This window comes from Equus przewalskii, chromosome 3 (assembly GCF_037783145.1).
Source record: "Equus przewalskii isolate Varuska chromosome 3, EquPr2, whole genome shotgun sequence".
NCBI classification, from domain to species: domain Eukaryota; kingdom Metazoa; phylum Chordata; class Mammalia; order Perissodactyla; family Equidae; genus Equus; species Equus przewalskii.
The window spans coordinates 109877078-109949166 of record NC_091833.1 but is presented as its reverse complement, the minus strand read 5'-3'; the positions used below and the strand labels follow the sequence as shown (position 1 = coordinate 109949166).

General features: G+C 38.7%; 1 long non-coding RNA gene across 1 annotated transcript; it reads right to left on the bottom strand.

Moving 5' to 3' along the window:
• Positions 1-29751: 29751 nt before the first annotated feature.
• LOC139082676 (uncharacterized) lies at positions 29752-70688 on the bottom strand. The gene is made up of 3 exons (XR_011538886.1): positions 70597-70688; positions 53667-53760; positions 29752-30112 (listed from the first exon to the last, which is right to left on the bottom strand). It is a non-coding gene; the product is annotated as an uncharacterized lncRNA (long non-coding RNA).
• Between the last annotated feature and the right edge of the window lie 1401 nt (positions 70689-72089).

Here is a 72089-nt window from a genome sequence, read left to right as displayed (position 1 = left end):
GCACTGAACGTGGAGCAAAAAAATCCGAATCCAAGTCCTGTCTCCCTATGTGACATCAGGCAGGTCCCTTAGCAACTCTGAGCTTTTATTTACTTTTTGTAAAATGTGGATAATATGTTTAAATCACAATGTAGCTATGAGGACATTGTGAGATAATGAATGTGAAAATACCTGGCACATTGAAAAATCCAAGTAAAAGCTGGTTTTCTTTTCACTTCAGCTCTGAAATGGCTAGGCCTGTAAGCATTTTGATTGGATCAGATAGTATCTCAAAACAATTTGAACTAACTTCTAAAGGGCAAACAAAATTGCATATATATAGAAAAATCACTTCAGTCATCCTGCATTTACATTTCTCCCCAAGATATTTTAAAAGGCAAGAATGATGTATTCCGGACATCATTGTGACGTGCCAGAACATGACGTCAGTTAGTATTGAAATTGTTCATCATCTCTTCTAATATCCCTCTTGTTGGCTGGGATGTCTTGGATATGTCAGAATTGATTTTGCGAAATCTAACTTGCTAGCAATGAGCATCTCCTAATTCTTCGCCAATAACAATTCACTCTTATGAAGAAGTTTAAAGTGTTTCTTTGGTTGATTACAATATATACTCGAAGACTGTCTGTAAATTTTCTGTTACTAGATGTGAAGGCAGATACCTTTAATTTCAGATGGGTTGGAATGAAAGTAATGCAGATTCTCAGTGAAATGATAAATATCCAAGTAGATTCTTAATACTGCCAAGCCTTTGGGACTGTCTGGTGGAGTTTAAAGAGTGGATTTGCAGAGACCGCAGTTCTCCAGAACAGATGGATCCCTGGAGCAGAGATGGAGGTGGAGTTAGTTAGCATCTCAGAAAGAGTGAGAAATTATTGAATAATCCATGCATTCACTCAACTGATACTTATTAAGAATCTGTTAGATGCCCATCACTGTGCTCCTAAGAGGGGGAGAAAACAACTTAGCCTTTCCTCTTGATCAAATTCAGTAAACATCTTGATGGCCTAGTGTGTAATCTGCTAGAAATAAAAATGAATATAAGAGGGGTTCTTCCCTTTAGGGAGGCATAGAAGAGATGTATAAAAAGTCACTATTACACACACAATGGTCAGTAGCAAAATAGATATGAAACTAGTTCTTTATTACTAGCAAAGTTGGCAACTGACAGCTCCTTACAGAACCCTACTGAAGGCTGTTTAGGAGCCTGGGGCTGAAGCAAAGGCTAAAGCCAGACCTCTGATCACCCAGCCCCCATGAGATCTAAACCTTGGGATCTTACCACTTTTGGCCTACAGCAAAGGGAGAAGAATTTGTGGAAGCTCCAGACTCCATTTACTCAGTGTCAGAGAAGCAGAGAGAGAGTGAAAGTGAGACAGATAGAGAAACAGAGTAAAAGAGAGTGACAGAGAAATTTGAGAGGAAGCCCAAAAAAGTTTTTGCTAATTTCACCAATCAGATTAATGACTTCTGCTCCTTTATCTGAGGATTAAAAGAGAAGACCAGTGACAAGAAGAAAAGTGGAAGCTTTTGCTTCCCTTGGGTGTTAGAGGAAAGAAGATAGGAGATAGGGAAATGAGTTAGAAAGTTAGTGTAGTTGGTGGGGTGTAGGGGCCTCCAAAGGATGGTGATGGTGTAACTGATGAGGGGACGTCTGAGAGAGAGAATGTGAGAGAAAAATCAAAATCTGGAGCCTCTGAACAACAGTGGAACCTCAAAAAGAAGCCACATTTTTTAAGCCTAGTTGATTGAGGCAATGACTATTAATTTACTCAGGAAACATTTTTAAGCACCTGTTACATATATTCACTACATTAGACTTGCTGACTCAGAGACAGACACGATCTCTAAGTTCAAAAAACTTACACTTTCAAGCCAAGCTGTACCCATAAACACTCAACTGGAAGTCAACATGGTAACTGTTATAAAGGGTGGACAGGCCAGGAACCAAGCAAATGCAGAAGGAATAACTTTCTGTAATCCAGGATACGAAGGATATAGAGGAACACTCCACAAAGAGAGAACATGTGAACTGAGTTTTTGAAGCAAGAGAAAGGGCTGACTGAGCAAGCTGACTAAGCAGAGGCAGAGAGATTGACTTGGCCAAAGGAAAGGAAGCATGGCACATGATGGGACACATCGTTTCTTAAGAACCATTTCTTTATATGTCTATTGAGCTCCCACCATAGCTGGGGATACAAGAGTACTTAACAGAGAAAAGTCTCTGTGCTTAAGAAGATTCCATTGTGGTTATGGAGGAAGGTGAGTTCAGACAATAAATAAATAAATAAATGATTAAGAGATTTTCAGAAATCAACACATGCAACCTAGAAAATAAAATGCGCTAATGGGACAGTTCCAGGAGACCTATTTAATTTGGGGAGAGGGTCGGGGAACGTGTCTTTTGGTAATGAAAATTGAACCCAAATGTTAAGAAGGATTCTCGCAAGTGGAGACAAAGGGATGGAACACTCTAGGATGTAACAAGAACAAGTGCTCAGAAACCGGAATCAACTTGGAAGATTCAGGAAATAGGTCAAAGGTCCACCTCGGCTTGTGAGTAGAGTGCAGCATGGAGGAGAGACAATCAGAGAAACAGGAAGAGGCCAGGCTGTGTAAGACCAACAAATGTTTGACTTGGAGGAGGCATAGGGTGAAGAAGCTGAAGTAGTAGTCAGCAGGGCAGGTCATAAAGGGCGAAAGATGCCCCACCATGGAATTAGGACTTTCACTCATTATCTTAGTCCATTTGGGCTGCTATAACAAAATACAATGGACTAAGGGGCTTATAAGCAACCAAAAATTTTTTTCACAGTTTTGTAGGCTAGAAAGTCTAAGATCCAGGGGTCAGCAGAATCAGTGTTTGGTGAGAGCCCCCTTCCTCAGAGACAGCCATCTTCTCACTATAACCTCATATGGCAGAAGGGGTTAGGGATCTCTCTAGGGTCTCTTCTCCAAGGGCACTAAGCTCATTGTGAGGGATCTGCTCTTATGACCTAATCACCTCCCAAAGGCCCCGCCTCCTGATGCCATCACTTCGGGGTTTAGAATTTCAACACATACATTTGAGGAGGACATAAACAGTCAGTCCATTGCACTCACCATAATTGGAAATGAGCGAAAAGGAACAAGATTAGGATAAAGTTCTAAGTTAAGCTTTGTTAACCAGCTGAGCAGATGAAGCACTCTCACCCGGACACCATCCAGCCTCTCAATATCTTAAGAATGATCTATAGGAGATGTGCACAGCAGACAAGATTTGGAATTAAGTATCAATAAGCTGTCTATGTGAGCCTGGAATCCAGGCCCCCAGTCATTCAGAAAGAGGCAAATTCACAAGCTTGTTTGCTTTCTTTTCCCTCCTTTCACAAGCCCCTTGGACACAGAATGTCCTCTGTGAACTAGCCAGGAGAAAGAAACCCGGCTTTACAGTGCATGTAATCTGGAAAGCAAGGAAAGAAACATTTAAGCTGTTATTCAAACAAGTTTCATTCCAATTACTACTTTCCTCTCTGTCAAAAACAATTATTCTCACTTTTGACATGGCCATTGCTTGCTGAGGTGCTTGAGGGATCTGCCTCCATATCTTTCTCCTGCTGTTTTCTCTTTTCGTTGCTTTTGGTTGCGGGTTGTTCTATAGTGTTGTTGTTGATTTTCCCACTGCACCCAGCGCCACAGAGTTGCTTTTACATGGCCATAAAATAAAATGAATGTACACAGGAAAGGGAGCCTTGCTCCAAGTCAAGTACTGGACAGCTTAGCTTAATATGCACTCCGCTTCACAAGCTGAGACCTGTTTACACTCATTGCTTAAAGACTCAGTGACCGTTTGCTTTGTGACATCCCCTATGCCAGCACGGGGCCCCAGCCAGACAAGGAGTGACAGGCCAGGTCATTTTTGCCTTGTGACCCCAGGAGAAATGCTAGTCCTCAAACGACTTTGATGGGCTAATTGCAGAAGCACACTGAGTTAATCACACCACAGTTGGGCGCCTGTCAGCACCTCCATGACTCTATCAGCTGGGGCTGTTGAGTCTTCATGACACAGAGAAAAGGGAAGTGAAGGGAGAGAGCTTAAGCATTTCCTAATACTTCTATGGCTATTAGGTTGAATGTGACCAATGTTCATGCAGTCCAATTGGGTCCCTTTTTGTTCTGTCATCTTCAGTTGTCTTGTGTTACTCTTTGCCCTATCTTCTGAAAGTTGGGCATGAATTTCAAAATGATGGCCAGCATACATGTTTTCAGTAATTAAAATTTTTAAAAATGTATTCAGCTGCAGTTTAAAAAGTATTTCTTAAATCATGTAATCTTTCCTTTCCCTACCCACATGGACTCCCAGAAATCTAATTAAAACTCAGTGGGTCAGTAGCAGGGAAGATGTGAGAAGGGTCAAGGGTATCCATACTTGGTTTTCATGTTACAATCAAATTGAATTTATTGTCCTCTGCTTATTTCTTGCTTTTCATATATTCAAGCCTTTGCTCATAACGTTCTTACGTACGTGTCTTAGTCAGTTCTAGCTACCATAACAAATAATTATAGACTTGGTGTCCTAAACAACAAACATTTATTTCTCACAGTTCTGGAGGCTGGAAAGTCCAAGATCAGGGTGCCAGCAGACTCAGTGTCTGATGAGAGCTCTCTTCCTGGTTTGCAGATAGTCACTTGCTTCCTGTATTCTTACATGGCTCAAAGAGAGATCATCTCTCTTGTGTCTCTTCTTATAAGGCCGCTGATCCAATTCATGAGGGCTCCAACCTCATGACCTAATTACCTCCTAACATTTTTACCTCCAAATCCCATCACACTGGGGATTAGGGCTTGACCATATAAATTTTGAGAGGACGTACTTAGTCCATAGCAGAGGAATTAAAAGAGATGTCTGATGTCCACAGTTTAGTTAAGATTTATTGTTCTCCAAAGGTTACTTCCTATACATACACACAGGCACACACTCACACACACACACTCACACACACACACTCACACACACACATATGTATCTCCATATACATATATGTTTTTTATTGATTGATTTTTATTAAATGGCCATAGTTGCCTATGAGTTATGGTGGTATTGGTAAATTGAGATTTGTGGAAAACTGAGTATTTATCCCATATCAACATCAATATTTTACTATATTAAATAAGCTATTTTCTGAAACTCTTTACCTGCCAGATTTGTTTGTACGTCCGTGGGTTGACAGTATTTTAAACACACACCAGAAATATCATTGCTGTACCCCACACTTATTTTTCAGTTCTTCCAAAAGAATATTTGAGACTCACAGTAACTCAAGGAGGGAACAAGTAGAGATCTTTTCCTGTTTGTTTTATACACAAAGAAAGAAATTAACTTAAAGATAAAGTGATTTGGGGTCTTTTGAGCAGTGATGTTGACTGTCTTACTCACCTCTCATCTCATCCTTCTATTACTTAGTATATAATAACTGCTTAATCATTACTTAATGAACAATTAAATTATCAATCAACCAATTAATTAATTGTGGAAGACATACCATCCTTTATCGTCAGAATTGCTCCTACATTTTTATCTTCCAAACTTACAACCCTGTGATGAGTGTACATAGGTACATCCAATAATATGTTCCTTTAGGCATAAGCAGACTCTGCATAAGTATTATCATTTAAAGATTTTGGGAAAAAATTTAAAAAGCATCAGAATTATTATCGTTAGGAAAATAAGAACTTTCTTTGGTGTTCTTAAAATTATCACATGGTTTTGAGTTGTTTATAAGTTACATATGGGAGTAAGGGAAGGGGTCCCCAAAATTGTTTTGGTGCTTGTGGACCCTAAAGTTTTTATTCTGGCCCTCTCTCTATGTTCTTCCTTTATTAGCTCCTACTTCCTTTACCCTCTGAATGTTTGGGATCTTTTTTCTGCCTCTGAATGTTTGGGATCTTTTTTCTGCCAAATCACTTAATCTGGATTCTTGTGATGCCTGCTAAGAGCAGCTTTCACAGCCTAAAAACATCTCTGTGCAAGCACCACCACTAGCTACCTGAGATACACACTGAGAAACCCAGAAGCTAAATTAGTCTGGTCCCAAGTAAGAGGCAGACTTCCACCCCAGAGGTGTTTATTTTTCCTTTAATCAATTAGTGAAGCAATACAGACGTACAGAAATGCTGAGGGCCCTCTCCCAAGCACCAGCAGAGTGAGGTTAGAAAAGCCAGGAGGATCCCCTGGTGAGTCCCGGCAAAGTTCAAGACAGCCCTGGGCTTTCTCAGCTCTGAGCGCAACACTTAACAGTTCACCATGAGGCTTTCCCGGTGAACTCTGTCCCATTGATATTGGACATTACAGGAAAAGATAATAATCAGTCTTACTGGCCCCTGTGGCCTGGAAAAGATGGATAAGCATGTGACCTGCTGTCTACCCAAGGTTTCAAGGACAATGAGCCTCAGCGCTAGGTAGTCTTAGAATAGACTCACAGAATCGAAGAGGTAGAATATAATGAACCATCTTTATGTTCCCTATCGCTGGTGGTTTTCCATCCATTGTTGAATGACTCCTGTAATGGGACCTTACCACTTTCTATGACTGCCACTTCACTTCTTTAATAATTTTAATTGCTAGACATATCTACTGAAATATAACCCCAAGTGACCTCACATTGCTCATTGCTTTGCACTGTGGAGGCAAAACAGATGGGAACTTAGCCTACTTTCCATAAAATGTCTTCAACTATTTGAAGATAGGAGTTTCACAGTCATAATCCTACTCCTCTCTGAGCTAAATAACTCCATTCCTTACCTGCTCCAGCCTGGTTTCCACCCTTGACTCAATTCTCATCCAAACAAAGATGGTACTCAAACTTTGTTTCCTGTTTAAGCATCAAATGACCATACGCAGCTTCACAAAAAAACAACCCCAGGGGTCTCAAACTCAATAATTGCAAACTGAAATATAACTGCCTTCCTTACCAAAATGAGTTCCTCCTCTTCTGCGTTCTTGCTCTCCTCCTCCTGCATTCCCCAACTTAATAAACGGCTCTACCATCTATCTCCTAGAGGATACAGTGAAAAAACCTAGAAGTCATCCTTGACCTAAGTCATTTATCCACAAGTTTCCAAATAAGGAAGCAAAAGTGGTATTAAAATACAAGACTCCTGATTCCAAACCAAACGGCTTTTCTTTGCATGTTTATTTGTGTATATTTATCTTTGTATATTTACTCAGGTAAATATATGTGAATACAACTTTCCAAGGACTTTTAAAGAACATTTACTATTAATTGATGAGATTAATTTCAGTGAGAGATACAATGTAGACTTTCATTCCATTCCTTTTCCTATCATCTTCACATAAATATAGAGCTTTGATACATTCTACAATTGGTTGTGAAGTCTATTTCTGTCAGGCAGTGGTGAGGCAACAAGGCAAAGTTCACAGCTGAGGCCAGGCACACTTTGCCAACAGTTAGCTTAAACAAGGAGAACTTTGACACTTGCAATAAGGGGAAACCTTTCCATGAATCGCTGCTTTATTGAAAACTTGCCCAGCACATGCCGTTTAAGTGGAAAAGGAATTTCTGCTGCTGTTTATGGGACTATGGGGGTCAGATGTCAACCAGGGCCTTCTTAAAATGGACTGAAAGAGCTTGCCTCTTCTATGTCACCCTTCATATTTTCACTTATAACAAATACGCAGGAACTAAATAATTTTGTTAAGGAAGGCGTGATGCCTTTTACAGCCTGCAAGCTGGAGGGGTTGCCATGGATGTGAACTTCAGAGTTTCCACAGCATTTCTAAATATTTGCAGAGAACCATTTCCTGCTTCAAGAATGACAAAAGTCTAACTCGGAGATTCAACATTTTAGTGCTGGTCAATTATTTCAGAAGAATTGTACTTTGTTGAAATCCACACTCAAATATGCTACAACAACATTTTGGGCTTGGCAAGCTTGCCCAATCTAGGAAGTTCAAAATAAAGCCTGAATGCTCCATCCTTAGAGCTCTTGGTGAGGGTCAGACAGTACAGTGGAGCTGTTCCATAGGACACCATTTTCTGGATGCGAGTAGTAAAAATTGGGCATAAAATCCTCTATTCAGGAGACTGCAACCTGGTATTATCCTTAAATGCACATGATTAGGTGAATGCATTCAGATAGAAAAACACTTCCTCCTCCATTTCTCAATCCAGCCTCTTAACCTTCAACTGCCTCTCAAATTATTTTATTATTCAGATTTATAAAATTGAATTTATTTGCCTCCTCTTGCTGCCAAAAGCTTGCAAATCGTTGCTAGGATCTCCTAGATATTCTGAGAATGAATCATCCAATGACTCACTTTTGCATGAAATATCAAATACATTCATTCCACAGAAAGGAAATAGTAGCCACCACTTATTAAATGTCTTCCATGTGCCATATTCTATACAAAGACATTATCTCTTTTAATTTTCATAAGAACTCTGTGAGTCAGGAATTATTTTAAATATGGAAACCTAACTGACTCTTTCCAAGTTCACCTTTTCTATGGCCCTTTCAAAAGGAAGATCTTTTATCTCACACCTCAAGTGGCTTAGGAGCAGGGCTAGCTGTCATCACAGTCTCCAGGCCACTTTCCATTCACACACACACCAAAAACAAAGGGGCTCCTAGAGCTTACAAAGGTCATGCCATCCTGTTTCATCTCCATCTTTACCAATTTGTTGCTGTCATCTGCTGACCTCCAAGTCACTTCCTCTCATTCATTTATGCCTTTAGCTATTAATTCACTCTTCCTCCATAGCTTTACTCTTGTCTTTATTTCCAGTGACATCAATATTCATTCATTCATCCAACAAATATTCATTCAGCACCTACTGATACTCATGTTCTAGTTGTTAGGGATGCAGTGTTGAGTAACACAGGAAATACCTCTACACGTAGATACTAGTGTGAGTGTGAGACAGGGACTCTATGCGGATTAATCATTCAAAACTTATTCTAACCAGTGTCAAAGATGACTATGTAATGGGGTCCCTAAAATTGTCTAATGTAGTGGCCTCGTTAGCCTCTTTATTCCTCACTTTCCTAACTTCCAATGACTTTTCTTTTCACTTGACTTTACCTACTACATTGTCATCACCAGAACATGCACCACCTTCAAAATCTCAGATTTACATATAGAATTCTCTGATCTGCATCTTCCATTCCGGGGGTCACTTGTTGTAGTGACTCTCTTATCAGTTGTTCAGTCTCACTAGACCTCCAATTGGGGTTGGGACATGTGCACAGGCCAGGACTTTGTTGATGGTGTGTGTGGCCCTGTGGGCAGTGGAGCTTGTCAGCTGCAGAAGACCTGTGCTTCTCAAACAGCCACATATGGGATCAGCTCCAACTTCCAAAGTCTGAAAAAATTGGGTGCTCCCACGCCTGAGGCCAACCCCACTCAGCTGCAATCCTGAGAGAGCTGACAACAGCCATGCAGGCCAGGGGCCTATAGCAATTGTAGGTCCCTGAGCCTAGCAACCAGCTACACTGGGGGCCTACTCATTTAACAGAAAAATTACACCAAGAATGTGCTATTAGACCTTGCAACCAACTGTGCTGGGGCTCCCCAGTCATAAAGTGACTGAAGGGTCCATGGCAGCCACATGCAGCTGAGCATTACAAGCAGCTGGCCGGGAGACAGCCTAGCCTCTCTGGGCACCTGCAGCAAGAGTAACCCTGACACAACAGAAAGACACATGTAGCCCACACAAGGGTCACTCTTGGAACATTGGAACTGGTGATGAGAGAGAAGCACACTGCTGGGCCTCATAAGGCATTTCTTACATAAGACCACCTCTCCAAGATCAAGAGATGTAGCTGACCCACCTTATACATAGATATAAACACAGAGAAAGAGGCAAAATAAGGAAGCAAAGGAACACATTCCAAGCAAGGGAACAGGACAAAACTCCAGAAAAAGAACTAAATGAAAAAGAAATAAACAATCTACCTGACAAAGAGTTCAAACAAAAAGTCACAAGGATGCTCACTGATCTTGGGAGAAGAACGGATGAACTCAGTGAGCATGTCAACAAAGAACTGGAAAATATAAAAAAGTATGAATCAAAAATTGAGAATACAATACTGGAAATGAAAAATTCCCTAGAGGGACTCAATAGCAGAGCAGATGATACAGAAGAATGGATCAGTGAGCTGGACGAAAGACTAGAGGAAATTACCCACACTGAACAGATAAAAGAAAAAAGAATTAAAAAGAGGGAGAACAGTCTAAAGGACCTCTAGGAAAACATCAAGTTCATTAACATTCGTATTATAGGTGTCCCAGAAGGAGAAGAGAGAGACAATGGTGCAGCCAATCTATTTGAAGAAATAATAGCTGAAAATTTCCTAACCTAAGGAAGGAAACAGACATCCAGGTACAGGAAGCACAGAAAGCACCAAACAAGATAAACCCAAAGAGGCCCACACCAAGACATATTATAATGAAAATGTCAAGAATTAAAGATAAAGAGAGAACCTTAAAAGCCACAAAAGAAAGGAAAGTGACATACAAAGAGAACCTCATAAGGCCATCAGTTAACTTCTCAGCAGAAACCTTACAGGCTAGAAGGGAGTGGCACAACTTATTTAAAGTGCTAAAAGGAGAAAACCTCCAGCCAAGAGTACTCTATCCAGCAAGGTTATCATTCAGACTGGAAGGAGAGCTAAAGAGTTTCCCAGACAAGCAAAAATTAAAGGAGTTTGTCACCAAGAAACCAGTTCTACAAGAAATGCTGAAGTGACTTAGTTAAGTGGGAAAGAGAAGACCACAAATGGGAATAAGCAAATTGTCAAAAACGAAAGACAATACAATCACTGGTAAAGGCAAAAAATACAGTAAAGGTATAAGATTGACCAGCTATGAAGATAATATGAAGGTCAAAAGACAAAAGTACTAAAATTACCCAATTCTATGATAAGAGGGTAATGGATACACACACACACACACACATGCACAAAGAAGTTAGATACGATATCAAAATCATAAAATGTGGGAGGAGGGGAGTAAAAGAGTAGAGCTTTTAGAAAGAGGTCAAACTAAAGAGACCATCAACTTAATATAGACTGCTATATACCTAGAATATTATATATGAACCTCATGGTAATCAAAAACCAGAAACCTATAATAAATACATTAAAAAATTAAGAGAAAGGAACCGAAACATAATACTAGAGAAAGCCTTCAAAGCACAAGGGAGAGAGCAAGAGAAGAAGAAAGGAACAGAGAAGAACTACTAAAACACCTAGAAAATAAGTAACAAAATGGCAACAAGTACATTCTTATCAATAGCTACTTTAAATATCAATGGACTAAATACTCCAATCAAAAGGTGTAGGGTTGCTGATTGGGTAAAAAAAAACTAGACCCATGTATATGCTGCATATAAGAGACAAAACTCAGACCTAAAGACAATCACAAACTGAAAGTGAAGTGATAAAAAAAGATATTCCATGCAAATGACAAGGAAAAGAAAGCTAGGGTAGCAATACTTATATCAGACAAAATAGACTTTAAAACAAAAACCATAACAATAGACAAAGAAGAGCACTACATAATGATAGAGGGAACAATCCAACAACAGGATATAACACTTATAAATATCTATGCACTCAACATAGGAGCACCTAAATATACAAAGCAATTATTAACAGACATAAAAGGAGTAATATACAGTAACACAACAATAGTAGGGGACTTTAACACTCCACTTACACCAATGGTAGTCATCCAAACAGAAGATCAATAAGGAAACATTGGCGTTAAACGACACACTGGACCAAATGGACTTAGTAGGTATATACAGAACATTCCATCCCAAAACCTCATAATACATATTCTTTTCAAATGCACATGGAAGACTCTCCAGTATTGATCACATATTAGGCCAAAAAACAAGTCTAAATTTAAGAAGATTGAAATAATACCAAGCTTCTTTTCTGAGCACAAAGATATAAAACTAGAAATCAACTGCAGGAAGAAAATCAGAAAAGCCATAAATATGCGGAGATTAAACAAAATGCTACTAAACAGCAATTAGGTCAATGAAGAAATCAAAGGAGAAATCAAAAAATACCTGAAGACAAATGAAAATGAAAATATGACATGCCAAAATTTATGGGATACAGCAAAAGCAGTTCTATGAGGGAAGCCTACCTCAACAAACAAGAAAAATGTCAAATAAACAATCTAACAATGCACCTAAAGGAACTGGAAAAAGAAGAATAAACAAAGCCCAAAATCAGTAGAAGGAAGGAAATAATAAAATCAGAGAAGAAATAAATAAAATAGAGACTAAAAAAAAAAAAAGGAAAAAAATCAATGAAACCAAGAGCTGGTTCTTTGAAAAGATAAACGAAATAGACAAACCTTTAATAGACTCACCAAGAAAAAAAGCGAGAAGTCTCAAATAAATAAAATCAGAAATGAAAAAGGAGAAATTACAAGGGACACCTCAGAAATACAAAAGATTATAAGAGAATACTATGAAAGGCATATACCAACAAATTGGGTAATCTAGAAGAAATAGATAAATTCTTAGAATGGAACAACTTTCCAAAACTGAATCAAGAAGAAATAGAGAATTTGAATAGACCAATAACCAGTGAGGAGATCAAAACAGTAATCAAACACCTCCCAAAAAATAAAAGTCCAGGACAAGACGGGCTCCTCGGTGAATTCTACCAAACATTCAAAGAAGACTTAATACCCATCCTTCTCAAACTCTTTCGAAAAATTGAAGAGGAGAGGAAGCTTCCTAACTCATTCTAGGAAGCCCACATTACCCTGATACCAAAACCAGACAAGAACAACATAAAAAGAGAAAATTAGAGGCCAATATCACTGATGAACATTGATGCAAAAATCCTCAACAAAATACTAGTAAATCAAATACAACAATACATTGAAAAGATCATAAACCATGATCAAGTGGGATTTCTGCCAGGATGCAGGGATGGGTCAACATCTGCCAATCAATCAACAGGATATACCACATTAACAAAATGAAGGATAGAAATCACATGATCATCTCAATAGATGCAGAGAAAGCATTTGACAAGACACAACATCCATTAATAATAAAAACTCTGAATAAAATAGGCATAGAAGGAAAGTACCTCAACATAATAAAGCCTATATATGACAAACCCACAGCTAATATCATTCTGAATGGAGAAAAGGTGGAAGCTATCTCTCTTAGAACAGGAACCAGACAAGGATGCCCACTGTCACCACTTTTATTTCACATAGTATTGGAAGTCCTAGCCAGAGCAATCTGGCAAGACAAAGAAATAAAAGGGGCCCAAATTGGAAAGTAAGAAGTGAAACTGTCACTATTTGCAGATGACATGGTTTTATATATAGAAAACCCTAGAGAATCTGCCAAAAAACTCGTTGAAATAATAAATGAATACACTAAAGTTACAGGATACGAAATCAACATACAAAAATCAATTGCATTTCTAGACACTAACAATGAAGTAGCAGAAATAGAAATTACGACTACAACCCTATTTATAATTGAAATAAAAAGAATAAAATACCTAGGAATAAACTTGACCAAAGAGGTGAAAGATCGGCACACTGAAAAGCATAAAACACTGTTGAAAGAAATTGAAGAAGCCACAAAGAACTGGAAAAACATTCCATGCTCTGGGATTGGAAGAATTAACGCAGTTAAAATGTCCATGCTTCCCAAAGCAATCTACAGATTTAATGCAATCTCTGTCAAAGCTCTGGCAGTATTTTTCACAGAAATAGAACAAAGAATCCTAAAATTTATATGTAACGATGAAACTCACTGAATAGCCAAAGGAACCCCGAGCAAAAAGAACAAAGCTGGAGGTATCACACTCCCTAATTTCAATATATACAACAAAACTATAGTAACCAAAACAGCACAGTACTGGCACAAAAACAGACACAAAGATCAATGGAACAGAATCGAGAGCCCAGAAATAAACCCACACATCTATGCACAGCTAATTTTCAACAAGGGAGCCAAGAACATACAATGGAGAAAGGAAAGTCTCTTCAATAATTGGTGTTGGAAAAACTGGACAGCCACAGTAAAAAGAATGAAAGTAGACCATTATCTTACACCATGCACAAAAATTAACTCAAAATGGATTAAAGACTTGAATGTAAGAACTGAAAGCATGAAACTCTAGAGGAAAACATAGGCAGTATGCTCTTCGACATTGGTCTTAGCAGCATATTTTCTTTTTTTTTTTATTTTTGAGGAAGATTAGCCCTGAGCTAACTACTGCCAATCCTCCTCTTTTTTCTGAGGAAGACTGGCCCTGAACTAACATCCGTGCCCATCTTCCTCTACTTTATATGTGGAACGCCTACCACAGCATGGCTTTTGCCAAGCGGTCCCATGTCCGCATCCGGGATCCGAACCAGCAAACCCCAGGCCGCTGAGAAGTGGAACGTGTGAACTTAACCGCTGAACCACTAGGCCAGCCCCAATATTTTCTAGTACCATGTTTGATCAGGCAAGGGAAAGAATAGAAAAAATAAACAAATGCGACTACATCAAACTAAAAATCTTCTGCACAGCAAAGGAAACCTTCAGCAAAACAAAAAGACAACCTAACAACTGAGAGAAGATATTTGCAAACCATATATCTGATAAGGGGTTAAAATCCAAATATATAAAGAACGCATACATCTCAACAACAAAAAAGTTAACCACCCAATCAAAAAATAGGCAAAAGATCTGAAAAGACATTTCTCCAAAGATGATATACAGATGGCCAACAGGCATATGAAAGGATGTTCAACATTATTAACTATCAGGGAAATGCAAATCAAAACTACAATGAGATATTACCTCACTCTCATCAGAATTGCTATAATTAACAAGACAGGAAACAACAAGTGTTGGAGAGGATGTGGAGTGAAGGGAATTCTCATACATTGCTGGTGGGAGTGCAAACTGGTACCGCCACTATGGAAAACAGTATGGAGATTGCTCAAAAAGTTAAGAATAGAACTACCACACAATCCAGCTATTCCACTGCTGAGTATCTATCCAAAGAAGATGAAAACACAAATGTGTAAAGATACATGCATCCCTATGTTCATTGCAGCGTTATTCACAATAGCCAAGACTTGGAAGGAACCTGAGTGCCCATCAAGGAATGAATGGATAAAGAAGATGTGGTATTCATAAACAACGGAATACTACTAAGCCATAAAGAAATTATGAAATCTGGCCATTTGTGACAACATGACTGGACCTTGAGGGTATTCTGCTAAGTGAAATAAGTCAGAGGGAGAAACTCAAATACCATATGATCTCACTCACAAGCAGAAGATAAAAACAACAAAAAACAATGACATAGAGACAGAGATTGGATTGGTGGTTACCAGAGGGGAAGGGGGAAGGGAGGAGGGTGAAAGGGGTGACTAGGCATGTGTGTGTGGTGATGGACTGCAATTAGTCTTTGGGTGGTGAACATGATGTAATCTACACAGGAATCAAAATATAATGATGTCCACCTGAAATTTATATAGTGTTATAAACCAATGTTACCACAATTAAAAAAAAAAAAGAATGAACACTTGGTCATAGAGTTGACATGTCAAGTAAGCTACCCAAAAGGCATTAGCAAGACTTTTATTACATGATCATGATCTTTGCCAAAGAATGTCCAAAATTTAAGCAAAGTAGCCAGAAGGAAACAGTCTTGTGGTTAGCATTAAAGTTTAAACAGAAATAAATTATATGCCATTAACGAAGTTCCAGCTCTACCCCTCCAACAAGCTGGGCATTAGCTTAGCCTCTCTGCGTCTTCATTTCCAAGTCTACATAATATCTTAAAAAGCCTGGGCTCTGCAATCAAACTGTCAGAGATTGCGTCTTGGATCCACTGCCAACCCGCTATACAACTTGACTTAGTAAACTCTCTAAGCCTCCGTTTTCTTATATATAAAATAAGGTTAGCAATACATACAGTGGTTGAGAAGATTACATGAGATGATGTTTATAAAAGGCTTCACTCAGTAGCAGGCACATTCAAAGTCCTCAGTAGCTGTTTTGGCTCTCTTCATTATCTATATCCATCATGGCAGCCATTTGAAACCTGGGGGCTGCTTCTCATTTACCTTTATAACACCAGATCACAACATATCCAATACACAGTGCATGTTCAATGGGCATTTGTTGACTCGCATTCTTGTTGATCACAGAGAAGTGAGTTAAGACTTCAGCTTTCATCTAAGGCTTATTTGGAAAACCCTTTGGAGTAATTGGTCCTGTGCTATTGGTAAAACATGGCTCCTTAGGTAGTAAGAGAGGAAAAGTCTATATTTTAAAAGGTTTCATGGACTGCCAAGAACTGTTATAAAACAATATTTTGATGAGTTATACAGTAAATGAATCAGAAACATATGAGCTTAATTTCCCTGAAAATACATGTGGGTTTAAAAATGAAAGGAAAGGAATCTTGGCACACTTTGCTATGCCAAACCCAAAATGTTAGAAAAATATTTTAAGATTTTAGGATGTACAAATCCTAAATGCAGCTCAATTTGCTCATCCTTCAGTGGCCTGCTCCCAGTGTACCTGTTGAGTCTGCTGCCATAGTCATAACGAGGAAAACCTAAAAAAGAAAAGAAAATCATATTGGCATAAGACAGAGCCAGAGGTTCTAAGTTAGGTCTGGCTCTTCTACTGGCTGGCTGTGGGACTCTAGATTAATCACTTAGCCTTCCTGAACCTTGGCTCAGAAAAACAGTCCATGACTTGCAGACCTCACAGGGTTGTTAGCAGCTGTTAGAACGGAAGTTCAGGAAGCAGTGTTAAGCCCAGGATGACAGGGACCAAACCAAAAAATGAGATGGTGCCCTCAGGGTGGGACAAGTGTCCAGAATGGCCCAGATCTATGCGTCAGAGAGAAACAGGTATGCACAAGATGAGCACATAGCCAGCTTCAGGGAAATCTTCAGCAAAAGTTAAACAAGGCATCCACAGTGGATTATCTGAAGTACACTTGCCCATTAGTATTCTTAATCCCCTTGTATCTCCTGCCATCTACCACACCTGCAGAGCAAACCCCCACTATCCCGGTGGTTGGACACCTCAGATGGATGGTCTCCAACCTCAGCTGGACCCTCAGGAATCTTTTTCAACTCTTCTGTTTCCCCACTCTTTTCTATTATGCTAACACTAACCCCATCGATGAACTGAAACACTTCCACTAAAACCACTATCCTCTTACTTGCAGCAACAAGCATTAGCTAATCAACATTATTTTCACATCTATATTTATTTTTGTCCACACCCACCTGCATTAGTTAACTATTGCTGTGCAATAAATTATCCCCAAACTTAGCAGCTTAAAATGACATGTATTATCCCACAGAGTTGCAGAGGGTCAGGAATTCACAAGTGTCTTAACTGGGTGGTACTGGCTCAGGATCTGTCACAATGTTGCAGTCATGCTGTCAGCTGGGACTGCAGTCAGGTGAAGTCTGGGGTGGAATCTATTTCTAAGCTCTCTCACATAGTTGTTGGCAAGTCTCAGTTTTTTGTTGGGCCGGAGGCCTCTGTTTTTCATTGCACAGGCCTTTCCATAGGTTTCCTGAGCATTCTCAGGACATGGCAGCTGGCTTTGTCCAAATTAAGTGATCATAGAGAAAGGGTGCACACCTAGGACAGAAGCCACAGTCTTTTATAAACTAATCATGGAAGTGACACTCCATCACTTCTTCTGTATACTACTGGCCACACAAATCACCCTTGGTGTAATGTGGACAGGAACAAGACTAGGGTTCAAACATCAGGAGGTAGGGATCATGGGGTCCCCCTCAGAGGTGGCTTCCACACCATCTGTGCTCTCATTCAGATGTGTATTCCAGCCACCCTACTAATCTGAGTCTTGGCTTCTTTACTTCCTGCCTCCTCTGGGCTGTTGTTCTCTCAGTCATCCCTCACCTTTTGAAAGTACTCCCTCCCTCTCTATTGACTCTTCGTGCTCAGCCTTAGAGCGTACTTGTACTTGACCAGCCACAGGAAGATCTTATGGGGCCTCAGGAGATTACCACACCTAACGTTCCATTTTTTTAAGAGAATAGGCTTAAAACACTCTGTCACAAGTTTTAAGGCTTATGTTACCTGTTGAGGAGAAAACTTCGCCACCTTGTCTACAAGTGATTGAAACAGTAAGTAAACCATACATAGCTAAATAGGCACCACTCAAGACAGAGATCAGCCCTACCTGAAATGGTTTGATGCCAGTGGTACAATGCCACTCCAATAAGGGCTTCCATATTGAACAGCGGTAAACCTAGACAATCAAATCAACCCTTTTGCAAAAATTAAGCATTAAGTAAAAAAGAGAAACCAAATCATTTGGATGAAGAGTGTGAACCAAATAATATGAACATACTATTTCAATTCTTCATATCTCCTATATATTCCAGTCTGCAAACATGGGGCCCAGAGAATTTGCAGAGCTAAAGAGATGATATCCCTCGTTTCTCTCATATTCTTATAATTTCTTGTAATTATTACTCCATTATTAAAGGTAATATATGTAAACTGAAAATGACTGGTTTTCCCCTTCCAATAAATAAAATTAGTTCTCTAATAGCTTTCCCTATTGTAGCATTCCAACCTTTTTTCCAATATTTTTTCTTTAGTCACATGAACTAGAGAAAATTCTCTGTGTTTCTGCCTCAGAACCTAGACCACCCCCTTGCAGTCCTTCTCTATATAGAAACAGTCCATGAGCCACCAAAGTCCAAATCTTCTCTACTTACTCATGCCATATTAGATTTGTTTCTTTCTCGTTTATAATGATGTGTCGGTGAGACACAGGGTAAGTGGCATGTTACAGGAAAAAACAACCCACAGTGACTTAGCCAAATACACGTTTTAATTTTTGCACAAGAAAAGGAGCTTGGCCTCCCAGGGCTGATTGGCTGATGCAGTGGCTCTACTATTCCAACAAGGACACAGATCCTTCGGCCTTTCTGCTTAATCAGCCTTGAGAGAGGCTTTTGTCCTCATGCTTGTGGTTGCAAAAGGGCTGGAAATGGCTTCTTTACCTCCAACATTGCATCAGTGTCCCAGGAAGGAATAAGAAAGGTAAAGGGCAAAAAGCATATGCCGTCTGAGTCTGCCCCCTTTAAAGTGCTCTCCCAGAAGTTTCACATAGTGATTTTTGATTACCAAAATCATCTGGTTTCATTAACGACAACTCATTGCCATTACCACTGATTGCCAATCCCAGCCACCTGCAAAAGAGGTTGAGTTTCTTTTTTTTGAACTGGGAACATTATTTCTCTGAATAAAATCAAGACTCGGTATAGATGAAAGAGAAAATGGTTATTGAGAAATTGTCTCACAGTTTCTGTGTCAAAGAATGCAAAGCAAGACAGGCATTGTGGCGCTTTGTGCCATGTCAATTTAGCTCAGCACAAACTGAATTTCCCAGAATCTCCTTACCTGTAAGAGTCTGGGTTAGAGTGGGCCATAAAAACTATTTTGAGCTAGATTAGAAGGCAAAGGCGAAGCCGCAGCCATATTCTTTTCATGATCGGGTGGTCCTGGCAAGGCACCAGGTGCAGCTTTAGTCACATAGGTTGCACTGATCTGCTAGCTTGCCTTGCTATCGTGAGCCAGAAGCTGGGCCGTAGTTCTTTCTTCCTAACTTCATGCCCTGCTGAATTCAGTCCCAAAGCAGAACATGGAAGTAAGGGTATAAGTAAAGCATTTGACCAGCTTACAGAATTATGAGGTCAAATCCCTACACTAAAGACCACACTGTGTGTCATTCCTGGTGATTCTCTTTCGCTTATCAAGTAATGGCTGCAACTTCCTAGGAGTTTGACCATTGGCAATGTAAGCTCTTAAAGACCTGGTTCCCTTATTTGTATGACAAAGCTAATTGTATACATATCTTTCAGGGTTTTGTTGGATTTACAAATAGTATATGTAAAAAGCTCAGCACAGCATTACTAAAGAGTAGATGTTCCAACAAATGATGGTTGTTAATGCAGGGTCTCCATTACACCAATGGAGAATAAATAAAAATATCTTTTTAGTGGTATAACAGAAGGAGTCATGTCATAAATGCAGGAAACCAACAATGAATTGCTTTAGATGACAAAGGCAGATGATTGGTACTTTAAAGCAGAAATGTTCTTTCTTGCTCTCTCTGCCACCCACCACTACCACCACCATCCCAGTGTAGGAGTTTAACAAGTAAATTGCATCTTTTCCAGTGCCATTTAATTGCCTTAAAAATGCTAAAAAATATTTAAAATCAATTAATAAAGAGACAAATATCTTAGTAGAAAAATGAACAAAGAACATAAATGGAAAATTCCCAGAGGGATAAATAGTAATTCCAGAGTCACATATTAAAATATATTCACTCTGGTAAGGAAATACACAAGATGAGCCTGGAAGACCTTGCAGTCCCAGAAAGTAAGGAAATGCTCACACAAGAACAAGCAAGCAAGCAAGAAGAATAAGAAAGAAAGAGAGAGAGAAAAGAGGGAGGGAGGAAAAAAGAAAAAAAGGAACAAAGGAAGGAAGGAAAGAAAGAAGGGAGAAAGAAAAGAGCTCCCAGTGGCCAAAATTGAAACAATCTTAGCAAAAAAATAAAGCAGTATTGGATCATAACTCAAAGTATAATGTAAATATCCATGAGGTCATACTAATATAAATGAATGAATAAATGAGTAAATGTAGAACAGACAAATCTCCCATACAGAAGAATTCCAAATAATTTATGTAGGTAATTGCCCTCAAGGAGGGGAAGGATGACTTCTTACTCCTTAAGTCTTGGCTACACCTAATGACTTCCTTCCAATGAGTACAGTATGGAAAGAGAGAACAAAAGAGTAACTTTGTAACAGACAAACATGACAAACACCACTTCAGCCAGGTGATCAAGGTCAACATCAGCATATGTCATGTTGATAGCATGTACCCTGGATATAATGTGATGAAAATGGCACTTTACTTCTGTTGTCTTCCACGTAACCCTCATGTAAGCATGAGAGAAACATCAGGCAAATCCCAGTAGAGGGATATTTTGCAAATACCTGAACAGTACTCCTCAAAACTGTCAAGATCATCAAAAACAAAGTATGAGAGACTGACACAGTCAAGAGGAGGCTGTGAAAACATGACTACTAAATAAAACGCAATATCCTGCATGGGATCCTGGAAAGAAAAAGGGCACTAGGTAAAAACTAAGGAAATCTTGGGGCTGGCCCCGTGGCCGAGTGGTTAAGTTTGCGCGCTCCGCTGCAGGCGGCCCAGTGTTTCGTTGGTTCGAATCCTGGGCGCGGACATGGCACTGCTCATCAGACCACGCTGAGGCAGCGTCCCACATGCTGCAACTAGAAGGACCCACAACAAAGAATATACAACTATGTACCGGGGGGCTTTGGGGAGAAAAAGGAAAAAATAAAATCTTTAAAAAAAAAAAAAAAAAAAAAAAAAAAACTAAGGAAATCTGAATAAAGAATAGGCTTCAGTAATAATAATGCATCAACAGTGGCTGACTAATTTTAACAAATGTGCCGTATTAATGTGGTATGTTAATAATAGGGAAGACAGGTATATTGGACCTCTCTACTATCTTCACAATTTTTCTGTAAATTGTACTAAAATAAAAAAGCATGATCTAAAAAGATGTTCATTCTCATTCTAAGAAATGAATATCTTTTAAAAGGCATTATTTTTCACATATTAAACCGGCAAAGGTTTTTAAAAGTACAGAAATTCAGAGCTGACTAGAAAATTAGTACTCACATTTGGAAGTATAAATTCCTGCTTTTCTAAAGAGCAATCTATATTATCTAACTGTTAAAAGAGAAATACACTTTGATTCAGCTATCTCATTTCTAGAATTTATCCCTATGTTGCTTATCTCATAAGTAAGAAAATGTACAATGATGTTTCTTGCAGCTAAATGCTTATTAATGTGAGACTAGTTAAATAAACAGTGCAGCATCTATGCATCCAGTATCATGCAGCTGCTAAAGTTATGCACTTGGGAACTTAATGTCCATATCACAGTTTTTATTACAAATTTGCAGTATGGTCCTATTTGTGTAAATGCAATATGATCCTACACGTGTAAAGACACAAACATACATACATACACACACATCTATATACATATATAGATGTTAAACAAAATATTAGCAGTAGTTAGTGGAGAATGTGATATATAGAGTTATTATTATTGTCTTTATATTTTTATTTTGTTAATTGATTTTTATAAAGTATTAAAAATCTATTTTATATATTAAAGCCGTAAAACTTTTGTTTGTTTGTTTTTAATATTCAGACTCCTAAGGAGTATCTTACTTTGGTGAAATGGTCAGTAACCATGACCCTCCTTCTGCCTTAAATTCAATGCCCAGAGAAAGAGATTCCTGACACCAGCCCCAAAGAGTACAGCTCTTTGGATCTTAACCAGCTGGTGGGGAAAAAAAATACTTGCAATGTGAACAGAAGGAAACTGCAGTCTCAAGTGGTTAAACAACCTGACCAAGGTCACACTGTTAGTGTGAAGTCTCTTCAGGATTCATATACTGATCTGTTTTACTCCAGAACTAGGGTTACAACCACTTAACATTGTTCTGGAAACAGACAAAAATTGCTGAAACCTTGGCTCTCCCACGTCCTAGCTGTGTGGATATGGAGCCATTTAAGTAATCTCTCGGGTCTTCACTTTTATCACCTGTAAAACTGAGGTAACTATGCCCAGTCTGCAAAATCCTGCCAGGAAAAGGCAGGACTGCCAAAGAGCATGGCCCAGAATGGGTGCTTAATAAACATTTCTTGGATAGATGGATGAATGATAACAGGGACGATAAGTGGTTTGCTAAACGAAGTATGGTGACGACTTTTGTCAACATGCTAGTGGAAAAGCAGGTTCCTAATAATGAAACATCCTTTATGAGGGTTATTCCTCATAAGATATAGAACTGTATACATTTTACTCACTACTAAGTGATCCTTTTCTCTATCAGTTTGATTCCCTCAAAAATGTTCATTCTTTCTCAGATGCATACTGTAAATGCTTTAAAAAGTAGTTTATTTTTTTCTTGGATGAAAAAATACTACTTCTTCTATTTGCCAAAATAATGAATATATTTTAGGGGTAGTTAAAATGAACTTTTTAAATTGTATTAAAAGTATTTTAATTATTTCATAACTCAAATATAATGCATTAACAATATGATGTGTTGACATTAAGAGTCTGTCAATATAATATCTAGAAAGATACCAAAATCTAATCTAAAGTATCTAGAAAACATAGAAAAATTTGAAAGCAAAACTACAACCCAAACACTGAAGACTCTCACCAGCTGATTGAAATTGAAACATATTAAGAAAACAACTAAGAATCAGAATTGTTTTCCCCTTTTTATGCCAGTACCTGTCAATTACATGGATGCAGCATAAACAAACATATAAAAGGTTGATCTTCACCAATTTCAAGAAATAAGAATGTAATTTTTAATTCAATAATTGCCTCTAAAGATATATTTCTTAAAAATAAATAAAATTCTGTTTTGAAAAGGAACACAAAGCTGAGAAACGAGAAAATGAATTAAAATTCCTTAGCGTTTAAACTTTCTTGAGTGAAAAATTTCCACACGCCTGATAGGGATGAGCTGGACTTTACAGTGGGAACCAGGGCTGTGGGTTTATCTGCACTACGATGGTTAAAATCCAAGACCTCTATGACCTGTTCAGTGGTAGGTTTACATTGAAACTGTTATAAATTATTACAGAGGTGAAGCCAAGCCAAACAGTCCAACATAAATATATCTGCAGACACACTGGCTACTATATATTCTAAACACTGTCGGTAAATGAATAAACAGAGCTTTCTAAATCATTTAAGAAAATATATTTATTCATAAAATCAATAATTTTTACTTTTTAGTGTGAGCCCCTCCATAAAAAAGAAGACCTATTATGTCTAATATTTTGGAATCTCATGGATTCTCAGGCAGCTCCCTTCCTGCGATAATAGCCAGAACTTCGTATTTCTCTGAGTGACGTGTGAATGTTCTTCAGTTTGGATACTTGCCTAATCTCTACCTGCTGAAATTGTTCCACTGCATTACGCAAATTAAATATTTGAGCACCACAATTTCACAGACTGACTCTGCATCTGTATAAAGGGACAAAGAAGTATAACATGACAGTCTGATTTTCCTAGGGTTTTTGGGAAAGCAGCAAGACTGCTGGCTTGCCCACATGGGTGAATCATAGCCAACCAGAGTAGTCCAAATTTTGTGGTCTGGTTTTATTTGCCTAGTCATATAACTCAAGGCTTTAAGTCTGCACATTGTTGACCAAAACATTAATTGTGGCAAAATAGTTTGTGTCTGTACTGAAAGAGTAAAACCAGAGTAAGCCACATGTAGTGACCATGAGTTAGTTAAACAAGGAGAAAAAACCTCCAAACCTCTGAAACTAAAGTCATTGGGAGGTCTGGCGTTGAAGACAGCTTCAATAGAAATTAGGTTGTTAGTGGGGGCTGCCTGTTAAAGCAGTAGGAACTGGAAGTCAAAGCTTTTCTGGTTAATCTTTCTTTCTCTTTGTGCTGCAGTATTAATCAATGTAATGTCTTCTCTGTCATCTGAATCTCCTTATCTATTAAACAGAGCCAACTTGTGATAATCTGCAGCCCACTTTTCTTAAGAGTAATTTGCCTTCACTTTTTCCTTTAGTGATAGGCAATATCTCTGAAATTTTGATATAATCAATGAACGTTGGACACAGGAGAGAAAATCAAACCAAAAAATGACAAACTGGATGTCACAGGATATGGAAGAATTCTAAGGAAAACCTGAAAGGACATCTCCTAAGACAAACACATCTGAGTTCAGGAGGAAAGCCTCAGGGTATGAAAGTTAATGTTATTATTTTTTCTTTCTATCCTGAGCATTTTTCAGAATGTCCACTTTGAAGCCAGGCTAGAAAGAAAACATGCACTAGTTCCAATGCCATAGTCCTGTATTATCCAGGCAGGCCTCAGGACATCAATGCACTAGTTTTCAGTTTCTATGAGCAAGAGAAGGCTTTGTCTTTTAAACAGCCCCAGCAGCCCAAAGGGTGAAAATATTTACCAGAGCCCTGGCGATGATAACAGCTGATAGCGGAAGATTATGAAGAGCTCTTGATTGATGGGAATAAACTTTCAGATTTCTAAATGCCATCAATTGTAACAAGACAGAAAGGGTTAGGTTTGTTTTTTTTCTTGGTTTGGTTTGGTTGTTGGTTTTTTAGCAGAAAGTTTTTGAATTATAGGAGGACCACATTTCCTGGATTTACAATAGAAATTGTCTATGTAATGTCTACCTATGGCTCTTTAGAACAAACTAGTTGTATTAGTTTCCTAGGGTTGCTCTGACAAAGTACCACAAACTCGGTGGCTTAAAACGACACAATGCATTCTACGCCTTTCTTCTAGATTCTGGTGATAATCAGCAATCCTTGGTATTCGTTGTCTCACAGCTAAAGCACTCCAATCTCTGTCTCTGTCATTACATGTCCTTGTGTGGCTCTCTCCTCTTCTTAGAAGAACGGCAATCATGTAGGATGAAGGGCCCACCCTACTCCGTTATGATCTCTCTTCACTAATTACATCTGCAACGACTCTATTCCCATATAAGGTTACATTCTGTGGCAATATGGGTTAGGACTTCAATATATCTTTTGGGGAGATACAATTCAACTCAAAGCACTAATGTATTTATACATCATGCTTCTTCCAGTCTATAAAAAATACTTCAGCCTTAAATGCTCGTAGCCAGCAATTCTCAAAGTGTAGCCCCACAGTCTACAAGACCCTTTCAAGGGACAGGTAAGGTAAAAACTATTTTCATAATAATATTGAGTTTATTTGCCTTTTTTACTCTTCTTTTTTCATGACTGTACAGTGTACTTTTCCAGATTATTTAATATGTGATGATATCACTCTGATGGATGATAGAATGTGTGTTTGTGTATCATCATGTTTTTTCTAGAGTTTTCTAATGTTATAGTTCTAGTGAATAAATGTGTGCATTTTCCAAGATTAACTCAGGCTTATTCTTAGTACTTCAACTGTGCTCTCACTAGCTTTCTTTGGATCTTGCATGCTATAATCTCCATAATCCATTTTTGTCCAAAAATCATTTGTTTGAAATTCCAAAATTTGTCTTGAACTTACATAAAAACACGAGAAATAAGTATACTTTGTTGTACTTACTTACACTTGTATTTTAGGATAGATCATTGGCTTAAAAAGAGAGATTAGAAGACTTGCTCTCTCAACCCAGAGCTACACCATCTACTCTAAATATGCCGAAAAAAGTGAAATATATTTCTGAGAGTTCTTTGACTCATGCTAGAGAAGAGTCTGCAACAAAGAATCTGGAGAAAACCGTAATATGAGGAAAATATGGAGAGACTATAAATAAAAAAATGAGACAACAAAAAGTTACTTGATTATGTCTTATGCAACACAGCATTCTTTAATAGTATTATGGTGCCAGTTAAATTGAGATGTCATTCTGAAATCAAACATTCAGAGTTTAATTAAAAGAAACTGAATATTTTAAATGAAGGCACAAGGAGCCCTTCAAGACAACAATTGTTTGTTATGGCATTTCAAACGAAAATCAAAAAGTCATTGAAGCACCTTATAGGATAATTTGTATTGCATTGACTAAAGAAGCCACTCAATAACTGCTTAATAAAAGCTTTGTAGAGCTGACATCACTGAGTGCCTACTGAATGAAAAGTCAGAAAAAGAAATTGCAGCTCTGCCACTTTCCGATGACTCAGTAACTTGTCAAAGTAAAGACGATTGAGTTAACACCTCAACTGCAGAATTGAACTTTAGCTATTTTTCACCATTATACATTTGCAGGAAATTTTTTTTGTGTGAGGAAGATTGGCCCAGAGCTAATATCTGTTGCCAGTCTTCCTCTCTTTGCTTGAGGAAGATTGTCACTGAGCTAACATCTGTGCCAATCTTCCTCTTTTTTATGTGGAATGCCACCACAGTGTGGCTTGACGAATGGTGCTAGGTCCATGCCTGGGATCTGGGCCTGCTGAACCCAAGCCACTGAAGCAGAGCATGCAAACTTAACCACCATGCCATCAGGCCAGTCCCCTGCAGGAAATTTTTTAAAGTGCAGAAAAAAACTAGTTTCACTTAAGAATGATCTTAATAAAGCACTAAAAGTTATTAATTTTATTAAATCTCATCTCTTGATTACAAGTCACATTTTAATATTTTGTGTGGTGAAACAGGAAGTCTCAAGCATTTCTGCTGCAGAACTAAGTCTGATGGTTGTCTCCAGGACAAACACTGGTGCAGCTGTTTGAATTACAAACTGAACTACTTTTTTTTCATGAAATATCATTTCTATTTGAAAGAATGATTGACAAACTATGTTTATTCAAATTTGGTTATTTGAAAAACATTTTCTTGAAAGTGAGGCTGTCTATTCAAGGAAAACAAATGGCAGCATTTATCGCCAATGATAAAATTTAAGCTTAAAAGTGAAAATTAGAATTTTGAAGACCTTGGGTCCTCCAACCAGAGACTGACACGTTCCCAATACTTAGATTGGTGATGATGTTAACAAACATAAATCTTAAATTAATTTGGGAGATCTGAATAATTCGATAACCCACTATTTTTTCAAATGATCATTACACAATGTTACAGAATCATACATGGGTAAAAGATACATTCAAAAGTCAAGATAAACCAAAGGATTTTAGTGTAACAGAAAACCAAAAGTTTATCAATATGGTTTCATATTACACATTGCAGCTGACTTTTATAAAATACCAGCTGGCAAGTCTTATTGTAGTAGCAAAGAAGAATAACCAGAATTATTTGAAAAGCTAATTACAATGCTTTTTCTTTTTTCAACCATATACCTGTGTGAAGCTGGATTTTCTACAAATATTTCAAACAAAACAACGTATTGCAATGTGTGAATACAGAAATAGATAAGAGAGGAAACTTCTTCTATTAAACCAAACATTGAAAAGGTTTGCAAAAATGTAAAACAATGACACTCTTCCAACTAAAGAGATTTTGGTTTTGAATATAGTGATTTTTCATAAAAGTATGTATGTTAGCATTTCATAATTTATTATTATTTTAAATGAATTAGTAAACATTTTAGAATTTTTTCAGTTTATAGATATAATAAATCAATATAAGAAACATAAGTAAATAACATCTCTTTGGGGTCCTCAATATTTTTAATACTAAAAGAGATCCTAAGCTCAAAAAGTTTGAGAAATGCTGACCTAAACAATCGTTGACAATCTTTCTTTTCTCTGTTCCTTATTCTGTGAATCCAATTTGTTTTAATTCAGTTTCATATTCTTTATTTCAGAATCATAACTGTAAGGCCCTGCTGGTATAATCCTTTTGTGGAAGACTCACTCTGTCACTCTCCAGAACGCTGGATCAAAAGGAAGGGAGAGGTGAGGAAAGAGAAGAGAAGGGAGAGGGGGAGAAGGCAGAGGGGGAGGAAAGGATATGATTGGAGAGGTAAGTCCTTCCCCTTCTAATCCTTTCCCTGTAACCCTTCCCCACAATCCAGAAACTAAAGGGTTAATACCTGGGCAGACAAGGAACTTCCAGGACCCAGACCCAGCAGAAACGCAACATCTGTTCTCACCTACCAACGCTGTGTTCTACTTGCTGTTAAATATTTTTAATCATTCTGGCACATAGAACTGTTAGGAGGATCAAGTAAAACAACATATGTAAAGGGCTAGTATAGTGTCTGCTGCATAAATATGCTCATTGAGTGTCAGATATTATTATGATTATGATTTCCTCACCCTACTCCTAACAGTGACTGTAATTCCTTGACTTGCCTCTTGAGCTGTGACTATATTTTGCCCTATATTTTCATAGTGGGGTATTATCAGACTTGAATCATGCGATGAGGACTCAAAACAACTCCAGAATGTTCCAAATGTTTGCTTCGGGATGCAACCCAATAACTTTCAAAGGAGTCTGAACAAAGTGTTCAGAGCATATGCATACCTTCTAAGCATTGGCTTTTGTTGCCTTTGCCAGTTGTGAAAGAAAAAGAGTGAACTTGCAAAAATACCCCCAAGAGACTTCTCGGTATTTGAGTCTGGCTCAAGACAGAAAATATGAAAAGCCCTGTGTGAAAACCTGTCTCTGGTTAGAGACCTCTGGCCAGCAAAGACTGACCCCAATACTCTTCATAAAGCAAACAAGCCTCTGAAAACCTTGCACTCACTCCTGAAGCAACTCAAATTCCAGCACTAGGAATTTGACTTATTACTAATACAATTTCCTTCATGAGGAGTTGTTGGACACAGAGAATATCCCAAGTAGGGCAATTCAGATCCCCAATCCTTCCTATTTTACTTAGGCTGTAGGTGTATTTACACAAAAGTTTGGGCAGCATTAAACCACAGCTAGTCAGAGAGGTCCTGGACGCTCAGGACTAACTCATCCTTCCCCACTTGAAAGGCATCTTTTGGCCTAAGAATTAGCCAAAGGAGTTTCCGGTGCATGTGGAATCCAGGTCTCTAGCACAACATGGCTTTTTGTTTTTTTTCCCCCCTACCTGTTCAACCAACAAGCAAGCTAAGGCATTAAGTATTTTTCCACAGCTCTCCACAAATGCAAAATTCTGCTTCTGCTCACATATAAATGAGGCCTCACAGTTTACAAAGTGCTCTCTTACCTGTTTCCTCATTTCATTTTCACAGAAGCTCTGTAAGTAAGGCAAGTGAAGATGCCAGTTGCGACGAAGCAAAATAAAAACAACTGAATTTGGAGTCAAAAGAACTGAGCTTAAAGCTCAGCTGTACTAGTAACTAGCTGTGTGATCTTACATCAGTTAAGATTTATGTCAACTCTGAAAGACAAAAAATCTGAAATAACAGAGCTCAGACAATATAGAGGTCTATTTGTCTCTCATATAGCAGAATCCAGAAGTAAGCAGTCCAAGACTAGTAAGGTGACATCTTATGTTTCATTGCTCCACCATCCTCACCATGTGGCTTCCACCGCTTGTCTTAAGAAAGCTACTTGGACTTCATCCATCTGAAAGGAAAAAAAGATGAAGTTGAAAGGGAGCAGATGGTACAGAACAGCTGTCTTTCATGCTGCCGTATCCACCTTTCGCTTACATCCCATTGATTGGAACTTTGTCATGTGACCACAACAGCAAGGGAGGCTGAGCGATACAGTATTATTTCAGGCCATGAGCCTAGTTACAAATCAGAAGTTATATCAATAAAGAATACCAGAGGGGCCCGCCCAGTGGCTCAACTGGTTAAATGCACATGTTCTGCTTCGGCAGCCCAGGGTTCCCCAGTTCGGATCCCGGGTGGGGACATGGCAGTGCTTGGCAAGCCATGCTGTGGTAGGCATCCCACATATAAAGTAGAGGACGATGGGCACGGATGTAGCTCGGGGCCAGTCTTCCTCAGCAAAAAGAGGAGGATTGACAGCAGATGTTAGCTCAGGGCTAATCTTCCTCAAAAAAATAAATAAATAAAAGAATACCAGAAAAATGGATTTTGAGGGACAACCTAAAAGTTCTGCTACAACTGCAAGCAAGTTACGTGAACTCTCTGAGCCTGTTTCTTCACCTGAGAAATCCATAAATCCTTACTTCACAAGCTGGTCATTGAAGCCTCCGACTGGTCACTGATCATCAGCTTTGGAGAAGAGGATGCCTGGATCAGACACTTTATTTTTGTGATATGTGAGCTTCAAAGTATGGATTAAATGAGAACCCAGGGAGAAGAGTGTAGGTCTAAATGCCAAGCACAGAGTCAGGAAAAAAGTATTTGGGGAGGGGATGGAGATGGAGATAGAAGCAGCTCTAACGAGGTGAAATCAAACCAAAGAGAAGGTGATGCAGTGGGAAGGAGAAGGATGAACCTAGCTGATTGTGTGGAACTATAGCTATTAAGTAGCATTGGCTATTTGCTTACAATGGATGTTTGTCTGTAGAAGTACGTTTCTGGAAGATCCAACCCAGTTTAAAAGTTTAAAGTCAGTGCAGGCAACAATAAGGGTTACATGAAAATACTTACAAAAAAGCTTTGTGAACCACACAGAGCCACTCAAATGTAATAAATGATAGTACTATTATGAATAACTAATGCTATCTTACCACTTTTTTGTGATTATAAGTGGAGACAGTACCTTAGAAATCTCAAGTGTCCAAAATGAATGTTTTTGATGGTGGGAATTAGAAGCCACTATAGGCTAGAAACCAAAGACTCTTACCCCTTTGACTGAGGACACAGTGCCCAGCTATCCTCCAATCCTAAGCAAGAGGATTGGAGCTCTGGATTGGAGTTGAGGAGATGTGATTTCCTAGCCTGGCTCCACTGCTTACTAGGCTGTGATTAGGAGTGTAAGTATGGGGGCAGAATGCCTGGAATCCTGGCTCTGTACTTGCTGGGCACATGATTCTGGCCAAGTCACTTAACAACTCTGTGCTGCAGTGTTCTCATCTGCAAAAGGAGGATGATAGGAATGTGTACTTTAAAGGACTATTGATGCATGGAAAGTGTGCGTAGACTAGTTTCTCTATGTACGAAGTGTTCGGTATATTTTAGCTAGTATTATTATTGATGTTGCTGTCCCAAAAAATACAATTGCACAGTCTACCCACATGTAGTTCTCATCCTTGGTTTCACTATCCAGATCCTTCAGTGGATGCCATTTTGGGTAACTACTACATGACAAGCAATGGACAATGACTTTAGCATCCCCTATTTCCCAGAAACAGCACTGGAATTGTTATTGTTGCTGTTATCAGAAAAAAAACTGATAGTTTGTCTGAGTTCACACTGTTGACAGGTGGTAGAACTGGGATCTAAGTGAGGCCTCTCTGGCTCCAACAATCGTGTTCTTTCAACATCGACCTATTTTATTTTTATATCCCTATCTGATCTTTGCTGATTATTTGTTTATTCCACCTCTCTGATTTGAAAGAAAATTCTTTGAAAGGGAACTCTGCCTAGTTCACTAATAGATGTTACCCACAGGATAAGGCTCAGGATTTTACCATAACATTCAAGGCCTCCATGGTCTGATCCTTGCCTACGTTTCCAATCTTACCTCTTCTTACTCTGCCGCTCTGCTTTGTTATTAATACACTCCTTTTTCCTACTAAATTCTTCACTGATCTTCAATGGAGGCATCTCTTCCTATAACCGCATGTCTCTGACTTTGCTGTCTAATCTGCTTTTCATGCTCCACTTGCTTCTACTCATGCTATGCAATAACTCAGGCTTCTTCTTTAAGACTCAACTTCAGGAAGGGAATATCATGACTTGTAGAGGGAAGGTGCAGTAAGTGAAAGCTTCATGGAGACTCGTTCTAGTTAGATCTTTATTTATAGCATCTCTAATTCCATAGAATGGGGATAGAACATCCATTTTCTCCTTTTCCTACAAGAGTAAGTCATCCTCCAGATTTCCAACCGAAGTCTCATTCTTCAAATATTTATTGACCTCAGACTGTGAGCCAAACTGACCCTCTGAAGGTGCAGTGTACACTGACCATATACCTAAATATGTGCAATTATTGCTACTCCCCAAATGTAGCCTGGATATTTCTCAAGATAGTTTGCACTTGGAACCAGATCCATAGATATGATTGAATATAGCAATTTGAAGCATACTAAATAAATGCAGCCAAAAACCTTTTGTGCATCATAACTTCTAGTTTGAGCTCAGTTTTCTCCACCTGTTCTTGAAAGCTTAAGTTCAGCTGCAGCAGATCTCTTGGGGCTGAGCTGTATATGTGTGCACATAACTATTATGTTCCAGTTTATGACACATTCACTACAAATAACCACACATACCTGACCTCATGCCCAGTTTGGGAAAATGGGACAATTGGGCTCTGTGTAGTTGCATTACATGTCCTGGAAAGGACATAGATGAGAGGAGGCAGTTTTGTTAGTCTTTTGACAAAGGATGAGTCTGAACTCCTCAGGAACAAAAATTTTAAAAATCCCACATTAGAATAATATCTTAGAAGAGCCATGGAAAAGATTTCTTGAAAGAGGGTTTGTATTTAATTTAAGGACTATTTGCACTAGCTAGACATATAAATGGACTCTAGGTAAAATATAAGCTTCACTGGTGGTGTAAAAAGAGCAAGGGGATGAAGTGGAACCTGAAGATAAATTCCAGCTCTCTTATGTGCTGTGTAACTTTGTGTAAATACCTTAAACTTCACTAAACCTCATTTATTTCAATTATAAAATAAGAATAGTAATAATTTTAATGCCTAGAGTAGTCATAATCATTAAAAGACATTATCTATGCTACTTACCTTGGAAACTAGAATCTTAGAGATGACTAAAGATATAAATATAGGGAACTATAACAGAAAGAAGAAAGCCTGTCCCCTGACTGGGAGACAGTCCATCTGAAGCTGAGTAGGATCTAAACTCTTAGGCCTAGGTCCCTGCTCTGAAAGCCCAGTGACCTAGTCATGACAGTCCCAGAGGTGATCAATTTCAGAGAAACTAACCAAAATGCACAGAAGATGGAGGTAGATAACATAATACTACTGTAACTGGAAATCTGAACTTGAACCCTATCTTGAAACTGGATTGGGAAGTTGCATAGAAATTTATCTAAAAATGTATTAGATCACCATTTAATTACTTCAAACTTTAACTGAATTGTGGGTAGGTAGTGGGGAAAACTGAGATCTCTTCAAAAGAAAATGAAAATGTGTGTGTGTCTGTCTGTCTGTCCAGTTAGGTATGTAGGTAGTTCTGAGAGGGAAGAAGTAGAGAATGGAGGAGAAGGATGGAAGAGAGAGAAATGACTACGATAGTGGAAGAAGGCAAGGATATCTAAGGTTCATCTCAAAGTTATTTGTACTGACCTAAAGTGCCATTATCTTAAAACTGCAGGGAAAGTTTCCATGCCTACCCTTGCCTTTTGTATATTGTACAGTTTTGTGGTTATGAAGGAGAGAGATTGAGTTTCCTGGATCAATATCAGAGAAAAGGTAAAGGAATAGCCACAAGACCTCAAGTGAGCAAAGATAGCAAATTTGAGCTAAAAATGACCCCAAGAATATAAGTGGCCACCCTTTGCCTCACCGTGGAGAATGCTCAGAAAGATTAGGAAGATATTAAACTTTTCCACAAGGCATTGAACAGAGGATTGAGACAATCTATCTAGAACTGAAGGGGTAGATGTACATGTAAAATTTTTAATAATGAAAAACAATGTACCCCAGGAATGAGATTATTTGAAATCTTCATGATGAGTGCATGTCCTCTCTGCCATCATTCTCCTCAGGAAGCTAAGTCATAATCGAAAGTCTACTTAGATGAGTGGAAAGTCAAACTATAGAAATGTAATGATCTTGATGAAGTTCTCTAAGATAGCTTCTGGATATTACAAAATAAGGATGACCTTGGCAAATTAAGTGTGTCCTACTCAACTTCTGTTGACCAAGATACCCTCTCCTCCAGGCAGTGCTGGAACATATCAGCCAAAGCTTTATCTGCTTCCTTCTCATGGGTGTTCTATTCTAATTAATTTAAGTTGGTTCTTTTTCCCTCTCTTCGTTTTGTTAATACCGTTGTCTATAACTCAACCTTATCATGCTCATGTAGCCCAGACTTTGCTAGCTACCTCCAGATTGGAATAACCTCTTGAGTCATTTCCATTCTGTTATTTCAGGCAACTTCTTTTAGGGCTGGCTAATTTCCTCCACCATGTGCTGACTTTGTAGTTTAGCCTTCATATGGTGATCTTAATTTTCTTGTTTCCAAGTCTTTAGAAGACAACTTGCACAGCCCTCAGTATGGAAAACTAGTGAAATGAATTTGGCATCTAGCTGATGTTCAATAAATATTAATGCTCTCTTTCTTCTCTGGGGGATGGAAGACCATTGCAATCTATTAATGAACAAGTATTTAATAAGTGCTGGAAGGGAGTAGTGAGTTAATAACAGAGGCTGCTATGTAAAATATATTGGCAAAGTAAGTTAAGAACTGTTATGTGTTTTATGTGGAAGACTGATAATGTAGATTATAACTTGGTTTCAATGGTATTGTTGAGACCAAAGAAGAAGACTATTGATTATACTTGCAATATATCAGGGCAAAAGAGTTTTGATTTTAATATTGTCTTGGAGTTAACACAAGTTTGTATGAGTCCATGGAAATAAAAAATGTTAAAACTGATCATGCCACTAATATGATATGTTCCTATCATACATTTATTTTTATACATCTGACTCCTCTAATTTGTGAAATCCTTAAAGGTAGGACCAACTGTGTCTAATTCATCATCTATCCCTAGCATTTGGCAGTGCCTACTACATACATAATAGTACTCAGTAGATGTTTATGGAATGTACATTGATCACACAACTATTCTTTCCATTTAAGAAATTACCTTGTCCATGGAATAACTGTATTCACTTTATTCTATTACTTTGTAAGTATTCGGCCCTCTTGCTGCATTTCTTTCCAGAGGCTAATCTTTCTCCTCTTTGATCTGGACCTTTTATAAAGGAATGAGGAAATAAGGTTTGGAAGTTGAGGTGGGGTGGACATTTTTTGGGGGGGTTATTTTTTTTTTTAGCTTGTTTTACTTTGAGAGGACTACTCAAAATTTGAATACTGAAATATTTGCTACTTATCAAACAACTCCTTCAAAGACGGGATAAAAAGAACAAAATAAGCAAAGATTTTTGGCTAACACAGAATTCTAATGGACTCAGAGAATCTGCCCTTTACTAATCGTGTATGCTGGTGCTGCCTAAACCTCCACGTCCACTGAGGGAGACAAGCACAGTCTTCTCTTAAGTTATGGAGTAGCTCTCAGCAGCTAGCAAAGGAAAGAAAACAGGAAACAAATCTTGGGTTCCTGGTGGGGAAGAGTGGGAGTGAAATGAATGTGTATTGTGTGTCTACTTTGTACCAAGTATTGTGGTCAGATGGTTTTATATGGTTTGGTTCAATTCTACGAGAAAGATACTGTGATTCCCATTCTGTAGATATGGAAACTGATGTGCTCACAGTCACACAGCTGGTGAGTAGGTATTCAGGTCTGTCTGGCTCAACATTTCTATCTCTTTCTGCTAAACCAGTATTTCCCATATATTTCTGAGTCAAAGAATCACCTGGAGCATTTGATAAAAATATACATTTCCAGGCTTCCACCTGGAGATCTTGAGCGGATGAGTCTGGGATGTGGGGTTAAGCACGTGAAATTTTAACAATCTCACCAGGTGTTTTTTATGATCAAACAAGACTTGAATTCCCTGCTGCACCACCCTACCTTCTCAGAGATTCCAAAGCGTCAAAATATCCCCGAATGTAAAAATAGACCAAGATAAATAAGGAGCTAAAAGACTTTAAATATCTCCATAATAATCTCCATCATCTCACTTCCCTTCCGTTCTTTTATCTATCCATTTCACTTCATGAACAAGACAAAAATTCTGAGGTCCACTCTGGAGGACACTTAGGTTGGTCAATCTCATTCTAGAATGTCTAGACAAGAAAGTGAGTCAAACAACTGTCCAGATTAATGTTGTTTGAAGGGAGTTGAAAATTCTCTTTCCTAACTCTTTCTTGTCATCTCTGTCTTCTTGTCTTTCCACATCTGTTTCTGCATCTCTGTTTCTCTGAAACTTGTGTGGATAATCTATGAATAGTGACATCTTGCCACTAAGCTTTGAAGTGCTTACAAGTTCTCACTTATAAGGTGAGGCTTCTAAGACTCACTCTATAAGTAGATTACTTTGAAGGAGTCCCCTGTTAAGCAGTTGTTTGTGAAACATTTCCCTTGAAGTGTCCCTAAAGACAGAGGAAAGTTTCTGGTGCCCCTGGTGCTGTGGAAATAAAACTATAGGATCCTACGAAAAGCATGAAATCTATTTTAAGTTTTTTATTTTATCTTAAAATTTCATGTGGACTTGGCTTTCTAATTTAAAATACATCCATATTTGCTTTAATATAAAAATTCTATTTTTCTCAATATCTTTTATTTTATTTTATTTTTTGCTGACGAATATTTGCCCTGAGCTAACATCTGCTGCTAATCTTCCTCTTTTTGCTTGAGGAAGATTTGACTTGAGCTAACACCTGTGCCAATCGTCCTTTATTTATGATGTGGGACACCACTGTGGCATGGCCACTGATGAGTGGTGTAGGTCCGCACCTGGGAACCAAATCAGGGCCACTGAAGCGGAGCACGCAGAAGTTAACCACCAGGCCACAGGGCTGGTCCCTTTCTCAATATCTTTGAGTAAAATCAAATCTCCATATATATTATATATAATACATATAAATATATATATATATATATATGCATATATTTCTTTTTCTTATCTAAAGGCTTTGCTATCCCTGTGTACAGATGAAGACGCATGGCATTCAGCCATCACTGTGCATCAACATCCCAGCCTAAATAAGTTTACTAGATCAGTTAACTTTCCCAAGACAATGTGACCCAAGATGGGAATTCCTTAAACAGGAAATGGGAAAGTCTCAAACAAAGAAGAGTGCCATAGTTTGCTCACACCCTGATGCTGAATGTTAAATGAAAGGTACCCAATCTGTTGACCAGTGAATTGCAGTAGAGATAGCCTTGGGAGTGAGACTGCTTTTCAAGTCTCTCTCTCTCAACTTCAGAGTGAGGAGTCAAGGCTAAATTATTTTCCAGATCACATGCTGCTTCCACACACACTGTCCCTTTTGATCTTCGTATTAACTCTATAGAACTAACAAAACAGAAATTGTTACCCTCATTTAACAGAGAAAAAATGAGGAACAGCAAGATTACAAGAATCACCCAGAATCACGCAGATCATTCTCGTCTCTCTCCACTCTCCCATATTTCTTCTATACCCAGAAATATCTTAGACATTTTCGTAAGTACAAGACACATTTAGTAAATTATGGCTGAACTGAATTTATTACTCCAGTTTAACAAGATTGTGAGTACAAAGCTTAGGACTGCAGATCAATTCTTCCACCCTTCTGAATCCGGTGTCATTATAAAAATTCATGCTGTACTTCAAAAATGTTAATGATAATTTGACTAATAATATTTGTGCAATTTACCACAAACCAGCTTTCAGAGTATAAATATGGAACTGTGCACTACTCAACTGAAACAGTTCCTCCCGAGTTATTTTATTGCTGAAAAATCAAGAGACTATATTTTTAAGTTCCAAAGGGCAAGTCTGAAGTTGGTATTTGTAAATATTAACTACTGTATTTTTTCCTCTGAGTAGTCCAATCTGATAACAAAGAATCCACACTGGATTGGGATCTGTATTAAATAAAACTCTCTATTTACATGAAATGTGCTCTTTAGCCAGAAGAGGTGGGGGTATAAAAAGAGGCACAATTCAGCTAAAGAGGCTTTGACTCTTTATCATCCATCAGTCAAGGTGAAAAGCTCACTGAAACTCCAGTGAGATTGGATTTAACATAAACTTCCTGAGCTGAATTCCATTATTGCTAAAATAACCAGAAGAAAATCATTTAAATATTTTCCAAAATGCCAGTGTTGGAGTATATTCAGCTTCTGACTAATAGAATTTTGATAAGAGTTTATCCTCCTTCAAAGAGTCAAGAATTGCTTAAGCTTTATATCTAGAAAGAACGCTAAAGGAGCGTTATTTCAACCTTCCCGCTAATAAAAGACATCCTGATTGAATTGAACCAAATACTGTTCCAAATGTTCAGTAATGGACATCATTACTTCTCGAGGAGCTCCATTCAGTTGTTGGACACGTAATTATTTTAGTAAATACAAACCAAAGTGAAGTGAAATAACTGTAAGGGCATACTGTAGCCCTCAGCCAGAGAAAAGAAATGGTGATAGATTTCTCATATACTTTTTATAGTCAGGTTTGGTATGGTCATGGCGAGAGCGGTTAATAGTTCAAACATCTGCTAGAAATCTCACTCAGTTAAAAGAAAAACATACAAGTTCTTAACTCACCCACTGATAGTTTCCATTTTCAAGATATAGAGGAAAAGAAATACCCCATGGACATTATCCTTAAGAAGTAATTACTGGTTACGTAGAATTGATTTAAACTTGAAAAAAGGATTACTATATTATATTAAATTTCATCTAATTGAGGAAATCAACATGGTAAAGAATTGGACATGAGGCAACTATCAAAAAGCCAAAAATAAAAGGTTGCATAATCTCATGATGTTCACTCACTTACTGTATTACCTTCTCACTATTTGATACTTATTGAACACCTACTATGTGCCAGACTCTGTAAGGTACCAGAGAATAAAGGTGGATAATATAGTCTCTGACAGAAGGAGTTTGCAATCTAGCAGACAAGAAAAATAAATCAAGGATTTGGGCTGTGATGATAACTTTAATAGGGAAAGTTGTGTCCCCTTGACCTTACTCTTTTCCAGTGTACTTTACAGGATTTGGACAATGAATTCTTTGAGTTTCCGTTTAGTTCTAATTCAATAATTCCTAAAGAGTTGTGGGCAACTGTATCATTAGTGAAGATTGCTCCAATCTTCATTTCAATTCAACACAAACAGCTTCAAAACACCTCGAATGAGCATTCTAGGGGTAAGTGAAACTGGGAAGGAGAAAGGTAAGAAAATTAGTACTGTTAAGTGCCTAATATTATTAGTCATCATTACACTGTGTTTTACTTTCAATATCTAATTTCACCAAAAGAAAAATCTCACTGAGCTAAGTATCATTATATCAATTTTATGGCTGAGGAAGCTAAAACTGAGAGGATTATACCACAGGCCTGAAATCACATACTAGTAAATACCTGAGTAGGAATTAGACCCTCCTAAATTCCTAACAAAGTGTCACATTGTAGGGCTGAGGCCAATCTATTTTCCAAGGCTTTGAAAACTGCATTCTGAGTTCTGCTTTTTCTGCATCCTTTACCTGATGTCATCCACAGGGACACTGTCAGTCTGTTTGATTGAATTTAATTCAACAAGGGCTTCAACTCACATTCCAAAAATGTATCTGTCAAGTTTCGGACTTACCAAGATGAGTCAGACATGGTTCCTTCCTTCAACGTATTCAAGTCTAGTGAAAGAGACAAAACGCTAACAGAGATACAAAGGGAATGCAAAATGTGTTGTGACAGGTGGTTAAAGCAGGTGCTGTTGCTCACCGAGGCGCCACTAACTGCCTTCATGATGGGACTCCACTTGCCTCTCTATCCTCTACTCTCTTCTCTTCCCAATTCAGCCACAGTGATATTTTCTCAGTTCCTGAACATCTCATGCAGCCTCTCTTCAAGACCTTCACATACCTGGTTTCTTCTACAACTCCTAGTTCCTCTACCAACATCACTCTTCCTCTTCCCCTTGCCACACCTCACCTGGCTACTCATCTTTCAGGACAGGCCTCAACCTGTGACCTCCCCAGTTTGCAATATGTTCCTCTGCTTATTTTAACCATATCACCTTGGGTTAAGTATAGCGAAGCTAGCTGCAGATCAAGAGAGAGAAATTGGAAAGAGTTTTACAATTTTGATACTCCCAGTTCTCTGGGGAAAACACAGCACGCCAGGCAGGGCCACATGGGGAAGCATTGAGGTCAGTCACGAGGCAGAAGATAAGGGGGAATGGTGGGCAAGCACCCTGTATAGTGCTTTCTGTGAGAAAGAATGGGCAAGACAGGGTAAACAGGCTTTGGATTGGCTGGTTTGAACAACTTCAGCAAGCTCTGGGCTGTAAGGACTATCCCTGGCTGTCTGGTACCTGATCCTGGGATTCTTTGGGTAGGTATATAGTGGCCTGGAGTATAAGAGGCCAGGAGTTGAGGTGGTTGGGGATGTGGACTTCATCAATTGCTTGAGAAGGGGAACTGACTTGCCTCTAGCCAGGGTGTCAAAACTGGGTCAACACAACATTTTTAAAAACTCTATGTCACTGTTGTGTCATCTCAGACACTCTGGACAACTCCTATCATAAAGTGCATGGTATGTTGGACTTGCTTATCGAATTTCTTGTCTTTCCTGCATGATTAAACTAGCTCTATGAGGGCAGGAACCCTAGTATCCAACATTTAGGAGATATTTGATGAATGTTTTGAATGAAAGTTAATGGCATTTAAGTTGTGTTTTGAAGGATGAATAGGAATTTCTTAAGAGCAAGTAAGTTGGATGGGAAATCTAGACAAAAGGAAGAGTAGACTAACAGCTTTGGGACATGATAGAAAGTGTTATTTGGGAATGATAAATGGCTTTATGTTTTTTAGATTAGTATTCAGGGAGAAATATCAAGAGATAAGAGAATGAGAAAGATAACGAGGTTTGATTAAGAAAATCTTTATGTATCAGGCTAAGGAATTTGTATGTTAGCCTATATGCAAGGGAGAGTCATCAGGCCCCAGCACAAGAAGATAGTCAGACCAGCAAGTATAGGTTACTTATCAATATGGAAAAGAAATAGGGGAGATCAAATGTGTTCTGCCACAAAAGGTATCCCGTGTTTGGCTGGAAAAATTCTAAGTACAAATGCTTGAACCTCAACAGCCAGCCTCCAGTTCAGTTCACAGCAGGGCTCATGGTGAGACACAGCGTGTTGATGAACCCCAAAATGAGCTGCAAAGAAATCCTTCAGCTCTTATTACCAACAGATTCCATCTTGTTTTTCACTTATTTTCCCAGTGTAGCATGAGTAGATGAAAAATAAACCTCCGGAAGTATAGATAGTGCATATTTCCTAGTAATATGTAATGCCTAATTCATAATTGCTAAAGTTGTAAAAGATCTAATCTCTAGACAAGTTATATTTATCCAATGACTATCCAACTATCTTTAAATTATTGTTTAACAACTATTCTGCTCTCTTATTAAGGAAAAACCATACATGGTGTGATATTGTTCTACAGTTTATTATTTTTATTCAGACGCAGACATGACACCATAACATTAAGAAGTCATGTCTTTGGCCACATTCAAATAAATAAAATACACTGAAAGCTGCAATCTGTGAAGGATCGCAGTGTTTCCATAAGAAAATGAAAATGTAGATGCAGACATCTGATTTGCTCAGTTTCTTCACAAACTCTTTGCAGCCTGCTCCATGTGAGACACAAAGGGCTTTTGTGACGCATATGCTGTGCATCACAAATGGAGAGCTCGAGCCAAAGAAAATATACAGTTACCAGAAGAATAAACCCAGGATGAAAAGCATAGAGGTAGCATCAATAGACGTCTAATATGCCATTGGCCCCATCTGGTTAGAATCACATCATCAAAATTAGAGCTGGAGTAGGCCTTCCAGGTCATCCCATCCATCCCCTTGCCAACACAACAATCATCTTTTTGAGGACCAGGTCCAGTTCAAATTCATTTCTCTCAAGAGACAAGAATTCCACAGATTCTGTGGGCAAGATATTTACCATATATAAAGAGGCAAATGTAGTCATAGTAAAGATTTCAGTCAGTGAAGTAATTGCATTCAGCCTTTGAAACATAAGGTGTTGGCTTTTTGAAGTAGAGATTTTCCCAGTAGAAGACAAAGAGATTGGTGCCTGGAGAATCACAATTGAGATAGAAATAAGAATTGTTGCAAGCAGTAAGAAGATTTAAGGGAGACTCAGAGCTGTGTCAAGGGACTTCCTAGAATCAGTTCAAGGAAATTCTATGCCAGTGTTCAAATCCTTCTTCCACGGTACAGAGGGGACTGGAACAGTTGTGAGCAGGAATCAGCTAAGGTGTTTGAAAAAGAGATGAGCTGGAAATCAGAACTATAGATTCTTGTCATAGATATCAGAGAACACTTGCTCTTCTTTGGGAGATGGTGGGGGAAAGGCGGACAATTGTATATTAAGAAAAATCCTATGTGAAGAGCCAAGAAGTAGAATCAGGATGTATGTTAAATTTTTAAGTGTCTGAAAGTAGGATCAAAGATATAACCTATGGAGTCAAGAGCTTGGAAGTATGGAGATAAGATCTAATATAAACAGTTTTGGGGCAGAAGGAATGAAGGGCTCCAAATAATTACCGTTAAGAGTCATTTTTAAATTATTTTCAAACGGTGAAATGTTTGTTCAAAAAAGTGTTATATATAACAGATAGACATGCCAGCCTTTCTGAGCAGAACTTGAGATGGGATTGGGTAAGTGGGGGATGTGGGAGCCCACAGGCCCAAACCCACCTGTTCCTATGAAGAAACTTGCTGCAATTCTGTGGAACACCTGGCATTGATTTAAGGCACCAATTTTCAACTGTAGAATTAACAATTATGTTGTGTATTCTGTGGTGGGGCATGTCAAAAGGGAGGAGGTATAGTTTTTGAACAAAGAATTCAACCCGTGGAACTCAGAGCTTATTTTATTTAAGCCAATATCCTGTTACCTTGCACATCCATGTAGCTGAGTGGTTCCCGCAAATCCCACAATCATATCCATCTCATCAGAGCAAGTGATGTGCTGCCTGTGAACAGTGTCTGTGGCTTGCTTTTACGTATCAGCAAAGTGGACCAGCCTAGCTAAAGTGTTTAAGATGGGGAGTATAGCTAGGAGATGGGATAGTATATAGAGATGAGAGGTGAAATGACAAAATAGCCAAACTAGAAAACAGGAGAGGAGTTAGAAAAATAAAGCTAGAGTCAATAACAGGACTGTCTGAGATTAAATTGGGTACTGATGGTGCAGCCAACATTATTGTTTTCCTAAATCAAATGCACACATCATCCTCCTTTCTTGCTAACAAAAGTGTGACTTTGTCTGGATAACAGACCCTCCTCCACCCAGCCTTGTACTTAACTAGACAGTCACAGTAATTCCATTACCCTTGCCAACAACTGACTTAAGAATGGGCATTTGATGCCATTATGGGCAAAGGAGAGGGAGCTTCCTTGAAGAATTTTCCTGTACCTACAGTGGTGTAACTGGCGCAAGATGGTTCCTCTTCTTTTCCTAGACATGTCTTTTCCTAGATGTCTGAATAACTGGAGCTACAGCAGTCATCTTGCGACTATGAGGAAACATACTGAGTGACAATGTTGACACAGACAGTTTGAATCCTTGATGTCATGGTTGAATCACTGAATTATCCAACCTTGAAACTGCCCCACTTCAGGGCTTCTCTTTAGGGGAAATATCAGTTTTTTTCTTATTGCTTGAGTTAGTTGAGGCAGGGGTTTCTGTTAGCAGCAAGCAAAGCATCCCAACTGATACTGAAGAGTGGAAAGCAGCTTTGTAATCCAACACACAATTGTTATCCCCTTAGGCATTTCTTGTACACTCTATTTGGTATCTGTCACTGAACTAAAACTTCTCCTAAAGCAGCAGAGAGATAGTCATTTGATAGAGTAGAACCAAGAAATATGATGGAAGAGAAACATGAGCTGATTTTGAGAGATGAAGCCAAATTTTAATCACAGAGTTCAAGTGAATAGTTTAAATATTTATGCATATTGGACTGCCATAGACCAAGTAGGACAAAGAAAAATCTTTGGATAAACCAAGAAAAATAAAACAATAAAGTCTGTGAGCTCCTTGAGGGAAGGCACCATGTTTTGTCTGTTGCTGGGTATCCAATACTTAGCAGCATGCCTGGCACATGGTAGGTGCTCTATAAATGCAGAATTAAGTAATTGAAAGAGACCAGAGATTTAGTAATTATTATTTATTTGCAGTTTCATCCAAGCATTCCCAGTTTCTTATGGATTATTTGAGTAGATGATGCTGGGCTGGTATCAGGAACTAAGTCCAAAGACTAGAATTAAATAAGCACTCTCTGCAAACATGGCATAACCATAGGAACTTTGAGGCAGAGACTGTTGACTATTCATTAGAATTAGAATCGATGTGCAGCTTCCCAGGATGGATAAGAATCACAATGAATAAACATAAAACACATGTGTATGAGCATCACAGCTCACAGTGATTTGACATATTCTACCTCCTATGATCTTTCCAACAGTCCTGGACCCACACTAGGCTACAATTTCCAGACTCTCTTGCGTGGTTTTGCCATGTGACTGAGTTCTAGCCAATAGAACATGAGTGGACTTGATGTGTGCCATTTCTGGGCATCGCATTTTAAAAGCAAGTGTGTTGTCTCCATATTCTCCTTTCACAGTCCTACTAGCTGGATGAGGATGGCAATGAACTAAGGAGTGCCAGAGTGACAAGAGGGAAGGTGCCTGGGTCTATGAATTACCGTGATGAACAATCAATACCAACCAGAAATAATCTGCTATTGCAATCAATCTGTTATATATCACGCCATCTTTTTGTCACCATAGTTTAGCCTACTTTAAATAATGCATCTTTTACACACCCATTGGTTTATGTGCACAATATCAGCCTTGTCAACATCTCAGGATGATAGAGAGAATCCTGTTTAAAAAAATCCACAACAAAAATGGATGTACTTTGCAGTTCATAATGTTTTGACATACATGAGCTTGTACGATCCTCCCAACAACCCCATCAAATAGGCAGCATAGATATTATTATCCTCATTTTAGAAGTAAGAAAATCAATGATCAAGGAGATTAAACAAATTGTCTAAATCCACTGAGCGCTAGACTTAGAACTAAACATAAATCTTTTTGTTTCAAATCATTTGCTTTTCTCATTGTGAATACGCTGAACAGTCTGCTTCTGTAGAAAATATTTCCTTGATGGATAACTTTATTGCATAAATTCTCCCAAAGGATTAGGGATTAATTTAGAAGATTCAATTCACTTGAATTCTAAATGTGAAATCTAAATACGGAAGGATTTGTCATTCCAGAGAATTTAGCAATGAGGTTGTCTCTACCACAGACTATTTGTCTTTGTGGATTCTTTCAGTGTCTCAGACTTGGATGGCTCCTCCAGAGGTTATGGAGCTCATTCTCCTCCCCAAAAACAGAAGCTTCTCTGACACATTCCATAGAATTGGTTGGTCAGCTTCTACTCGACCACCTCTAATGATGGAGCACTACTTCAAAAGCTTTCTCAATCTGTTGTTAGGGTAACCAGCTCACCCCAGTTTCGCCAGTACTTTTCTGATATTATAACTGAAAGTCCTACATACCTGGAATACTCTTAGTCCTGAACAAATTAGGTAGCCTACCGTTACTGAACAACGGAAATTATTAAAACCCTCTTTAGTAGAAATTAAACCCTCCTTACTATAGCTTCTACCTAGTTTATTGTTTGCCCTCTTCAGTGTCTATTATTCAATCAAAATTTGTGTCTTGTTGAAGTATGGATGGTCTCTGGTTTTGTATAGCTACCAAAGTCTGTGATAAAACTGCACTTCAAGCATTGTTCTACCACAAACTATAGGATAAATAGACCGTAGATCTAAGCTTTTAATCTCTGAGTTTGATAGACAGAGCCTGATGATACACTAGCAACAATCCATATCATCTATATACATTATTCCCCCTATAAGCCTATAGTGTAAGCCTTTTCAAATTGTTTTCCTGGTTCCCCAAGTTAAGTTTTATGATAGAATTGATGACATAAAAATAAATGTACTCCTATAGTAATCTATCATGGGTGAAGATAATTTATTAATTAATAATTGATTCTTAAACAAAAAACAGCTATTTTCATCCACATACTCTTGAGAAAAAAAATAATTGTCTTCTAAGTTTTCACCATTCAGCTTAATGTGCCTCTGAGAGTTGAAGTCTTTTTCTTTTCTTTTCTTTTTTCTTTTCTTTTAAATATGAGTACACCACTTCCTCTTTAGGGAAAGGAATAGTCTTTACATTATTGGATACTGAGGGACCACCAAAACCAGGAAATTCACATTTTATGAGTTTTCCCCAAATCAAAGCAACAGGGTTATAGTCAACATCATCCTTTCAGTCCTACTGGGTACTTTCAGAGAAGGTGATTTGGGGGGCAAAATAAACTTTTTGCAGTGAAAAGCACATCCACTTCATTGCTTTCTTTCCAGCTGAAAATCAAGACTGGGATCTTAACAGGCCACAAGGCCTCCGCACTAAGCCAGACAGGTCCCTTTATGCTGTTTTGACTTTCTTGCCACTTACGATATCTATCACTTGGTAGAACACTTCATAAACCTAGTTCTTGGAGGTATATTTTTCTGTACATAGCAAAAAAAAATGATGAGAAATCATAAAAGATGAGAAATCATGATTACTATGATGAATCTGAGAATTTTGAGAAGCAAATGTTTCCAGAGAAGCTTTATGTTGACAGTACTTTGGGAAGGTTAATAATATAGTTTGTAAATGGAGTAAGATTTTAAGGGCTAAATTTTTAAATTATAGGATGTTAGAATGAAATGGGATGTTAGGGATCATTTAGTTCAGCCATGCCCATTTTACAGACAGGAAAATCGAAGTCCAGGGAGCACAGATTACCACTCTAATGGTCAGTGGCAGAGTTCTGAAGATAACCAGACTGACCTCTCATTCTAACTTCAACAAGTCAAACAATAATCATTTACTTTTGGGGAATGATGAAGCCATTTGAGAAGTGAGTTAATACAAAACCTGGCAAGATGCACATGCATTCGAGAGTTGTCATGTACTTTCAGGAGATCTATATACCTTGTGACGCTCATTGGATCTTCTTAGGCCATGGTTTTCCAAGGGAACAACTCAGGTAATTCTTGAATGGGCTCTATATTTAACGGATAAATCAAATCAGAGTTTATTTGAAATTCAACACTTATTTAAGAGGAATCAATTTTTTATTGCTGTTTTACATTCATTTTAAGGCTTTAAGTAAGTTCTGTATGAACAAATTGTTATAATATTAAGATTAAAAATGAGAAATTTTCCTTAAGGATTAGTAGGGTAGGACCTGGCCAGTGTCATTCACATTAACACCCAAGAGTATCTAGATCTGATGGTTCTAAATCTAACTGTGATTCAAACTTCCTATACAAATTTAGGAGTACAATTTAAACTCTTTATTTCAGTTTTCCCAATTTTAGCATGACTTGTATAGTCTCACTGTACTGCATGTCTTTGATAAACAATGACAAATAACTGATATTAGTAACTAATGCTTATTGTGCTCTTACTCTATAGCAAACATAGGCTGATGAATTTATGTGTTATATCCCTTCACAACAGTATAAATTGGGGTTTATTATATACATTTTTACAGTCAAGAAGGATAGAATCCCACAGAGATTTAAGCACTTCCTGAGGTCATCAGCTAGAGCAGTGGTTCTCTAATCAGGACAATCACCCCCTTTCCTACCTCACCCCACCTCCAAGCCAGGAGGTACTTCACAATGTCTGGAGGCCTTTTTAAGCATCATAACTGGGAAGGTGCTTTCAAACTAGTAGGTAGAGGCCAGGAATGCCACTAAACATCCTACAGTGTACAGGACAGAACCCACCCCACCCCAGTGAAGAATTATTTGGCCCAAAAAGTCCATAATGCTGAGGTTGGGAAACCCTAAACTAGTGACAGATGGAGAATTCAAATCTAAAGAACATGGCTCCACAGTGCACACTTAATATTTGCTTTCAAAATACAAGTTTAATATTACATATTTTATCAAAATATTAGTGATAATAATAATCCACCATTTTGCAAAACGGTATGCTTACTTGATAGCTTATAACTCACAATCTGTAGGGTCTAAGATACAGACCGAGTAATTCTGGGTAGACTATGGCAAAATCATGGGCATATATGTACCATAGGAGTTGGTGAGAAGGATGGAGCCTACCTAAGAGAATCTCAGTGCCCAGTCCCATCCTAACAGGGCATTAATACTTCAATAAATATTTTGAGGAACATAATTAGAACACATTTTATTGGGGGAGAAGCTTTGTAGAGATTAGTAGAACTAAAATTGAGTAAACCTGTGTGCTTAATATTAAATTATTTTTCCCAAGCATCTTTTGTACAATGAGCTGGGGTTGGTACAATTATTAAAGTTGTAACTCCAGGTCTGCACCCAGAGAGATGCTACCCAGGCTGGCATAGGCTTTAGCTAAGTATAGGTCATCAGCTCCATGCAGTGCCCTGGGCAAAGAGAAAGCTCCAGCCTCTTGTCCACCATTCCTCTGGTAGAGGCCAGGCATGCCCTCTGAGGCCAGGAGAGAAATCATGACTTTGTAGAGCCAGAACAGACTGAGAACAGAGCAATCTTTTACTGTGGTGCAAACGTGCAACATTTGGACTGGGGCTGACTTCTATAGCTGCAATCTTTGATAGTCTCTAATCAGAAAAGGAAATGGTGACAGTCCTAGTAATTGCCTGCACCCAGTCAGCCACAGATCCCAGATCACACTTAGTATTTGCATTAAGCCAGTAAAGCATTAGGGTAAGGCTTTAATGGGGTATAGAAATTAAACTCGTCCTTTGTGCTAGATATTCAGTTTACATTCATTTCACAAGTATTTCATGAACATTTGGTGTTAATTGTATAATTTTTCACAGTCCACACACCAGTGAAACCAAGATGGATATAAGACTTATTATTATGCTCTTGAAACTTTCACTCTAATTATAAAACTAACCAATGAGACCATTAAGGGTAATGAATGTGCTATTTATTTATTCGCCAGACATTTAAAAAAACATCTACTATGTGCAAAGTACTGTGTCAGATTTAAAGGAAAACATGGCTGAATATATTAGCCCACTCCTCAAAATCTTATAATGTAGTACAAGAAGTAGACAGGTGGTATGATGGGAAGACAAAATAAAAGAATGGAAAAAGGAAGGAATTCAGATATAAATACTGGGCTCTGACTTTTCCTTGCTGGAACCTTAAGAAAGTTATTGAATGTTCAAGAGCTCGACTTCCTCATCTGTGAAAGAAGCACAATTACATGAACTTTATAGAAAACACTTAAAGAATTGCCATAATAAAAGTACAATATGGGCATTCACTTGCACTCAGGTCCAGAGATACCCAAAAGAGAGCCCTGAATCCTGTGCCAGCCCTAAAGACGATGCTGGGCAAGCTCCCCTTATTCTCACCATCAGGGATGCTCCAACCCAGAATAACCAATGGGATCTAGACCCTGAGACTGGGAAGTAGAAGAAAATGAAAAAGTGGTTTGATCCAACCACCAAGTAATCAAAAGGCATACAAGAACAAGTGCAAAACACGGGGAACTAGCTCCCTCAGAGTGCCCCAGTGCGTTCCTTAGGTGATGGGCTTTGAAAACGTGTCTTGGCTTGGTAGAAAATTGACAATGAACACTGTCTTCCTGTTTTTTAGTGTTCAGATCTTCCTGTGCATCATTATCACCTCTGGAGTTTGTTTATCAATGTAGACGCCCCTTGGCTTGTCATTCGGGACCAACGAACCAGAATCTCTGGAGACAGCGCCCAGGAAGCTGGATACTGAGGAAGCACTTCAGGTGATTCTGAGGCAAGACCAAGTGTGGAAATCACAGCAGTAGAGCCTCATGGTATTAGGAGGAGAAAAATAAAGACTTTTCACTTCTGGTTTAGGCTCTTCAACATGCAAAAATGACTTTAAGATGATCTGAGTTCACCCGTAGAAGGCAAATCCTTTCTTTGACTATATGATTATTAATCTGTTGATCTACCTGGATAGTATAACGCACCCTCCCTCTCTCCAGTGTGTCCCACTTATGAGGATAACACTGTCTTTTCTTCTCTCTTAACTTCCATGTCCATTCACTCATCAAATCCTCTCCGTCCAAATTTTCTTAATATTTCTCAATCCTTCTCATTCTCTTTGCTCCATTTATACTTCTTAGTTCAAACCTTCATCATCTCCTATTTTCTAATTTTGGAAGCCTATTTTACTTATTTAAATAAAAAGGAAACATTAAATATTAAGGTGAAAAAAGGAAAGAGAAAGACAGGAGCCAGCACGTAAAGCAACTGCTACATGTAAACTTTGTGCTGGGGTCTTCACGCATGACCTAAGTTTTATTTTCCCAATGGCCTCATGAATTAGTTGTCATCTCAGACCACTCTATAGAGTAGAAGGTGAGATGGTCGATGATTGTTTCCAATGTCACAGCTAATAAATGGCCAAGAAAGTTCTTAAATCCAACGCCCTTCCTACAGCCAAAAGCATTTCAACGAGTTTCACAACCGTTGCCAGTTCATCTTTCCCAATGGCTGATCTACATTCCAACAGCCTTACATAAATCTCTTTTCATTGTTTTCTTTACTTGATGAACACAGGGACCAACTGTTCCCTGTCACTCATCTATTACACTTTCTTACACTTGAAGCCTGAGAACCTCTTCTAATTTTCTAATTAATCAATTATTCTTTAATACACTGAATTCAGTTTCCATTGATGGAGCAGCCACAGATTGCTGGCACCATCCTTGGCACTTGGGGGGTCAGGAGGGAGGGAGATGACAAGTTCACTGCCATTAGGACACTTGAGTCCAATAGAAGCGTGACAAATGACAACCAGGCAAACCAGTTAAGTGCACTCTCTGAAGTCAAGTCATGAAATAAATAGGAAGACTGTGTGTGAAATGAGGCAATAGTCCAACAGCCCTCTTACACAGCTGGGCAACCTCTTAGAGAAATAAACAGCATCCTTTTAACCATCCAGACAGGCTCATGGTTGAGCCTATTTATCTGTATCATCTACAAACAATATTTAACTTAATCTAAGGCAGAACAGGAGCACAAACATTGAGGTCTGGGTCTGTAACCATTCCCCTAGCACTGCAATGTTTATGGGAACATTCAAGGCCAAGAAAAAAATGTGTGAGCCCTCACCAGACATTTCCATTGTTGCTGGATGCCAGCTTCTCACTTATTCATATAGCATCTGCTTCAGAAGACCTATATTATCCAACTGTCCTTCTGGAGTGGGGGGTGTCAAGTTAAGAGTTTGTGGTTCTGGACTGAGCTGTGTTTCTCACTAGTTGTATAGTATTAGGAAAACCACTTAGGTCACTCATTCTCAGTTTGGTCAAAAGTCCAAAAAGGGAGTTGGGCTAGATTTCTCAAAAGGGCTCTTCCAGCTTCACAGCTCAAGGGTTTCACATGAATGAGGAGTTCTAAGAAAGAAAATGGGATCAATACTTCTTACCTGGGGAGATGCAGAAGTAGTCTGAGTAGAAATCTCTATGTTGCCTGTGTGTGTGACTGCCATTGTCCAGCAATGCCAGCTAGGAGTGATTAGTGCTTAGCATTTTTCCTCATCCTGTGTGTCTATCGAGTGTACTTTCCCACTGACCTACCTGATAAGGATCTCTTGTATGCTTGGCACACTAACATTCCAAGATATTACACTGAGTGTGAGAGGGGAGGTATCAGGTAGTACTATGCCAAAACAGGAACCATAGAGTCTACCTCTGAGATGCCAAGGGTTAAATTTCAAGATAGGGGCCAAGCAAGGAAGCAACTTGAATCATTTCCCCGAATAGGTTTGGGCCTTCCAAGGCGTGGGGGATATCTGTTGTTTTTGCCTTCCCACCATTCATACCCTCTTCCTCCAGTTGCAGTAGCCTGATTTTTTTTCTTCAGGAACAATTTCTCCCCTACACTCAGTACACACAGTTTTAGAATGGACATGGGAGCCAGACCTCAATCAACCACATGATCTATCCCTTGAACGCAGTAACTGTCTCAGCAACGGGTGTATGTCTTATTTGAGGTTGGTAAGAATCAGACCAAGACTGAAGAGTGAATTCTTCTCCTAAGATTGCCCACAGAAAGGATCATGTAAGCCTGGAGCTATCATGAGCTACCACAAGGAATGTTAAAAAAAAAAAAAAGCCAAAGGGAAATAGAGCTCAGAGAAGAAGGTAATGAATCCTGATAATAGAACTGGGTCCTTTGATTCAGTCTTGCCTGAAATTGCCTTTTCATTTGCACACCAGGGAAGTCCTTTTTCTGTTTAAGCCAGCTTCCATTGGATTTTTACTACTTAACCAGAAGACCCGTGACTTATGTGTTGAATGCAAGTATGGGGCCTTGCATTTGCTTACTAAAAAGTTTCAATAAGTGGTTTGACAAATTTGATAATCTCTAACACAGCTTCCAGTTCTATCATTCATTGGGACTTTTTAAACAAACATGTCCAAGAAAAGCAACATAGTAGAAAGAGCAGGAACTGTGAAATCAGACTGATCAGAGTTCAAATCTCAACTTATCCACTGCCTCACTCCAAAAACCTAGTTACTTGCCTTTATGAGCATGTGAGTTTCTGTAAAATGTGGAGTAATAATATGTATCTTGAAGAATTTCTGAGGCTGGCCTGGTGGTGTAGTGGTTAAGTTCACACACTCTGCTGTGGTGGCCCAGGGTTCTCAGGTTCAGATCCCAGATGCAGACCTACACACTGCTCATCAAGCCATGCTGTGGCAGTGTCCCTCATTCAAAATAGAGGAAGATTGCCACGAATGTTAGCTCAATGACAATCTTCCTCAAGCAAAAAGGGTAATATTGGCAACAGATGTTAGCTCACAGCCGAACTTCCTCACCAAAAAAAAAAAAAAGAAAACACAAACCAGAATTTCTTTCCAGGATTAAATTAAAACATGAGTACTGAACACATCACCTACCACACAACATGCAGTCAATGGATGACAGCTGTCACTATTTTATTAGTTCATGGAACCAGAAGCCACATCTAGTACTGTCTAATATGAATGTAATAATGGTATTTCCTTACAACTTCAAAATTCAATATAGTTTACATAATATTTTGTTACCTATTAGCTCATTCCTCCTGCTCCACAATCCTCAGAAGTAGTGAAATTCGGTCTGATAACTCCCACTTTAAAGAAGAAACCAAGGTGTCGCAGCCTGTAAGAAACAGAGTTAAGACCAAAGTCACAGCATTTTGACCTTAAGCTCAGAGCTCTAACTTCCCCACAGGCCTCACAGGCCTGGTGCCCAGAACATGCATCATCTCTCAGAGTCTGCACTGATACTGTCTGAGTTGTGTACACCACAGAGTCACAGAGTGAAAAAGCTAGAAAAGTCATTAGACTTTCCAACCTCCACCCCCTGAAAACTTCCACTAGTATTCTAGTTAAAAGCGTAGGATGAAAGGTAAGAAAGATTAGGGTTAGAATGCACCAATTTTGGGCTTTGTGACCACAACCTAGTAAATAAGTCTTGCTGAGCTGCGGTTTTCTTACATGTATTTTAGAGGTCAGATGACTGACCATCTTTCTTGCTTATAAAGAGAATTAAAAGGACACATGTTTGTAAGGCAATTAACACAATACCTGTCACATGGAAACCTCTCTGTGAGTGACATAAATTATTAAATTACCTATTGTTGTGATTATTATTAACCCACAATTCTGAACCACCAGTGCTTTCTCCACTCCTTACTCTCTCTCTATACTATAAACTTTAAAATATATATGCCACTGAGGCTAGAGACTGTGTCTCTGTTGTCTTTGTACCCTCAAATCAATTCATATTTCTTGAATGTCACAATTAATGAATGATAGCATTGCTAAGGCATTCATTTGAAGTATTATCCTAAGGGAATAATTGCCTTCGAGTTCTTAGGTGGGCTCCTTTCTCTTCCCACCAGGAAGGAGACTCCAAATGTTGACAAAGGTGAAAAAGGTTGAATCACGTGTTCCTGTTCCTTCAAGCATTATTTCTTTTTGGATTTTTTTCCCCTCTGTGTTTACCCCTTGTTCCTTCACACACCTGCTTCAGACCCAGCTGAGAGTCAGGGATGGAGGTGCTGGGTGTGGGCCCCATTAGGGAGGATTTGGGCTTTATCCTTTGCTTGTGTTCTCCTCTTGTGATTTGTATTAATTTCGCTTTGGGACACATGCTACTAGGCACAAGAAGCCTTTTTGATTGAACAGTGAAAGAAGCCTATTAGAAATGTGAAATCATAATTTCTGGAGGTTTGAGGACTTAAAAAAAATGTGGACAGCTGTTGGCTAAAGAACTGAGGAATGTTTAAGTCAGGAAAATATCCTAGGTAATGGAGCCAGAGAGCCTAAATCAGTGGTAAATACTGCTAAGCCATCATTACACACTAAATAGTTATTAGTCATCTCTCTGTTTTTAACGGAAAGCTTAAGGGTCTGAAGTCCAAAGCTTAGACTCCATTCTCTCTAACAAATCAAAAATCCCATCCCCTCCAATAACAGAAATCTGCCAAGAGAACATTAAAGGTCAAGCTAAACCCACAAAAGCAAAGCAATGCTGATTTCAAAGACCCAGAATGGAAAAATACAATTAAAAGTCACCGGTTCACTCTGAGCAGGAGAAAAGATTGAGAGTTTGATTTAAGGTTAGGAGCCCAAGGGGCAATGGCGAAGGGAAGCAGGAACCCCAAGCCAAACCATAAGCAAAGTGGCCTGGAAACTCTCAAACTTGGCGGGAGCCTTTCCCTTTCCCGTCCCCTCTTGGGCGAGTGGGTCACAGCGTGGTTGGAATGTTGAGCTGCCCCCGCGGGACCTATATTGGGAACCTGGCCTCCAATGGATAGGTCTGGGCTATGGACCTGGCTCTCTCCCAGCTTCACAGTGATTTTCCTGTGTTATCCTACACAAGTCATTCACCCTGCCCTGCCCTAGTTTTACCTAATTACAAAATAATTTCTTCTAATGAGGCCAAGTTTACCAGTAAGCCTGCATTTTGTGGTTTGTGGGATGCCAAGAAGACACCAGTGGGGCTGTAGGCCCAGCTTCATAATATTCACATCTCTCCATTATACTTTCTCACCAATGCCTGAAATGCCACCATTCATGGATATATTTAATCTAAAAACAGTTTTTGAGTGCCTACTTCACATCAGATATTGTACTAGGCACTAGGAACACAGAATTGAGTAAAATAAACATAGATCCTATGCACAGTCTAGTTGGAAGAAACAGACTGAATTAAACAGGTAAATATATGCAAATATATATACGCAAATTGAGAGTCCCCTGAAAAGTTAGTAAACAAAGTGCAATGGTAAAGATGAGAAGTCTAAGTCTTAGTTAATTTCATTAGCAAAGCCACTGAGAAGGTGGCTTTTAAGCTGAGACTTTAAATTCACAGTGAAGATCCAGGAACATACTCTTCTAGGTAGGAGACTAGCAGGTGCTAGCCTCTAAGCTGGAAAGGAGCTTGGTGTGTTCTGAAATTGACAAAGAAAGGAGGTTGTTGTGGATGGAACATGGTATGTGAGCTGTAAAGGAGTTGAGACGAGGGTGAGGGGTAGCTGAGGAGAGGTCACACGGGGCGTGGTAGGCCACAATAAAGCAACTGCGCATCGCACTGTCCATAATGTAAAGCTATCAAAGTTACTAAGCAAGAGGGTGGCATCATCTGTCTCACAATTAAAATTACTGTGGCATCAGTGAGGTGAATAGAATCTTAGAAGCCACAAGAGGAAGCAGGGAAATGAGGTATAAAGCATGCTCCCCTCCCTAGATTGTGAGCTCCATGAGTGCAAAGAGTTGTGTCTGTTTTATTCACTAAAATTGCTCTGGTTCTTAGAACAAGAGTTGTTGCATGAAGATAGTGATACAGAATAAAGGCAGAGCCTTACATAGAGTCAACAAGAGAACTCATGTGTGTGGCACTTAAGAGGAGCTCTATCAATAAATATTTATTAAATGAATGAAGGAAAGAGTGAAGCTTGCCATACTCCAGAAAAAATATTACAGTAGCTTGGATGTAGTGGTGGAAGTGGAGAGTGAGAAGTATGCAGATTTGAGATATACCTGAAGGCGAAACACAAAGGACTTCTGAATAGAATGAAGGTGAGGGTGGAGAGAGAGACAAGTGAAAATCAACACCCTTATTTATGGCTTGAGGAACAAGCTAAGTGGCAAAAACATTTCCTGGGGTGGGAAAACCTCTGGGAAGATAGATAGATTAGATGATTGTCCTGTAGCCTGAATCAGAACCAGCCTTGCCGTCCCAGATCTGTGTATGTCATAATAAAGGTGCATTGTTATCAAGATTTGGGGTGCTTTGTTTTGCAGCATTGCTGTGGCCATAGCTGAGTGAGGCAGGAATCATGAGACTCAAAGGAAAATCATGATTTCAATTTTGAAATGTCAAACTTGAGAGAGCTCTGAAATACTCAAGCGGGGATATCAAATAGCCAACTGAACACACAATTCCATAAATGTACAGATGAAGTCTCAGCTCAAGGTAAACCTTTTGGACTCACTAGCACAAAGATTATATTTAAGACCAAGAACATGGATGAGATCATCCAGGGAGAGTATATAAAAAGAAAGGTAAAAAAGTGCCCATTTCCCAACCATGGGGTCCTTCAACATTTAGAGGTCATGAGAAGAAGACTGAGAATTAGGGACCAGAGAGGTGATAGGAAAATAGGAGTGCTTGGGAGCACAGCATCCAAGAGAGGAGATTTTTAAAAAAAGAAGTAGAGAATGTTCAACTGTGTCAAACATTATTATAAGACTATATTAATTTCCTATTGCTGCTGTAAATTACCACAAACTTGGTGGCTTAAACAACAAAAATTTATTATCTCACAGTTTGGGAGATCAAAAATCTGAAATGGGTCTGATTGAGCTAAAGTTAAAGTGTCAGTAAAAATGTCTTCCTTCTGGTGGCTGCAGAGAAGCCTTTCCCAGCCTCCAGATGCCACTCACATACATTGACTCATGGCCTCTTCTACTATCCCCAAGACTCTCTTCGACTCAGGGCACAGTGACTTTCTTGCTTCTCTCTTTTACTGAGAAGGATCCTTATGATTACATTGGGCCCACAAGGATACTCCAAGATAATTTTCCCAGCTCAAACTCAGCACATTAGCAACCCAAGTTCCATCCACAACCTTAACGGCACTGTTGCCCCATGCAACACAACATATTCACAGGGGCCAGGGATTAGGAAACAGGCAGCTCTTGGAAATCATTATTCTGCATCTGACAGACACTAAGTAGCTTTGCTTTTTGGGAAAAGAGATAGATGATTCTGGAAAAGCTTTGGGCTTCTAGTGTGTTAATTAGTTCCCAAGAATATTAAAAGAATATCTCCCTTATACACAGAATTATATGAAAAACATTTCAGGAATCAGAAAAACAGATTTAACCATAAAGAAAATCCCCTTCAGCTACTTATTTTAAAGAACTGGGGTTTCCAGCAATGTGAGGGAAAAAAAGAGCAAAGAATGAAAGATCAAGATGGACAAAAAGAATACCGGAATAAACAGAGATAATCCACAGAATATGAGAACTTTCAAAAATGATTCTAATGAGGATTCCCAGAGATATTTGAGAAAAGATCATATCAAAAATATAAGCATAAGTTTCTATAAAAGGATTAATTAGGGGGCAAGAAAGCATTCATAGAAATTTAAAATATGAGGGCTGAAATTTAAAAAATATATATGTTTAACAGTATGGTCTGAGGAAAATACCCCAGAGCACAAAAGATAAAAAATGAAAAGGAAAATAATGTAAGATAAAAGTAAAGTCTTAAAAGATCAGTCCAAAAGGGTCATCTTCCATCCAAAAGAGTTCTAGAATAAGAGAAGAGAGAATGTGAAGGAGAATAAAAAATCAAGAAATACTGCAAGACAGCAGGACAATGGCAATAACGTTTTAAGGAAAAATGTTATTTTGAACTCAGAACTCCATACCTACTCACAATACTAAGTGTGAAAGTAAAATGAAGAAATTTTCTAGACATAAAAGGATTGAGAACATTTGTCTTCATGCAACCTCTGGGAGAAAAATATATCTTGATTATCTATTCCAACAAAACAGCAGAAAGTACAAAAACAAGAAACCGAGGGACTGATTCAGGACTGTTGGTAGAAGTTGTGATCTCCACCTCTTCCCAGGCCAAGAGTGGATCCAGTTCTGGGCACTCCTCCATTTATATGGATCACTTAACTGTTCTCATCCAGGGAGTATGATGAAGTCACGTGTGCCACTTGCAGCCCAAAGAAATTAGAAGCACGTGTGCCTTCCCCATCGCCAATCTTTGCCTGCCACTGGCTGATTGCAGAAGAGATCAAGATGAGAAGATAGCTGAGACTTCTGATGGACATTTCCAGAATGTCTGCATGAAGCAGAGCTCCCTTCTAGTCTTACTGGGACTGGGATGTGAATGAAAAATAGATTTCTATAAAATTATGCCTTTGAAATTTGGAGATATTACACCATTAAACATAGCCCAATTAATATAACAATATAATGGGAAAAATATTCTAGAAAAATGGCTCTGCAACAGGTATATAAAGTATGAGGTCCAAATTTGAACAGAATTCAGAACACTTTAATAGTTTTATCTTCAAGAAGAAAATAGACTTTATTAAACAAAGAATAGATTAGAAAGCCAAGAAATTCTATGGATGTGGTAAGGAAAGAATATGATTCTTCTGTCAGCATGTAAAAGAAAGCAATTAGAAACACCAAGAACAATTAAAGGATATATAAAAATATCATGGCTTAAGTACAAACCCAACTAAAATGCAGTATGATATTGAGCAATTAGAAGAAAACAGAGTCTATTTGAACTTAACTTTGGAAGCATTCTTTGTCAATCCTAAATAACAGAGAATTACAGTTCCTTCACTCTGAGTTCAATCCTACCACTTGGTTCTATGGCACAGTTACTGTTATTTCATTTACATTGTCATAAGATTGTAAAGGCTAATTATTTACTTTCACATTCTTAGAATCAATTTTAGAAAAAAAAACTAAATATAATCATAAAACAGGATGTAAATGTTAAAACTCTGATACTAGATAGGTAATTGTACAGCTGACACAACTTGGGAGATATGAGGAGAAGAGGAAGTCAAGAGTGTGTTGAAGCCTCATTTCCTCATTGTAAATGGTGGGGCATTAAGAAACACTTTCTAAATTTGGTGGAATGAGAGCAGTTTTGATCATAACATTTAACAAAACTGGGTATCCAAAGTCCTAATTCTTCACAGCAGAGTCAACAAAGAAATATGTAACAAGAAATTGTTTAATATTATTTCAGTAACAATTAGAAGAAATAAGAACATAAATAATCCTACTAAGGAGTGAGACTCTGGAAGGAAGGTAGTAATGGGAATGATGTTAATTTTTTACTTACTACCGAGTTTCAATTTTTCAAAGAACGTGCATATATTACTTTTACGGTGCCATCAACCAAGACTGTGAGAAGAGGAGCCAGAACAGGTGTGTGTGTGCGGGGTGGGGGATGGATAAAGATTTCAGTTTAAACTTGTTGAGTCGTTTATTTGAAATCTTTAGATCAAACACAAGCATTTACTCTAAGCTCTCTGATAGTGGGATTATAGAAATACACTTAATACACAATGGAAGACTTTAATGTACTCACTTTGAAATTTGCATTTTTATTTTGGAAAGAATTTCATGTTCAAAGTTTTTGTTTGTTCTCAAATGCATTCACTTCTTTGACTTAGAGTAATTACGTTTGATAAAACACCAGCAATTTTTCCATTGCTCATCATAAAAATCTCATTTTAATTCATGTTTTCCAGTGTCTTCTCAAGTGCTTACATTACTGAAATATTTCATAAAAACATCAGCGTTCTCAGATTGGTAAATTTCCTACTGTTTCTTAAAGCCATGTGTCATGAACTTGGTTTGTCATTCAATTAATAGGCTCCTTCTTAAGCCCTCTTTTCATAAGCAGCACAGCATGTGGTAATTCACTGGTCTTCTCCAAGGAAAAATGCACAACAGAGAGATGGAAATACATTTCCAGACCTTGGCAGAGACAGAGAGGTCAGGATTAAAGTGCTGTATTTGGTGGTGATTAAAGGGCTAATAATGCAAGCCATGAAAGTGGAATGAAATTGCCTAAGCGGAGAGTAGAAGGAAACGAGATGAGAGGTAATGGCAAAAGTCAGGCAATGCTCACACACAAAGATGCAGACTTAAGAAGAATAAAGCACGAAGATTAAGGTGCAGTATGAGGGAATAAGATGCAAACTCACTAGCTATGAATTACTTGAAGAAACTGTCATTATTGACTTTTAATTCTCTAATCCTCCTCTCCATGATCCCATTATAGACACTTTTCAAATATGAAGTGAGATGAAAGAGGAAGACTGCAGAATGGATGGAGACGAAGAAAAAAATTCGAGTAGAGCCAAGAGCAAATAAGTCAACTGAATAAATTGTCCCTGTAAGGTAGGACTTTGTCACCTCGGCATCTAGCAATTTAGAGCTCCTTCTATGCAGTAAAAGCTCAACAGAGGTGAAAGGTAATGAATAAATGAAGTACAGGCTAGAATGGGCCCAATGGAGAAGAGAGAAGAGGGATGATAGAAAAAGATTGTGGACTAAGATTAATTTAGGAGCCCAGCATTTATATTTCTACTGTTAACCTCAAATCTGAATATCATAATTATTTACATTATATGAAATAGCATATGCAACCAAGATGGCTCCAAAATGAGCCTCCAATATGGACATCCCTAAGCCCTCTTAGTTTCTAGGTCACACATTCTTTTAAAGTGCCCAAAGGCACTTTAGAGTCTGTATCAGACAGTACAGTCCCTAGACAGAAATTGCTAGAAGTTCACCAATGTCTTAAGAAAACAATTCTACACGATGATGTTGAGCAGAAACAAGTAGGTCTATTCTTTAGTTTAAGTGAAGAGACTTAGCAGAAACATAAAGCCATTGTTTTCCTTATGTTATCCAATTGGACTAAATGAATTATTAGTATGAATACAATCATTTCACCTCTCAGGTACTAAAGCCAAGAATTCACAGGCAAAACACACTTTTATTTTCCCTAATTTCTATCATAACCTACGAGTGTGGATCAAACTACATTCATAACAGAAAAGCAGCAGAGAATCAGTACTGTATTAACCACAAATCTACTTGGTACATTTACTTTGCAGGAGAAATGGACTGATATCTGACCACAGGTAGGGGCCAGGAGGACCCCCTGCTGGTGAGAATTCATCAGTCTCTGTCTCACCAAGATAAAATTACTTCCCTTCAGGTATGGACCATTCCCAGCCAGAAAGAATTTTCATAATCTTCATCCTGTGAGCTCCCATCAGTTCTTGGGATCTATATCTATCTATATTTTGAAAGAGAAACAGAGAGAGAGAGATCACTCCTACATCTTCCTCATTCTTCCGAACCTCAACCACTCAATCCTTTTCTTGGGAAGATGTATGTCAAAGTACTGTAGATTCTCATTATTTGCAGTTATGTTCTATAAAGTCACCACAAAGACTGCATTACTGAATACCCAGCCACTGATCCTAGTGGAAATACAGAGTTAGGTTCCTACAAATCTCTAGTCACAACTATTTTGTCAACCAATCAATGCACAATCTTGTTTTATATGTGTCTCTGATTAAAGACATATTACTTAATACATATTGCTAATTCATTAACATTGAACTCACTGCCCACAGCACTATAACTCATGCCTAAATGAAGCTTATCTAATACTCATATTTTCTCTGTAAGCCACATCCCAGTATTCTTGCTCTTAGTAATACTAGACAGCACTTCAGCACTAGGCTTGGGGACCATTTAAACAGCACCCCAAAAAAGCACAAAAATGCAAAATCATAGCACTAAATAGAACGCAAAAAGGACACTTGTTTACAGTACGAGAGCTGAAACAGAAAGGCAGAGTGTTGCCTTGCTTCACCTCAGTTGGAAACATGTGTGACAGGTGACTCAAATTTTTCACCACTCTGTGTATGTTCACAAATGACTGTGAAAGCACAGTGAGTGTTGATTTTGATGTTATAATAAATTTTAGTAGTAGGTCAATTTGCAAACACAGAATCCATGAATCATAAGGATCAATTGTACTTACAAAAAAATAAAGCTAGTATCTATTGTTCAAACACTGCATACCAGGCACTGTTCTATGCTCTTTAGGTATTTACCTCAGTTAATCCTCGCAAGGACCCACTGAGGTAAGTATAATTCTCATCCCCATATCACAGATACGGAAACTATAGACTGAGAGGCCCACGTGCCTTGCTGCTCAGGAGTGGTGCCAGAATTTAATCCCCAGCCACGTGACTCAGAATCCATGCTCTCAGCTACATCCCTGGATGCAGAACAACTCCACAGGTCTTTTTCTCACCCTGGCCCACCCATCAATCTACTTTCCTAAGTAAAATAATTATATTCCTGAACTTGAATTAATTTGAACACTCCCTGAGAGGCCAGAATGAGGCTAGACTCAGTTTTTGTTTTAAATGGCAATTATTGCTTTCTTCTTGCCAAATACAGATGACAGTTACTATATGCAAGGCACTGCCACCTGGGGGGTGGTTACCAGGCACATGAGTAATCAGCAACTGCAAAAGTGATGAAGGCCAGTGACTCTGAGACCCCCTGGCCCCCACATACCCTATTAAAGAGATTCAATTCAAGTTTAAGTGCCTTTACCAGTTCTACATCCTTGAAAACAAGGGCATCTCTATACCTTAGTGATTGTGTCAGTCCAATAAGGGGGAATCGTCCTGCCTACTTCTGTCCTAGCATGATGGACGGGCTGGCATAGAGCTGGGTGGGGAGGGTGTGACTACCCCTGTCCATGCAGACCATGCCCTCACCACCATTTGCTGTCTGCACCACTTTCCTCTCTGCCACCAGAACCACCACAGCTCTGGATATGGGACAGATATGATTATTCCATATCCCAAAAGAGGAACCAAATGTTCAGAGAAATTGTGACATGACTGGTTAGGAACAAAGGTTAGACTAAAGGTGAGGCTGACCTTGTATTTGTGAAGGTGCAATGATTACTAAGGGATTCTACATTTAATCCTTACAACATCCCTGCAGAAAAGGCATTATTCTCTCTGTTTTGCAGACTAAGACACCAAGGTTTGGAGAGGGCCAATGATTTCCCTCCAGTCATGTGGTTGATAAGCAGGAGAGCTAGAACTGAAATCACGTTTTCTGTCTCCCTGTCTAGTGATCTTCTTGCTGCCTCTGGACAGGTCAAGAAAAGAAGCAGAGCATCCCAGGCAGGTGGCAAAGCACAAGTAAAGGCACACAGGCCCAATAGACTACCACCACACACAACTGCTGATTGCTTTCCACTCCCTTGGCAGAGACTTATTGACCCCTGCAACATACCAGGATATAACACAACAGTGAAAAAAAGAGATACAACTGCTGGTACCATAGAGAGACACACTGAGCAAGTCACTCAAGGGGAGACAAGAGGAGCAAGGAGAAATTCAAGTATTAGGAGAACAGATAACAGGAGGCCCTCATCCTCCCGAGAGTCCAGGAAGCGCTCACTGAAGAATGATATTATGGCTGATACCTAAGAGTGGTGGCAGGAAGCAGCTGCCATGCAGAAGGAGGGACAGGTATAAAAGTCCAAAGGTAAGAAAGATTTGGGGAAATCTGAGAAGCTAAGAGTCCAGAGAGGTGAAAGAAGCATAAAGAGGAGGGGGAAGTGGACCTGAGATGGGACTGGGATGATGGAGCCACATGTTATGGGGCTCCCTACTTCAAGGACCCAAAGACCTCAATACAGTGGTCCATCCCATGGGCTTCTCAGCTGTCAGGGGTCCCTTGCTGGGGGAGGAAGGCAAGCCCATTAAGCTCTTTAATCTCTCCCCTCTAGGTCATTTCCTCCAGTTACGAATGAATCATACGGTTTCCTTCTCCCCATCCACATGGCCTGGGTACCGAGGCTTGGAACAGGGGTCTGTTTTCCAGGTGCAGTCTCACCAGTGCCATATAAAGGGGGATTATTCCCCTTCCTGCAGCTTGACTCCTCGCACAGGCCAGCCCCAGCAGGGTCGGCTTTCCTCACGGCCAGATCACATTACGAGCTAATATCTAATTTGTAAGTTCTACATCACACCTCAGTTTCACAGCATTTTGGCTTCCAAGTGAACATTCATTTCTTCCTTTTTCAAAATTAGCTGAGTGCCCTACAATGAGAGGAGAAGAGAATGTACAAATGGTCAAATAAAATGGAAAGGGCCTGAATTGTTATCTGACCACAAGGATGTAACTTCATCCCTTAGTTAACAATCTGTAAAATGGGGTCTTGATTCTTTCTGCCATTACAGAGTTGCATATAGTCCAAAATAAAGTGGAAAGTTTAATAGATGGAATTTGTATTCTAATGCCAGCTTTTCCACTAACCATTCCTCCTGTCTTCAGTTTCCCCATCTGTAACATAAACAGATGAAAATATATAGACTCTAATGTCCCCTTTCAATATAACATTCTTTGCTGTTCTGTGTGATTAGTGGCTAAAAGATTATATTATGAGAATTTTCAAATTCTAATTAATATCACTGTAATTATATTTCTGTATGTTTAAGTGCCAAAAGTACTAAGACTTTTTGGAGATGGGGGCAGAGGACATGTAAGGATAAACAACCTTTTGATAGAGCAGCATAATGATTCAAATTCTCCCCATCTCCATATCTGTGCCGTGTGACTTAATAGTATGTCCCACTATGGTCTTGCTTTGGGACAATGTGATGTTGGTGAGTATGATACAAGCAGACTCAAAAAAATTCTTTGAGTACTATTGGGGTTGCTTCTCTGGCCCTCTGCTATAGCCACGCAAAAGACAAGCCCCCCAGAGGTCCCAGAAGACAATGAGGGACATGTGAAGGAAAGCTAACCTGTAGACACGTGAGCAAGCCCAGCCAAACTGTAGACTAATGAGTGAGCCCAGCCAGCCCTGCCAAGCTCTTCCTCGATGATCTGATCCCTGTTGATGAGCTAGAAAAGATTTTTTTGTCATACATCACTGGGTTTGGGGGCAATTTGTTATACAGCATTAATTTAGTGGCTGATACAAATCTAGACCTAAGTACTTTGTAACCTCTTTAGTCTACAGAAAAAAGTAATCAACTTGTTTCTATGCCTCATATTTCTATATCTTCATCTGTCCTTTCTATCTCAGATAAAAGCATGTCCCTCCTCTGAGTCAACACTAATCCTACCTTCTCCATTGCAATTCTCTCCGTTTCAGCCTCCTCCCTGACATCACTCCATCTATCATTCCATCCCTTGGAAGGATTAATGAACCTCGACGTCTTTAAGGGTGATTTTTCTTAGAGAGGTAGATTTAAGAGAAGCCCTCGTTGTCGGGAAGCCATTGTCTGTAACAACCTATTTTGTTTTGGGGATTTAAAAGAACAGTACCCATCCTCTGGTAGTTCCCAGATGGAAAAAAAAAAGGGGATATGCATTCTAGACCTGATCTTAACCAGCTCTACTGTTCACACCCTGGGAAGTGGCCCAATAAGAAGACTGAGACAAAGAGCTGCATCTGGTAGGTAGAGGTTGGAGGTCAATGAGGACGTGCCTTAGCGAGGTTTAGCATGGAGGCAAGATTAAAGTCTTCCCTTAGAAATCATCACAGCCTGTTCAGGAATATGCCCACACTCACCAGCCTAGGCTGGTTACAGAAGACTAAAGCCTCAAATATGGTGGCGAAGTTGTCCAGAGACTTGAGTCTACTGCACCCGCAATTATCATCGAGAGATTCAACCCAATGAAAAGGATTTAGCCCCTTAGTAGCTCTTTTATGATAATCGTTATTGACTCTTTGTCTGAAACCATCTAAACCATAAAATTAAGTTTATTTACTTATATTTTTGCTATTGAAATTTAATTTACTTTTCAGAAATATTAAATATACTTCTAGAAGTTTCTTCAAATAACTTTTAACTTGGTTTTTCCTTAGTTTGGGCCCAGGACCAGAGACCAGAACTTTCTATCCCACATTCGTTCTTCCTTTTGTATAGCAAACCCTACATCAAAGGAATTGGGAGTAAAAGTAATGGTTTAGAAGGCAGATATAAATATCCTATGGGAGGTGACAGTCACATAAACATTAGGTGATGTTTATAACATGTAAGTATATTATATATGATTTATAACAGTAAGCATTCAGTAGGTGTGCATTAAAATGTAAATGCACTTAAATAAAAGGATTTCTAAAGTCTGGCATTAATAAATTATAAACTCCATCAGATAAGACATCTTGTCACTTTTATTTATAACTATTTATTCAGCACTTTTCAGGGTATGCTCAGATATTTGTGGAATAGATGGACTGATGGATGATGAACGGACAAAACAGATAATATACATATATTGAATATCCACTATGTGCCAGATATGCTTCTAAGCTGAAGAGATACAGAGAAAAATAAACGGAATCCTTACCTTCGAAGAGAGTTCATTTAACCTAGTTCTGATCATATTTTACAATTCAAGAATTAGACTTCCTGATTTATGGTGGGATATGACACATATCTTCAAGCCAAATGTGCCCTCAACTGGGGCAAAAGCACTGCTATTTCATTCTGACCAAACCATTTTGGATAGAATGTTCTCCATGTATCTATCACTGAGCCTACAACCTTGACATAATCATCTCGTTAGACGGCTTTCTGACATTCAAATGGCGGGCCTTTGAGGATCAGGACTACATTCTATTCCCAGTTCATGGCATGTTGCAGATGCTTAGTAAATATCCATATTCATAGAATGAACAATTGGATTAATGAATGCATCTCCCAAATTTAAATTTTTGCTGGAGTATCTCCCCTTTAAATCTTGATTTTTAAAATACAGAAATGAATTAAAATGAACAAAACAGTCCTGATCACATGCCCATTAGACAATTCTTTCAAAAATGTGCACATCATCCTACTTTGCAGAGTTTTGTGCCAGGAAAGGACATTATGAGGTAAATGTGCTGAGACCGTAATAGCCAAGTTAAAGACAGCATGGAGTGGGGAAGATATCCTCCGACAAGTAGCATGTCTTAAATAGCAAATGGCTCCCAAGAAATAGTATGTCTCTTTCTCACCCAAGTTCTGAAGCAATTATATATAAAATAAAGATGTTAGAAGATGGGAGATAAAACATCAATTTTATTACTTGTAAAAGCTAGATCTATGAGAAATTGGACTTCCTCACAATAAACCCCAGAATTATACAGCCTTACACACCCCACCACAAGCTGTGTTGGACCAACACACAAGAGGCAAATCTCTCCAAGAATTGTTCTGCTCGGTGCAGCAAAGAGAGGAAATTCTCCCTGTGGGAATCTGGTGTCCAAGAGAGAAAGGGGGAGAGAATGGGACCAGACTATACATGTCTGGTTTCTCCTTCACAACTGAATAATCAGAAACACCCTCAGAAGGAGTTGAGTGAGCCAACATAAGAGGCCAGGAGTGTTACTCTTACGGATGTCTCTCCACATGGAGGGACACAGAAGAACTAGGAGAAGCATTCCTACTAGTCAACTCTTGGTCCTCAGTGGAATTGGAGGTGAGCAGAGCACCAGATCAAGCAGCTGGAGGCTTCACTTCTGAGAAAAGATCAACTTGAGAACAAGGGTTAATGGGTGATCTGCAAACAAAACCATCAATGAACTGGTCGACAATAAGGCTCAAAGCTAGGCCAGAACTCCAAGATCTCCCGGATCATTTCTGTTGCTGCAGATGCCTTCTCTTCTACTCTCCCTTTCTTTCCCACAGGCCCTGACAACAATATATTTCCTCTGCTCTTACCGTCACACTCCGAACTAAGTCATTCTGCCTATTCTTTTCATAATCAATTTTATATCCCTGCATAGTATAGACACACTATTTCATTTTCAATGGCAGAATTTTGTTCCTTGTTTTTCAGATATTCATGCATTAAGTGCAGGTCTAAATTTCAAAAACCTCTTTAACTAGTGTTGAATTTCCTGTGAGGCATGTAGTGCAAAAGGAAATACATATCTTCTTGTACAGTTAAATGCTGTCAGGGCAACTGAAAGAAAAAAAGGTATTAAGCATTTCCAAAGCCCCTCTTCTGAATGTGCGCAGGTTGACATTGATTAAAATACCACACATTATAAAATGTGTGAAAGAAGGTGAACTGGGGCCAGCAAAAATATTTTGTTCCCTCAGGTGAGTAAAATCTTGGATTACATGATTTTCATGTATTCTAGACCTAGTTGGAGGTTATCCTAATTTGAACAAGGCATCATCTTTTCACACTAAAAATTGGCACTTAATTGCACAGCTCATGTCAGAACTACCAGGAATGGTATTTCTATAATATGGATGGTCTTTTCTTAACTACAGCACTGGGCTCTCCAGGGTCATGTGTTTCAGGAAATCACTTGCTTAAATGGCTCTGTTCTGTACTTGGGAAAGGAACAAACGTTTGTTGAGTATTTAGCGTTATATATTCTGTTGGTTCTCTTTCTCTGAAGAACCCTGACCAATACACCAGTGAAACAAAACGTGGGAGTACCTACTGCTTAGCGTATAGACAGCTGCCTCCTTTATCTTTTTTCCTAACATCCTTATTGAGATATAATTCACATATTATAAAATTCACCCTTTTAAAGTGTGCACTCCAGTGATTATTAATGTATTCACAGAGCTGTGCAACTATCACCACAGTCTAAGTTTAGAACATTTTCGTCACCCCCCAAAAAAATTTCATACCCATTAGCAGTCACTCTCCACCTCCCACTCCCTACCTCCAACCCCTGGAAACCACTAATATGCTTTTTGTCTCCATAGATTTGCCTATTCTGGACATTTCATATAAATAGAAGTATACAATTGTGGTCTTGTGTGACTGGCTTTGTTCAATTAGTATGTTTTCAAGATTCATTCATGTTTTTGCATTTATCAGTACTTCATTCCTTTTTATTGCCAAATAATATCTCATTATATGTTTTTTTTAATTTTACAGTTCAAGTCCAAAATGGGCCAGCAGAACTGCGTTCTTTCTGGAGACTCCAGAGAGAACTCTGTTTCTTTCCCTTTTCCAGTTTCTCGAGGCTGCTTGCATTGTTTGGCCCACGGCCCTTTTGTCTATCTTCAAAGCCATCCGCACAGCATCTTAAAAACGGCTCCCTGTCACCTCTGCTTCTATCCTCACATCTCTTTTCACTCTCCTGCCTCCTCCTTATAATAACCCTGTGATTATATTGTGAACACCCAGAATAATCTCCCCATCTCGAGATCCTTAGCTTAATCCCATCTTCAAAGTCTCTTTTTTCATGGAAAGTAACGTACAGATTCTGAGGATTCGGACATGGATATCTTTGGGGGGCGGGGGTCAGTATTCTGCCCACCACAGGGAGACTATCATAAATTGTGATTTTTTTTTTAACACCTGATACTTTGGAAGTAGCGTTTCCAGTCCACTGATATCATAAACTTGAATTATTCAAGCATAGAAATTAGAATTAAATTTGATTTTATAAAATGAGAGAAACGTGTTTGCTACTTTCATTAAGACAAATATGAATCTTAGTACTATAGAAATAGTTAATCAAAGTGGTTCTCTGAATGGGTTCCTGACTCAGACTTCTAGAGATCAATTCCCAGCTCCGCCACTTAAGCTAAGTGACTTTGGTAAGTGATTTAAACCTTCTGTGCCTTAGTTTCTTCATCCATACAAAGGACAATCTAAGAATATGATTTCATAGACTTGCTCTAAGAAGTAAATAAGATAATACACGCAAAGTGCTTAGAACAGTGCTGAGAATGTAATAAATATTAATACATTTTCATTTTTGTAAAATTATCAAAAACATTTTTTAGAGAGAATCGGTCAGCCTCAAACCATATGAAGCAATGAACATGTGTTTCTAGAGAAGAGCTTAAGTGATTTACCAGGAAAATCTCATTTTGTTTCTTTATAAGGCTATTTTTCACATTACCTGCTTCTAAGATTCTGAGTCAAGCCGGCTGTCCTGGAGCTGAAATGTTGGGATATTACTGCAGATCCTAAGCCTGATAACAGAGAATGAGGCCACAGGTCTTCATCTAATTCCAATTGTGACGTTAGCACAACAGTCATAATTACCAGATTGATACTTACCATTTACTGAGCACTACTATGTGTCAGCAACTCTTCGAAGCATTTAATAGGAATTAATTCCTTTAATCCTCACTCTAGCCCTATGAGGTAGATAGTAATCTCCATTTAATAGAGGGGAAACTGAGGCCTGGAGGATTTAAGCATTTTGCTCAATGCTTCACAAGCTGGTAAGAAGCAAATCCAACAGTCTAAGTCTGATCTCTTGTTCTCAGGTGCATGGATCTTCCCACTAGTGAGACCGTGAACATTTGGGTGAGAGCAATCTCTGAAACCAGCCTGCCTAGGTTCAAAGTACGGCTTTGTGACATGTGCAAGCTGGGTAACCTTAGGCAAATTGCTTAACTCCTCTGTGTTTCATCCATCAGTTGGTGGTGGACATAACATCTACCTCATGCAGTCTCTGTGAGGAGTAAATAAGACCCCACTGACAACATTTAACACATTACCACACCCACACAAATGCTCGATAAGAGCTTCCGAGTCAAAATTGGTTTCTTTTGTAATAGATTCTGCCTTTTAAATATCTTCAAAAGTAGAAAAACATTAATTGTAGCACCTATGCTCAATCACATTCTGTGATATTTCCATATAAACTCACGTTTAGTCCTCAACAGCCTTTCAATGAATTTTCGTACTCATTCATCCATTTGTTCATTGTCTTATTTCTCCAACAAAATGTGTTGAGACTCCAGCACGAGCTAAATCCTGTGTCCTAGGTTCTCACACCCAATCCTTATAAAATCCTCCATGCAAATAGTATTGTTGTCTCCATTGTTCTTTGAGGAAACTGGGTCTCGAAGATGCTAGATGACAACGGCAGTAGGTTCGGTCCCGGGAATCAGGACTCCTTCTCCCACCCAGCAGACATTCACAGCATCCTTTTCTCTGTTGGAATGTGGCATGAGCACAGACTGAGCAAACGCAACTGACCATGAGGTCTGCTTTGGCCAGTTGCCAGCTACTGACCTTCAATAGTGTATGTAATCTAAGTCTCATTTTTCTCATCTATAAAATAAGAATAATAATATCTACCTTCCAGGGTTGCTTTGTGAATAACTTAGTATCTTGGCATGTCTAGATGAGATTAAATGTTCAATAAATGGTTGCTTTTGGTTGTTATCATTTATATCTATTTACTAATTTCTTTGTAAAATTTAACCTGGTCTTTCTAATGAAACACAAATATGCTCTTTGTATAGAATGCATTAGGGAAAAATTTTCATCTAAGTTTTCTTATATTTTAATATAAACGATGAAAAGGTAGCTTGGAACATTTTACACATCTGTTATAAACCTCTGGGAATTGTCTGGAAGAAAGGACTTGAATCCAAA